The sequence below is a fragment of the Salvelinus sp. IW2-2015 genome, linkage group LG11 (assembly GCF_002910315.2).
Source record: "Salvelinus sp. IW2-2015 linkage group LG11, ASM291031v2, whole genome shotgun sequence".
In the NCBI taxonomy this organism is placed as follows: Eukaryota; Metazoa; Chordata; class Actinopteri; order Salmoniformes; family Salmonidae; genus Salvelinus; species Salvelinus sp. IW2-2015.
Window position 1 is genome coordinate 27,838,711 of NC_036851.1, and position 67,626 is coordinate 27,906,336.

The 67,626-nt window shown below is 43.6% G+C and overlaps 3 protein-coding genes across 3 annotated transcripts; all 3 read right to left on the reverse strand.

Moving 5' to 3' along the window:
* Nucleotides 1–5,636: 5,636 nt before the first annotated feature.
* LOC111970673 (MAP kinase-activated protein kinase 3) lies at nucleotides 5,637–15,973 on the reverse strand. The gene is made up of 9 exons (XM_070445805.1): nucleotides 14,889–15,973; nucleotides 11,523–11,662; nucleotides 11,192–11,195; nucleotides 9,658–9,741; nucleotides 9,385–9,487; nucleotides 9,129–9,204; nucleotides 8,524–8,648; nucleotides 8,224–8,301; nucleotides 5,637–8,026 (listed from the first exon to the last, which is right to left on the reverse strand). The coding sequence occupies exons 1-9, from the start codon at nucleotides 15,162–15,164 to the stop codon at nucleotides 7,845–7,847; spliced, it is 1,068 nt and encodes a 355-aa protein (XP_070301906.1). The 5' UTR covers nucleotides 15,165–15,973; the 3' UTR covers nucleotides 5,637–7,844.
* A 13,640-nt stretch (nucleotides 15,974–29,613) lies between these two features.
* Nucleotides 29,614–43,867, reverse strand: uroc1 (urocanate hydratase 1). Its single transcript, XM_023996636.2, is given in 23 exon segments — nucleotides 29,614–30,250; nucleotides 30,454–30,553; nucleotides 33,076–33,106; nucleotides 33,109–33,156; nucleotides 33,327–33,426; nucleotides 33,842–33,940; nucleotides 34,060–34,249; nucleotides 34,329–34,401; nucleotides 34,664–34,761; nucleotides 35,438–35,450; nucleotides 35,453–35,561; nucleotides 35,564–35,615; nucleotides 35,722–35,773; nucleotides 35,776–35,795; nucleotides 36,082–36,170; nucleotides 36,328–36,471; nucleotides 36,596–36,662; nucleotides 36,734–36,795; nucleotides 37,184–37,312; nucleotides 37,452–37,511; nucleotides 37,640–37,733; nucleotides 37,972–38,102; nucleotides 43,593–43,867. Coding segments are annotated over 23 exon segments (2,028 nt in total). The 5' UTR covers nucleotides 43,719–43,867; the 3' UTR covers nucleotides 29,614–30,109.
* Nucleotides 43,868–51,837: 7,970 nt separating this feature from the next.
* Nucleotides 51,838–56,959, reverse strand: LOC111970115 (protein transport protein Sec61 subunit alpha). Its single transcript, XM_023996637.2, has 12 exons — nucleotides 56,849–56,959; nucleotides 55,941–56,008; nucleotides 55,761–55,826; nucleotides 55,583–55,661; nucleotides 55,176–55,307; nucleotides 54,957–55,066; nucleotides 54,522–54,675; nucleotides 54,082–54,242; nucleotides 53,689–53,886; nucleotides 52,941–53,132; nucleotides 52,694–52,770; nucleotides 51,838–52,520 (listed from the first exon to the last, which is right to left on the reverse strand). Exons 1-12 carry the CDS (start codon nucleotides 56,853–56,855, stop codon nucleotides 52,334–52,336), a joined length of 1,431 nt encoding a protein of 476 aa, XP_023852405.1. The 5' UTR covers nucleotides 56,856–56,959; the 3' UTR covers nucleotides 51,838–52,333.
* Between the last annotated feature and the right edge of the window lie 10,667 nt (nucleotides 56,960–67,626).

A 67,626-nucleotide genomic window follows, 5' to 3' on the forward strand; every position in this document is an offset into this window, starting at 1 on the left:
GATGACTGCTTGTCTAGCTTGCTAGCTAAGATTTTTAAAGTATGATGTTGACATGTTCAGTCCAATCAAAGCTACGGTAGATACTGTATAACGTGATTTGACGTCATTTTATCTGTGGCCAATGACCTTGAGCCTTCTTGGATGGGCACTTCTACTGTAAATCTATGGCAGAACCCAAGGGGGCTTGAACTGCCTAGCTCTCCCTGTAGATTCTGCGGTGACGGAGTGTCCCCATAAGTGACAGAACACTGAGCCAATCACGGCGCAACTAGAGAAGATTACCAACACCTATGCTCTGTATTTTCCACTGGCTGCCCCTTTCTTACTCAAGAAAGCAAGAAAGAGACCATGTTTGTATGAGGCTTTATTCACTCAATACATTTACAGTATTTGCAAACTGATATGTGACACGAATAAATGCCAAAATACAATCAATCAATCAAGTTTATTTTATATAGCCGTTCGTACATCAGCTAATATCTCGAAGTGCTGTACAGAAACCCAGTCTAAAACCCCAAACAGCAAGTAATGCAGGTGTAGAAGCACGGTGGCTAGGAAAAACTCCCTAGAAAGGCCAAAACCTAGGAAGAAACCTAGAGAGGAACCAGGCTATGAGGGGTGGCCAGTCCTCTTCTGGCTGTGCCGGGTGGAGATTATAACAGAACTATGCCAAGATGTTCAAAATGTTCATAAGTGACAAGCATGGTCAAATAATAATCATGAATAATTTTCAGTTGCTTTCATGCTTTATAGCGATCATTAAGAGTTTAAAACAGCAGGTCTGGGACAAGTTCCATAACCGCAGGCAGAACAGTTGAAACTGGAATAGCAGCAAGGCCAGGTGGACTGGGGACAGCAAGGAGTCATCATGCCCGGTAGTCCTGACGTATGGTCCTAGGGCTCAGGTCCTCCGAGAGAGAGAAAGAAAGAGAGAAGGAGAGAATTAGAAAGAGCCAAGATTTTCAAAATGTTCATAAATGACAAGCATGGTCAAATAATAATCAGGAATAAAAGTCAGTTGGCTTTTCATAGCCGAAAATAACATGCAAACAGGTTCTGCCCACCTGCCCTGAATGATGGGTCGCCACTGAGCCTATAGTTCTATTTATTGAAGTTTAAGCTGATCACCCTGTAAGAAACTTTAATAGCCTAGTAGTGCTCATCCTCTCGATCTGATCTGTGCATGTTGTAGGAGCAAATTACAGTAGGGCAAAAAAGTATTTTTCAGCCACCAATTGTGCAAGTTCTCCCACTTAAAAAGATGAGAGAGGCCTGTAATTTTCATCATAGGTACACTTCAACTATGACAGACAAAATGAGGGGAAAAAATCCAGAAAATCACATTGTAGGATTTTTAATGAATTTATTTGCAAATTATTGTGAAAATAAGTATTTGGTCAATAACAAAAGTTTATCTCAATACTTTGTTATATACCCTTTGTTGGCAATGACAGAGGTCAAACGTTTTCTGTAAGTCTTCACAATGTTGCTGGTATTTTGGCCCATTCCTCCATGCAGATCTCCTCTAGAGCAGTGATGTTTTGGGCTGTTGCTGGGCAACACGGACTTTCAACTCCTCCAAAGATTTTCTATGGGGTTGAGATCTGGAGACTGGCTAGGCCCACCAGGACCTTGAAATGCTTCTTACGAAGCCACTCCTTCGTTGCCCGGGCGGTGTGTTTGGGATCATTGTCATGCTGAAAGACCCAGCCACGTTTCATCTTCAATGCCCTTGCTGATGGAAGGAGGTTTTCACTCAAAATCTCACGATACATGGCCCCATTCATTTCTCCTTTACACGGATCAGTCGTCCTGGTCCCTTTGCAGAAAAACAGCCCCAAAGCATGATGTTTCCACCAACATGCTTCACAGTAGGTATGGTGTTCTTTGGATGCAACTCAGCATTCTTTGTCCTCCAAACACGACGAGTTGAGTTTTTACCAAAAAGTTCTATTTGGTTTCATCTGACCATATGACATTCTCCCAATCTTCTTCTGGATCATCCAAATGCTCTCTAGCAAACTTCAGACGGGCCTGGACATGTACTGGCTTAAGCAGGGGACACGTCTGGCACTGCAGATTTGAGTCCCTGGCGGCGTAGTGTGTTACTTATGGTAGTCTGTTACTTTGGTCCCAGCTCTCTGCAGGTCATTCACTAGGTCCCCCCGTGTGGTTCTAGGATTTTTGCTCACCGTTCTTGTGGTCATTTTGACCCCACGGGGTGAATCTTGCGTGAGCCCCAGATCGAGGGAGATTATCAGTGGTCTTGTATGTCTTCCATTTCCTAATAATTGCTCCCACAGTTGATTTCTTCAAACCAAGCTGCTTACCTATTGCAATTCAGTCTTCCCAGCCTGGTGCAGGTCTACAATTTTGTTTCTGGTGTCCTTTGACAGACTCTTTGGTCTTTGCCATAGTGGAGTTTGGAGTGTGACTGTTTGAGGTTGTGGACAGGTGTCTTTTATAGTGATAACAAGTTCAAACAGGTCCATTAATACAGGTAACGAGTGGAGGACAGAGGAGCCTCTTAAAGAAGAAGTACAGGTCTGTTGAGAGCCAGAAATCTTGCTTGTTTGTATGTGACCAAATACTTATTTTCCACCATAATTTGCAAATAAATTCATAAAAAATCCTACAATGTGAGTTTCTGGATTTCTTTTCCTCATTTTGTCTGTCATAGTTGAAGTGTACCTATGATGAAAATTACAGGCCTCTCTCATCTTTTTAAGTGGGAGAACTTGCACAATTGGTGGCTGACTAAATACTTTTTTGCCCCACTGTATGTGTAGCACACTTTTATTTATCTTCTGCCTCTGACGTAAACATTTTTGGGGGGTTATCCACACAAAATGAGGTCTTTACTTATTTTAGGTTTAACTTCAGTAGGGTAGGGGGCAGCATTGGGAATTTTGGAATAAAAAGCGTGCCCAAATTAAACTGCCTGCTACTCAGCCATAAAAGCTAGAATAGGCATATAATTAGTAGATTAGTTTACTAGTAGATTAGTGTTTTCTATCCAAATTAGTATTTGGATAGAAAACACTCTGAAGTTTCTAAAACTGTTTGAATGATGTCTGTGAGTATAACAGAACTCATATGGCAGGCAAAAACCTGAGAAAAAATCCAACCAAGAAATGGGAAATCTGAGGTTTTTAGTTTTTCAACTCATGGCCTATCAAATACACAGTGTCTATGGGGTCATATTGCACTTCCTAAGGCTTCCACTAGATGTCAACAGTCTTTAGAACCTTGTTTGAGGCTTCTACTGTGAAGTGGGGGCGAATGAGAGGGGATTGAGTCAGAGGTCTGCCAGAGAGCCACGAGCTGGCCACGCGCGTTCACATGATAGTTAGCTTGCATTCCATTGCAATTCTACAGACAAAGGAATTCTCCGGTTGGAACATTATTGAAGAATTATGTTAAAAACATCCTAAAGAATGATTCTATACATCGTTTGACATATTTCTACGGACTGTAACGGAACTTTTCGACTTTTCGTCTGCACCTAGTGCTCGCGCCTCATGAATTTTGATTACTGGGCGAACAAAAGGAGGTATTTGGACATAAATGATGGACATTATTGAACTAAACAAACATTTATTGTGGAACTGGGATTCCTGGGAGTGCATTCTGATGAAGATCATCAAAGGTAAGTGAATATTTATAATGCTATTTCTGACTTCTGTTGACTACACAACATGGCGGATATCTGTTTGGGTTGTTTTGGTCTCTGAGCGCTGTACTCAGATTATTGCATGGTGTCCTTTTTCCGTAAAGTTTTTTTGAAATCTGACACAGCGGTTGCATTAAGGAGAAGTGGATCTAAAATTCCATGCATAACAGTTGTATCTTTTAGCAATGTTTATTTTGACTATTTCTGTAAATTGATGTGGCTCTCTGCAAAATCACCGGATGTTTTGGAACTACTGAACATAACGCGCCAATGTAAACTCAGATTTTTGGATATAAATATGAACTTTACCAAACAAAACATACATGTATTGTGTAACATGAAGTCCTATGAGTGTCATCTGATGAAGATCATCAAAGGTTAGTGATTAATTTTATCTCTATTTCTGCTTTTTGTGACTCCTCTCTTTGGCTGGAAAAATGGCTGTGTTTTTCTGTGACTTGGCTCTGACCTAACATAATCGTCTGGTGTGCTTTCGTCGTAAAGCCTTTTTGAAATCGGACACTGTGGCTGGATTTACGACAAGTGTATCTTTAAAATGGTGTAAAATACGTGTATGTTTGAGGAATTGTAATTATGGGATTTCTGTTGTTTTGAATTTGGCGCCCTGCAGTTTCACTGGCTGTTGACGAGGTGGGACGCTACCGTCCCACATACCCTAGTGAGGTTAAGGTAGTCTGGGTCTCATTCTTTATCGCAGTTATATTTAGATCTGTGAGCTCGAGACGAATAAAGCCCATGAGCAGGTATTTTCTAAGCACCGCTCATTTGAGAATTCTGTTCGGCGTTATTTAGCCAACAACACAGCTCACACAATAACTTCAAACTGAAGCTGGAAAGTCTGCAAACTAGCTGCACTTCTTTTCATTTGACCTTTTATCAATTGACATTTCTTTGTATATATCCGAAAAATGATGCCAGCTGATTCATTATTTCGACTGGCTGAGAAACGCTGCCTGCCTCTCTCTCTCGTTCCGACTCCCGACTCCTACAAGTTCATTACCATTGGACAGTTGGAGATCGAATTTGAATATTGAAACAATGTTGCAAATGTCGGAGAGACTGCAAGGTTTATACAAATCTCCGCTGTTGAAAATGAAATGTTAGTCTAAAGGAAATGTGACATAATGTCTAGATGCTTTTTATAGTGGAGATCAAGTTTATAACTTCCCTGCCTGGGATGATGAGACAGTGGAATGCGCAGTCAGGTGGAACATTGTAAATAGGCATTTTAACGTCATAGATTTAGCTGGTGGTAATTTGTGGAATAAACCCCGGCTGGAATGCGCTTTCAACCAATCAGCATTCAGGATTAGACACACCCGTCGTATAAAATGCAGTCGAGCACTTGAGGGGGATTCAACAGAAGTTTATTCAACAGAAGGGCTTTATCAACTCCTAAGAATATTGGGGTGTTTGTATTCTGACTTTAAAAAACTGTGAGGAATTAATAAAATAAGTAATATAAACACAAGATCAGTAGCCTAGAGTTTTTTTTTCTTCCTCCTAATCCCGCACCACCTCCCCCTCCTCACTCCTCTCCCTCAAACCCCCAGCAGCTGTTCTCTTGCGTCGCTTGTTGAGCAGTGGGTTATTGGACGTGTCCAGATCTTTGATCTTCACCTGGACATAGTCCACACGCATGGTGGACAGAGCACTGGTCATCTCCTCCTGGATCCAGACAGTACAGATACAGTGCCTTCAGAAAGTATTCATATCCTTTGACTTATTCCACATTTTGTTGTGTTACAGCCTGAATCTAAAAATGCTCACCCATCTACACACAGTACCCCATAATGACAGTGAAAAGAAAACATGTTTCTAGAAATTTGTGCAAATTTCGTGAAAAATAAATACAGAAATATCTAATTTACATACAGTAACAGTAAAAAGTTTAGACACACCTACTCAGTCAAGGGTTTTTCTTCATTTTTACTATTTTCTACATTGTAAAATAATAGTGAAAACATCAAACTATGAAATAACACATATGGAATCATGTAGTAACCAAAAAAGTGTTAAAAAAACAAAATATATGTTATAATTGAGATTCTTCGAAGTTTCCACCCTTTGCCTTGATGACAGCTTTGCACACTCTTGTCATTCTCTCAACCAGCTTCATGAGGTAGTGCATTTCAATTAACAGGTGTGCCTTGTTAAAAGTTCATTTGTGGAATTTCTTTCCTTCTTAATGCGTTTGAGCCAATCAGTTGTGCTGTGACAAGGTAGGGTTGGTAAACAGAAGATAGCCCTATTTGGTAAAAGACCAAGTCCATATTATGTCAAGAACAGCTCAAATAAGCTAAGAGAAATGACAGTCCATCATTACTTTAAGACCTAAAGGTCAGTCAATCTGGAAAATTTCAAGAGCTTTGAAAGTTTCTTTAAGTGTAGTCGCAAAAAACATCAAGCTATGATGAAACTGGCTCTCATGAGGACCGACACAGGAAGGACGACCCAGTTTCACCTCTGCTGGAGAGGATAAGTTCATTAGAGTTACCAGCCTCAGAAATTGCAGGCCAAATAAATGCTTCATAATTCAAGTAACAGACAAATCTCAACATCAACTGTTCAGAGGAGACTGCCTGAATCAGGCCTTCATGGTCGAATTGCTGAAAAGAAACCACTACTAAAGGACACCAATAAGAAGAARCGACTTACTTGGGCCAAGAAACACCAGCAACGGACAGTAGACCGGTAGAAATCTGTCCTTTGGTCTGATGAGTCCAAATTTGAGATTTTTCGTTCCAATTGCCGTGAACTTTTGTGTCCAAACGTTTGACTGAGTAAGTATTCACACCCCTGAGTCAATACTTTGTAGAAGCACCTTTGCCAGGGATTACAGCTTTAAAGGGACATTTCTAAATGAAAAAGGTAGAGGAAAATAAGTAGGCAATTAGTAGGCAATTTTCCTTTAAGTCGTCTTGGGTATGTCTATCAATTTAACACATCTGGATTTGGGGATTTTCTCCCATTCTTCCTTGCAGATTTTCTCACGCTCTGTTAAGTTAGATAGAGAGCGGCAAACAGCAATATTCAAGTCTTTCCACAGATTTTCAATGGGATTCAAGTCTGGGCTTTGGCTGGGCCATTCAAGGACTTTCACATTCTTGTTCTGAAGCCAATGTTGCTTTGGCTGTATGTTTGGGGTCATTGTCCTGTTGGAATGTAAATCTTCGCCCCAGTCTAAGATCATTTGCATTATGAAGCAGGTTCTCATCAAGGATTTGGCTGAACTTGGCTCCATTCATTGTTCCCTCTATCATTACCTTTCTCTCAGTCCCTGCCGCTGAAAAGCATCCCCACAGCATGATGCTGCCACCACCATAGCCTAGGTGTGCTGTCATGTTCCTTTTTCTCAGGAGTTGCTTCCGTCTGGCTACTCTCCCATAAATCACAGATTGGTGAAGTGCTCTAGAGACTGATGTCCTTCTGGCAGGTTCTCCCATCTCAGTCAAGGGCTTCTGTAGTTCTGTCAGAGTGGTCATTGGGTTCTTGATCACCTCCTTTACCAAGGTCCTTCTTGCCTGGTTACTCAGTTTGGTCAGACAGCTAGCTCTAGGCAGAGTCTGGGTAGTTCCATACTTTTTCAATTTGCCAATGATGGAGACCAGAAACATTCAACAAATGTTTTATACCCTTTCCCAGATATATGCCTCATCACAATCTCGGAGATCTATGGACAGTTCCACAGACTTCATAATACTGTTTCTACTCTGACATGCAGTGTCAACTGCGGGACCTTATATAGACAGGTGGGTTTCTTTCTAAATCATGTCCAAACAATTGAATAAGCCACAGGTGGACTCCAATCAAGTTGTAGTGACATCTCAAGGGTGATCAAAGGAAATTGGATGCATCAGAGCTCAATTTGGAGTGTCATAGAAAAGATGTGTGAATACTTATGTCAATTAGATATTTCTTTATTTCATTTTCAATATATTTGCCACATATTCCTAAAAACATGTTTTCACTTTGTCATTATGGGGTATTGTGTGTAGATGGGTGAGAAAAATATTTAATCCAGTTTGAATTCAGGCAGCAACACAACAACATTATTTACATTTGGAATAAGTCAAGGGGTATGATCATTTTCCACAGGCACTGTAGATAGTTGCAATATGGGTTTTACAAATTTACTGTTTAACACCATCTAGTGGCTTCTTAGTGTTAGAGTTAGATTAAACTGGGCCATTGATATGCAGTGTTTTTCATACCACGGAGTGGCAGTGTTTGACAGCTCTCTAGACTCACCTTGACATCGTCCCACAGTTCTCTGTCCTCTGTCAGAACACGGGATGTGTGCAGAGGAGTCGGAGGAACCACCATCGACTGCTTTAATCGTCACACACACACACACACACCACACACACACACACACACACACACACACACACACACACACACACACAACACACACACACACACACACCCAAACACATGACAACACACACACAGCACATCACACGGGTCTCATATTATCAACCGCACTCAGACAGTGTTCTCAGACATGCAGTAAGCAGCACCCTCACATTGATCCAGGGGTGGTTCATGAACTGCCCGATGGTCATCCTCTCGTTTGGGTCTGTCTTCAGCAGCTGGTTGATCAGCTGTTTGGCCACAGAGGGTATGGTCATAGGTCAACAAGCATATCAAATAAAACATGAACATCAGGTAAACTAGACAAGATCTTTGTCAAAGGACCTACAAATCACAACCGTAGACGAATCCGTCCAAAATATTTTGTAATTAGCAGAACATAGTTTGTATTGCAGTGAAGCCTCTAGTATAGACCATTCAACCCCACAGTATTCAATTGTCTCTAGTCTGACCTTCCTCCGACACTTCGGCCCACTCAGGGTTAGGGAAGTTGTACTGGCCCATCCTGATCCTCTGCTTCATCCCTGGAGAGATGGCCTGGCCCGTGTTCGAGTAGAACGGAGGGAATCCACACAGCCTGGGGATACAGCACACACTTTACTCATTCAACAGTCATTCAACAGTCATTCAACAGCAATATAACAGCAATTTAACAGTCCTTTAACAGTCCTTTAACAGTTATTTAACGGTCATTTAACAGTCCTTTAACAGTTATTTAACGGTCATTTAACGGTCCTTTAACGGACCTTTAACAGTCCTTTAACACTCATTCAACAGCAATTCAACAGTAATTTAACCGTCCTTTAACAATCATTTAACAGTCATTCATACTAAATACAAGGAGGGAGAGAAGGAGAGGTAGAAAGCAAGTAGTGGACCATGAGGAACCGAGTGTTGAAAGAGAGGGAGAGGAGAACCAGGAAGTGCAGAGAAGGGAGAGTAGAAATGAGGCCCAGGAGGGAACAGTAGGGAGAGTGAGAGTGAATAAGAAGCCTGTGACTTGATTCTCACACACTTACTCTCACACTTATAGCACAAAGACACACTAGGTACTCACAGGATGTACATGRTCACGCCCAGAGACCACATGTCACATGACTTGTCATACTTCTCTGGCCCGAGCACCTCGGGGGCTGATGGATAGACAGACAGACACAAATAGAGACCAAGAGACAACTAGTCAGGCAGACAGACAGGCAGAGACAGGGACAATATGTGGGGAAAAGTCAACCATAAAACGTTATAGCCTACACACCATYCACATCTGGATAGTATACTACACTACTACTGGTGTAACTGACCCAACCACTCACCAACATAGTAAGGGGTGTAACAGGGTGTCTGGAGGGAGTTGTGGAGGTCAGTCAGTTTCAGAACACCATTGCTCTCCTTGGTGGTGTAGAGCAGATTTTCAGGCTGTTGTGTGTTTATGTCCGTGTGGAGGGAGGTGTAAAAAAGACGAAAGCAATAAGTTCATCATCACTAAAACCACCAGTGGTAAAGACACCTGTCAGCGAGTGTCAGATGAAAGAGATACAGGGGTGTACATGTCTGTGAGTGATGTGTGTCTAGGAGTATAGTCCCACCTTGACATCTCTGTGAGCTATGTCCATGTGGTGGAGGTACTCGATGGCCGTACCTATGTCCCTCATGATCTCTGAAGCCTCTGACTAAAAGCCATGACATAAATCTGATTAACATAGAGCATACGGGTCACTGTAAATCACAGAGCACTGTAAATGACACGCTTGGATGAAAGGTGCCCATATCAAACGGCCTGCTCCTCAGTCATAGTTGCTAATATTTGCATATTATTAGTAGTATTGGATAGAAAACACTCTAAAGTTTCTAAAACTGTTTGAATTATGTCTGTGAGATTAACAGAACTCATATTGGCAGGCAAAATCCTGAGTTGAAATCAAAACAGGAAGTCAGAAATCTGAGCTTGTATGTATTCACCAGAGTCCCAAATGAAATCCCCTTGAGATATGATTGTGCACTGCCTAGGGGTTCCACTAGATGTCAACCATCAATAGAAATTATAATGAGACTTCTATGATGTTGTGGGAGAGAATGATAGCAGAATCAGTCAGGTGTCCATCAAGCAGCCATTTTCTGATCATGCTTTTTCCTCATGGAAGTCACTTAAGTTCCATTACTCACGAAGACAAGAAAGAATACTCCGGTTGGAACTTTATTGGACCTATATGTTAAAAACATCCTAATGATTGATTCTGTACTTAGTTTGAAATGTTTCTTCGACCGGTAATATCACTTTTTGAAGTTTTTGTCCGATATAACGCTGACCAGAATTAGCGTTTGGATATGTAAACCAGACGCGCTAACAAAAGAAGGTATTTGGACAAAAATAACGGATTTTTTCGAACAAAACAAACATTTATTGTGGACCTGGGATTCCTGGTGTGCTTTCTGATGTAGATCATCAAAGGTAAGGGAATATTTATCATATATTTTCTTGTTTATGTTGACGCCATCTTTGCGGCTGTGGTGTTTTACTTTTGAGCGCCGTCTCAGATTATAGCGTGGGTTTCTTTTTCCGTAAAGTTTTTTTGTAATCTGACACAGCGGTTGCATTAAGGAGAGGTATATCTATAATTMCATGTGTATAACTTGTATTATCATCTATATTTATGAGTATTTCTGTTGAAACGATGTGGCTATGCAAAGTCACTTGATGTTTTTGCCACTAGTGAATCTAGTCGCCTCAATGTAAACTCTGATTTTTTGATATAAATATGAATTTAATCAAACAAAACATGCATGTATTGTATAACATGAAGTCCTATGAGTGTCATCTGATGAAAATAATCGAAGGTTAGTGATTAATTTGATCTCTATTCTGGTTTTTGTGAAGCTATCTTTAGCTGGAAAAAATGGCTGTGATTATTGTGGTTTTGTGGTGACCTAACATAATCGTTTGTAGTGCTTTCGCTGAAAAGCCTATTTGAAATCAGACACTTTGGTGAGATTAACAACAAGATTACCTTTGAAATTATATAAGACACATGAATGTCTGAGGAATTTTAATTATGAGATTTCTGTTTTTTGAATTTGGCGCCCTGCACTTCGACTGGCTGTTGTCATATCGATCCCATTAACGGGACTGCAGCCATAAGAAGTTTTTAACAAGACAACAAAGCTATTCCACTAAACAAGGMAAGCATTGTCCCTTAGTAATTACTAGGCAATTACTGAGCCCAATCTACAGAGCCCAAACACAATGACCAAGGAACATCATTTGATGTTTGTGTAGACTTTCATTAGGGCCAGGAGTTTTTTTTCTGACCACGTGACCTGACCAGGAAAAACTCCTGGCCCTAGTCATTAGTAATGTTTTTAAAGTCTAGACTGACATGCTAGATAAGCTAAGAGAGAATACATACATCATAGACAGATGCATTCTGGTTTATGTAGTCTGTGTGTTCCTTACCACTCCATGATGATAACCAGGCATTTTTCCCCCTGGTGCATGTTGTCATACAGGCTGAGGATGCGAACAATGTATGGACCCCCCGACACTCTCCAATGAAGCTCCATCTCCCGCCGCACCTTAGGACTATCATGCAGAATCTGCAACCACAGAGGAGGTGGGGATAGAAACACAGAGAAAGAAGGGAGATAATATTGTGCAGGTTTCAGAAACATACAGTATTTACTATGACAAGGTATGATGATGGGTGCAGCTTGTATCTGTATTGGAACGTGAATGTGAATGTGCAACATGTATGTGCTGTGAGTGTGTTTTTGTGTGCATGCGTACATGTTGTCTATAGCCACTTGGAGGAATTGATCAAGAGCATAATAACAGCTTCAATCAGGTTAAAAGCCCTGTGACCAATCTTTGTCCCACAGCTCTCTCTCTCTCACCTCTCTTTCTCTCACTCATTCACTCTTGCTCTCTCTCACTCTAACACACACACACGTACACAGTCTCTCCATACTCTCATATCAGTCATTCCATCATCCAAAATACAAACCGGAACCATTCATTCATATTACTGTTTTTGTTCAGTCAATTTGGCACATTTTTCAGATGTAAGTGGTATATTTTCTAAACTCTAAGTACAAAACTCTTAACTGAAAACAATTGTACTTCATGTTCAGAACCTTTGATTTTGCATTCATTGGGGTTTCACACATCTTTCATCCCTGAGTCATTCATGCAAAATCTAAGTTTTCCATAAAATACATTTAGTTTAGTCACCAATACATCAGATATTGATACTCACCATTTAGTCATTTTAACTACCATTTAATCCAATAGCAAAAAAATGTATATATATATACATTTCAAAACTGTTCTTTTTGAAGTGCTGAATAGAAAGAATAGTAGATGGTAAATATCATTTTTCATACAGCATTTGATAATACTGTAACTTGACAAGCACATTATTTTTTATAATGTGTATCCAATTGCAGTTTGTGGGCATTTTGAGAAGTATGTCATTCTTACAGTTTCATTATCCTTATAGAGCACAAATGTAAGACAAATCATAAGAAATAGGGGTATTTTAAAGCAGTTGGCTATTGTAAWAAAAGGAGCACGGTGTTGTATGCCATTCCTGCCCCATGCAACATTGAAAAAGATCACCTTTTCTACGTGACTTGTTAACTGATACAGTATCGCCTCTCCCGTCTCTCTGCTTGAAATCTATCGGCTTACATTGTATAACAGAAATTCAGATAACGATTGGAATATATTGTTATATATTATTATTTCTTTTTTTATTTAACCTTTATTTAMCTACGCAAGTCAGTTAAGAACAAATTCCTTATTTACAATGACGGCCTACCATGGCCAAACCCGAACCCGGACAACGCTGGGCCTATTGTGCGCCGCCCGATGGGACTCCCAATCACGGCCGGTTGTGATACAGCCTGTAATCAAACCAGGGTTTGTAGTGATGCCTCTAGCACTGAGATGCATTGCCTTAGACCGCTGCACCACTCGGGAGCCTAGTACAATCCAGGCATTTCAGCAGTGCATTGTACACTACACTACAGTATAATTCCAAATGGTGGCACATACCGAGCCGGATGAAGAAATCATAGGTCCCATAGGTATTTGTTGTACTCAGTCAATTGAAAATGTGCTTGGAATTTTGAAACATGAGCTATTTGATGATCTGTTTAGATTTTTTATTTAGATTCTGTTTAGATKTTTGTGCTTAGAGTTTTTAATATGTACCACATACTTAAAATTGCACCAAAGTGATTGAAAAAAAATGTMATTTGCTTTGCAGGAGGATTCCCTGCAGAACTTTAAGAATGCATGCTGCATTTTATGAGTGCATTCAAAATGTACCAGTAATAACAACCTTGCAAAGGGATTGGATGTGAGGTTGGGAGGGATCCCATGTCCCCAGACACCACAGTCAGAGAAACTAGCCTCTCCTCTGTTTATGACAGGAACTAGTGCATTGTGGGACAGGAAGGAGAGGGCAGGTTGAGATTAAACTGTTTATAGAGGAGGAACCTAATACTCAGCCTAAACATTGTTCATAACACAAACACTGACAGAACAGAACATAAGCATGTATTCACAGTGGCTTCAGTGGTTGACCTTCAAAGAATGGAAGTAAACACTCAACAGTTAATCAGACCACAGAACCCCGTGTCCAGAAGGATAGATAGAGCGTAGAGTGCATGCCAAGGCAGAACTTAACGACAGGGATGGACAGTTTTGGTCACATTATATGCAGGCTATTGTTCCAGCCCAGTACAAACACACCAGGTTTAACTAATAGCAATGTAAACTGAAGGCCTTCATGAGTTGAATCAGGTATGTCAGAGCATGGCTGAAACAAAAGTCTGCACACTGTGGTCCCTGTTGCCCATCCCTAATTTAGGACCTCACCAGAGTAAATCCTCCTAGATGGAACATAGAATCAGTCCAGACAGAGCATGGCAATGTCCATACAAAATTACATTGACCACAGGCACTAACAAAAAACCCTCTGCATAAGACCTGGTCCCAGACAGCACATCCCTGTCTCTCCCCAGATTAATCCACTATCTGTATGTGCAGGAGTAATCTAGTTAGTTTAAAGGGCAGCACTGTTGCCGCCTGTGGCTCCTCTCCAAACCGGCTCACAGAGAGACAGTTTCATCTGCCCTGATCTATTGGTGTTATCAATGCTTAAGTGGACCTCTTTAAAAGAGAAAGGCAACTTYGTCTTGTTTGTTGGTACAGTAAATATATCAGAGGGAGGAAGAAGGGGAGACTCAGGTGACAGTAACTTCCCTGCACGAATGTCAACTTCTGCACATCAGACACTGTATACTGCATGCATGTGCACTGATGCCCACGTATGTACTGTAAATTATTGGGGATGTGACTGGCAATCATATGTTTTTAGCATTATATCCAAGGTGGGCGTATGTCCTTCATACAACTCCAACGCAAATCAGACAAAGGACGTGATTCCATTGGTACTAGCAAACCAATAAGAAAGATGCAAGAGACTGAGGAGACTGTCTGAGATGGAAGAATAGTGAATAATTAATTACTATTCTCCCCCTTATCATCACCACTGCAAATACATTATCATGTGTCCTGTCATTTACATCAGTGGGCAAGGAAAGAAAGCAAGCAAGACCTAAAATACATGGTTCCCTGGGTCTGATGACTGATTGGTCTCTCTCTCTCTCTCTCACACACACACACACACACACACACACACACACACACACACACACACACACACACACACACACACACACACACACACACACACACACACACACACACACACACACACACACACACGAGCACACCACACACACACACACACACCTTGAGCGCACATTTATCCCCTGTCTTCTTGCAGTAGCATTCCAGCACTTTCCCGTTGATACCCAGTCCTAGTACTTGAGTTGTTATTTTGTAGTCCTCTGTGACTGCGTTGCGTTTGAACTCCAGTTGGGAATGAGCGGGCAGTTGGAAGAGTGTGGGACCGCTTAGGGTGTCATTGCCTGGGATGTGTGGTCCGCTGCCACCAGTCGTCCCCTGGAGCTGAGGGTCGGATTGGTTCACCGACTGCTTCTCCTTCCCATTACCATTATGTTGCATGATGTGWCTCTTGCCGTTCAAGTCCCCCTCCGTGCTCTCCAGGGGAACAGAGAGAGAGCGCAAGAAGAGGCAGTGGTGTCCTGGGGATATGTCACTTTTCCCCTCCCTCTCCAATGTCCGGCCGCAGGGTCACTGAACCCCTCCCTCTCTCTGAGACTCAGTTATATATTTTTCAGAGACCGTCGTCGATTTTACTTTAGAATATGGCGCAAAAATAGGCTAACTAATCCCCAATTGTTTTATTTCTTTCGAGGAGTAGCTACTCTATAATAATATTGGCACATTGACAGAATAATACGTTTTCAGATTGTATATCTAGAATAGTTCAATTAAGCATTTTGAACGTCACTATGAAGGACATTCTAATTTGTGGTATAGTTTACAATTGATTATGTAAAATATGATGTTGTATCTCAATAAATGGAACACAGGTCATTGTACMCCAGCAAATAAATTTGTACCGCATGTCCAGTTTGGTTGATCAAAATGCCAAGAACATTTCCTGCAAAACCATAGGCCAAATAAAACCAGGATAACAGTCCTTATTCTCTCCGTTATTCTCCTCTCCTGTACCCTCGTCTGGGTCTACGCCAAAGTCCCCTACGTCAGCGCAGCACGGCTCAAATTCATTCTCACTGCGTTTATCTTTAAGGAGCCACCACGCGTAAAGAAGGCATAGCAGTTTATAGCAGAGAGGAAGAGGCGAAGCGAGAGTTTTCACTCTCGCCAAAATCTGTCCGAAATAAACCCAATACGTTACAATGAGCTTATTTTGGATGTAAACTTGTCGCCTGTCTTCCCGCCTTTGGGACAACTACTCCCATTGTTAGGGCGGATACATTAGTGTCTCGTCATTATATACAGATCTCTGTTCATAGGAACTCGTCATGCATTACAAACCAATCACTAACATCCAATTCTTATCCTTACACTTGAAACAAAAAGTTGAAAAGGACAAAAATGCTAGTCAGTCAGTGTTAGTCTTTATTACTTTCACATACAAAATAATAGCCCAGTAACCATATTCCATATTCCAACATCAAAAAAGTATTTGAACTACCCTATGCAAGTACAATATTATATCTGGTACTTTAAAGTGCTATTACTGGTGCTTTAAAGTGKGATTACTGGTGCTTTAAAGTGATATTACTGGTGCTTTAAAGTGTGATTACTGGTGCWTTAAAGTGATATTACTGGTGCTTTAAAGTGATATTACTGGTGCTTTAAAGTGTGATTACTGGTGCTTTAAAGTGATATTACTGTTGCTTTAAAGTGTGATTACTGGTGCTTTAAAGTGTGATTACGGTGCTTAAAGGTGTGATTACTGGTGCTTTAAAGTGTGATTAGCTGGCTGCTTTAGAGTGTGATTACTGGGCTTTAATGTGTGATTACTGTTTGCTTTAAAGGGTTATTACTAGTGCTTTAAAGTGTGTTACTGGTGCTTTAAAGTGTGAATTACTGTTGCTTTAAAGTGTGATTACTGGTGCTTTAAAGTGTGATTACTGGTGCTTTTAAAGTGCTATTACTAGTGCTTTAAAGTGTGATTACTGGTGCTTTAAAGTGTGATTACTGTTGCTTTAAAGTGTGATTACTGGTGCTTTAAAGTGTGATTACTGGTGCTTTAAAGTGTGATTACTGGTGCTTTAAGTGCGATTACTGGTGCTTTAAAGTGTGATTCTGGTGCGTTAATGTGTGATTACTGGTGCTTTAAAGTGTGATTACTGGTGCTTTAAGTGTGATTACTGTTACTTTAAAGTGTGATTACTGGTGCTTTAAAGTGTGATTACTGGTGCTTTAATGTGTGATTACTGTTGCTTTAAAGGGTTATTACTAGTGCTTTAAAGTGTGATTACTGGTGCTTTAAAGTGTGATTACTGTTTGCTTTAAAGTGTGATTACTGGTGCTTTAAAGTGTGATTACTGGTGCTTAAAGTGCTATTACTAGTGCTTTAAAGTGTGATTACTCGGTGGCTTTAAAGTGTGATTACTGTTGCTTTAAAGTGTGATTACTGGTGCTTTAAGTTGATTACTGTGCTTTAAAGTGTGATTACTGGTGCTTAAAGTGTGATTACTGGTGCTTTAAAGTGCGATTACTGGGCTTTAAAGTGTGATTACTGGTGCGTTAATGTGTGTTACTGGTGCTTTAAAGTGTGATTACTGTGCTTTAAAGTGTGATTACTGTTACTTTAAAGTGTGATTACTGGTGCTTTAAAGTGTGATTACTGGTGCTTTAAAGTGCTATTACTGGTGCTTTAAAGTGCTATTACTGGTGCTTTAATGTGTGATTACTGGTGCTTTAAAGTGATATTACTGGTGCTTTAAAGTGCTATTACTGGTGCTTTAAAGTGTGATTACTGGTGCTTTAAAGTGTGATTACTGGTGCTTTAAAGTGTATTACTGGTGCTTTAAAGTGCTATTACTGGTGCTTTAATGTGTGATTACTGGTGCTTTAAAGTGATATTACTGGTGCTTTAAAGTGATATTACTGGTGCTTTAAAGTGCTATTACTGGTGCTTTAAAGGTTATTACTGGTGCTTTAAATGTGATTACTGTTGCTTTAAAGTGTGATTACTGGTGCTTTAAAGGGTGATTACTAGTGCTTTAAAGTGTGATTAATATTGCTTTAAAGTGTGATTACTGGTGCTTTAAAGTGTGATTACTGGTGCTTTAAAGTGTGATTACTGGTGCTTTAAAGTGTGATTACTGTTGCTTTAATGTGTGATTACTGTGCTTTAAAGTGTGATTACTGTTGCTTTAATGTGTGATACTGGTGCTTTAAAGTGTGATTACTGTTGCTTTAAAGTGTGATTACTGTTGCTTTAAGGGCTTTTACTGTTGCTTTTAAGTGTGATTACTGTTGCGTTAATGTGTGATTACTGGTGTTTTAAAGTACTATTACCGGTGCTTTAAAGTATGATTACTGTTGCTTTAAAGTGTGATTACTGTTGCTTTAAAGTGCTTTTACTGGTGCTTTAAAGTGTGATTACTGGTGTTTTAAGTACGGTTACTGGGCCTTTAAAGTGCTCTAAAGTGCAATCAAGGTGCTTTAAAGTGCAATAAAGGTGCTTTAAAGTGCAATCATGGAGCTTTAAAGTGCTATTACTCAGTAATGAAGGGTACTTGTGTGACATGAGGTTATGTGATTAGAAAGAAAAGGTGTCAACATCATCTGGAATTGTTTGTGTGTATAGCCAAAGGAGTATATGTGTGTGCTTTACCTAATGCCTGCCTCAAGGTGTTTCTTGTGTGTTTGTGTACTGTGTTTGTGTACTGTGTTTGTGTACTGTGGGTGTGAGTTATTTTATGTATGTGTGGTGTTTTCCTATGGCTCTCACGTCTCTCCAGTGTGGCCTGGTTGACTGTCATCAAATCAAATGAAATCAAATTTATTTATATAGCCCTTCTTACATCAGCTGATATCTCAAAGTGCTGTACGAAACCAGCCTAAAACCCAAACAGCAAGCAATGCAGGTGTAGAAGCACGGTGGCTAGGAAAAATCCCTAGAAAGGCCAAAACCTAGGAAGAAACCTAGAGAGGAACCAGGCTATGAGGGGTGGCCAGTCCTCTTCTGGCTGTGCCGGGTGGAGATTATAACAGAACATGGCCAAGATGTTCAAATGTTCATAAATTACCAGCATGGTCAAATAAAATAATCACAGTAGTTGTCGAGGTTGCAGCAAGTCAGCACCTCAGGAGTAAATGTCAGTTGGCTTTTCATAGCCGATCATTAAGAGTATCTCTACCGCTCCTGCGGTCTCTAGAGAGTTGAAAACAGCAGGTCTGGACATGTAGCACGTCCGGTGAACAGGTCAGGGTTCCATAGCCGCAGGCAGAACAGTTGAATATGGAGCAGCAGCACGGCCAGGTGACTGGGACAGCAAGGAGTCATCATGCCAGGTAGTCCTGAGGCATGGTCCTAGGCTCAGGTCCTCCGGAGAGAGAAAGAAAGAGAGAAAGAGAGAATTAGAGAGAGCATACTTAAATTCACACAGGACACAGGATAAGACAGGATAAGTACTCCAGATATAACAAACTGACCCTAGCCCCCCGACACATAACTACTGCAGCATAAATACTGGAGGCTGAGACATATGGGGTCAGGAGACACTGTGGCCCCATCCGATGATACCCCTGGACAGGGCCAAACAGGAGATGGATAAACCCACCCACTTTGCCAAAGGACAGCCCCACACCACTAGAGGGATATCTTCAACCACCAACTTACCATCCTGAGACAAGGCCGAGTATAGCCCACAAAGATCTCCGCCACGGCACAACCCAAGGGGGGGCGCCAACCCAGACATGAAGATCACGTCAGTGACTCAACCCACTCAAGTGACCCACCCCTCCTAGGGACGGCATGAAAGAGCACAGTAAGCTAGTGACTCAGCCCCTGTAATAGGGTTAGAGGCAGAGAATCCCAGTGGAGAGAGGGAACCGGCCAGGCAGAGACAGAGGGTGGTTCGTTGCTCGAGTGCCTTTCCGTTCACCTTCACACTCCTGGGCCAGACTACACTCAATCATATGACCCACTGAAGAGATGAGTCTTCAGTAAAGACTTAAAAGTTGAGACCGAGTCTGCGTCTCTCACATGGGTAGGCAGACCATTCCATAAAAATGGAGATCTATAGGAGAAAGCCCTGCCTCCAGCTGTTTGCTTAGAAATTCTAGGGACAATTAGGAAGCCTGCGTCTGTGACCGTAGCGTACGTGTAGGTATGTACGGCAGGACCAAATCGGAAAGATAGGTAGGAGCAAGCCCATATAATGTTTGTAGGCTTAGCAGTAAAACCTTGAATCAGCCCTTGCCTTAACAGGAAGCCAGTGTAGGGAGGCTAGCACTGAGTAATATGATACAAAATGTTGGTTCTTGTCAGGATTCTAGCAGCCGTATTTTGCACTAACTGAAGTTTATTTAGTGCTTTATCGCGGTAGCCGGAAAGTAGAGAGCATTGCATTAGTTAAACCAAGAAGTAACAAAAGCATGGATACATTTTTCTGCATCATTTTTGGACAGAAAGTTTCTGATTTCGCAATGTTACGTAAGAAAAAAAGCTGTCCTTGAAACAGTCTTGATATGTTCGTCAAAAGAAGAATCAGGGTCCAGAGTAATGCCGAGGTCCTTCACAGTTTTATTTGAGACGACTTTACAACCATCAAGATTAATTGTCAGATTCAACAGAAGATCTCTTTGTTTCTTGAGACCTAGAACAAGCATCTCTGTTTTGTCCGAGTTTAAAAGTAGAAAGTTTGCAGCCATCCACTTCCTTATGTCTGAAAGACAGGCTTCTAGCGAGGGCAATTTTGGGGTTTCACCATGTTTCATTGAAATGTACAGCTGTGTGTCATCCGCATAGCAGTGAAAGTTAACATTATGTTTTCGAATGACATCCCCAAGAGGTAAAGTATATAGTGAAAACAATAGTGGTCCTAAAACGGAACCTTGAGGAACTGTGACCCGCTTTGTGTGACACTGGTCCGGTGAGTCCAGATACTCCCCCAGACACTGTTTCCTAAACCTGTCCACCACTCTGGCCATGTCTCCCCCCAGAGAGGACGGGTTGGAGTGCGCGTCCTGGGTGGGGTTCCCTATACACACTGTCCGCATGATGGCCAGCACCTCCTTATCCTGCATGCCCTAGTGCCGACAAGGTTAGAGGTCAGAGGTTAGGTCATGATAGGGCCATTGAAAGAGAGAGTGACCTTAAGAGCCTTGATGCTCTGTAGTGACAACTGTCTCAGGACAGGAGGCATCCTGCCTGTAGGATTTGATTGTAATGGTCCTGCCCTCACCTTGATTCTGTTGTGGCGCTGCTGCTGGATGACAGCCTGCTCCTGAGACAGGGGAGTCTCCAGACACATCTCAGGGCTTGGGAGGGATAGGAGCTTGGCACCTTGCCTCCCCAAGCCCTCCTTGAAACCACAGCTCCATATTGGCTTGGCACTGAGAGGAGTGGAGGGAGGGGAGAGGAGAGTGGAGGATAGGACAGTAGATGAGAGGAGGGGGAGTAGACAATGGGAGTTATTTCTAGCACTGCATTTGTAGCCATTCAATCACATCATASAACCTAACACAATGCTACACAATGCTGTTTGGGTGATGAGCTGAGAAGATCATGTCTCCATCTTTACTAACCTGGGGGGCTCAGGGCCCACTGCTCCCTTTCCCTCACTCTCTCTATGTCCGTTACCCCCCTTCTCCAGCTCCAGGGGTAGTCTTAGCTCCCCTCTCTCTGGCAGGCTCCTGTGACCCCAGCTGGCCCTCTCCTCCCACTCCCTCACCTGGCTCCAGGCCTTGATGCCCTCAGCCAAATCCTTCACTGTCACTTTGCCCCCCTCCATTCTGCTTGGACTGGACATCAGGTCATCCAGACGCTCTGACACTACAGGGATGCCCTGCTGATGGGGTTGCATCGATGTTAATAAACACACACATAGGCCTACACTTAGGCAGATAATGATTGCCATGTTATTTTTGATAAGATCACTACCTTCTCAAACACAGCTTGGGGGTCATTCTGACTGATGCATCCCTTGCCATGTTTGTCAAGCGTTTTGACCACTTCAGAGGGTCGGAGATCGTGAGTGCATGGGTACCTGTTAACCTTGCACTGTGTGGACCGGACTGCTCACACACAAGGCACATTAGTCCGTTGAGAAGGACCGGTCAGCCTGGCAAGTGTTCTGGCCTGGAGAAGAGACAAAGAAAAGTGAGTAAGACAATTAATTTAATGGGCTCTAAGAGCCATGGTAGCACTACTCATTGATGATTTACCTTATAAGCCTCAGAGGGTGTCAAAGTAAAACGCAGGACAAGTGAGGGAGTTCTCTGAATCTTTTTCTCTCTCTCCTCAACCAACATCTCCAGCTCAGTCACCGTCAGCTTGCTCACTCGGTCACCGTCAGCTTGCTCACTCGGTCACCGTCAGCTTGCTCACTCGGTCACCGTCAGCTTGCCCACTCGGTCACCGTCAGCTTGTCACTCGGGTCACGCTGTCGCTTGCTCACTCGGTCACCTCAGCTTGCTCACTCGGTCACCGGGTCAGCTTGCTCACTCGTCACCCGTCAGGCTTGCTCACTCGGTCCACCGTCAGCTTGCTCACTCGGTCACCGTCAGCTTGCCCACTTCGACAAATCTCATAGACTATCCAACTCTTGACAATGGACCTCCTTTGGTTAACCCAGTCCTGGTGTGTGGCGTCATTAAAATCCAAAGGCATCTCTGTCCTTGAAGTACCACTGTCTCTGTCCCGTGCTCCTGATGCTATGGCCGCACTGACCCATGTCGACCTTTTGTCGGCACTTGGCTTGCAGGCTTAAGCATGCACACGGGTCGTTTGGGCATCCGTGACACGATGAAAATCCTGTCCCTTGTTTTAGTGGGACCGAACACTCTGCTTGCTATTTTGAAGAAATATGTCTGCACTAAATCTCTCTTTTTAATCCGCGCCAGTTGTTCATCTATCTCCAAATCATACATTTTTATTTTTTATGCTCTTGAGATTATAGATCTTGTAAAATGAAATGGTTTTAGATGTATATTTGCTTTGTCGCCGATACCTAAAGCTTATTAAAGAGCAATGATACTATCAAGAGCAGTGTGCGGGTTTCTTCTTTTTTTCTTATCTTATTCAAATGGAGAAATACAGACAGCAGTTTTGGTTTCAGCATTTTGGTGACTTCTCAAGGCTGTCAACTGTTAGGGAGCGCAGCGGGTTCCACTCGTGCATGTTTATGCATGGTAACCATGCATAACCATGCATTTCTCAGTGGCCACTCCATAAGTGCAGGTTGTCACCAGTGAGCAGTGGTCAAGTAGTGTCCGTCTGGTCTCACAGACTAGACATAACATAGTAAATGTAAATCTGGGATAYTCAAATTATTGGTATGATATGTAAGTTTGCTATGGTTACATATGGTTACTTAAGAAAACCAAAAGCAAGATGGTTGGTCAGAGTGGTTGGGTGTGCGTATAGTGCGAACGTCTAGCAACCCACAGGTTGCAAGTTAGAATCTTATCACAGACAACTTTAGCATTTTAGCTAATTAGCAACTTTTCCAGTATTTAATACTTTTTAGCTACTTTGCAACTACTTAGGACGATAGCTAACCCTAACCTTAACCCTTTTAGCTAACCCATCCCCTAACTCTAACCTTAACCCTTTTAGCTAACCCTTCCCCGAACCTCAACCTTTTAACATAACTCCAAAACTTAATCATAACCTTAACCCTAACCCCTAGCCTAGCTTACGTTAGCAAGCTAGCTAARGTTAGCCACCTAGCCACCTATCAAGAATTTTTAACATATCATACGTTTTTCAAATTGTAACATATAGTATGTTTTAAAAATGTGTGACATATTGTACGTTTTGCTAATTCGTAACATATAATACGAATTGTGATTCGTATACACACAAAATGGGTGATGGAAATCCACATATTTATACATACCAATCGAAATGTAACATACCATAAGGTACACACCTGCTTATATAATGTCCCACAGTTGACAGTGCATGTCAGAGCAAAAAACAAGTCATGAGGTGGAAGGAATTGTCCGRAGAGCTCCAAGACAGGATTGTGTCTAGGCACAGATCTGGGGAAGGGTACAAACATGTCTGCATCATTAAAGGTCCCCAAGAACACATTGGCCTCCATCATTCTTAAATGGAAGAAGTTTGGAACCACCAAGACTCGTCCTAGAGCTGGCCGACTACCAAACTGAGCAATCAGAGGAGGAGGGCCTTGGTCAATGAAGTGACCAAGAACCCGATGGTCACTCTGGCAGAGCTCCAGAATTCCTCTGTGCAGATAGGAGAACCTTCCAGAAGGACAACAATCTCTGCAGCACTCCACCAATCAGGCCTTTACAGTAGAGTGGCCTGACGGAAGCCACTCCTCAGTAACAGGCACATGACARCCCGCTTGGAGTTTGACAAAAGGCACCTAAAGGAATMTCAGACCATGAGAAACAACATTCTCTGGTCTGATGAAACCAAGATTGAACTATTTGGCCTGAATGCCAAGCGTGACATCGGGAAGAAACCTGACACCATCCCTACTGTGAAGCATGGTGGTGACAGCATCATGCTGTGGGGATGTTTTTCAGCAGCAGGGACTGGGAGACTAGTCAGGATTGAGGGAAAGATGAACGGAGCAAAGTACAGAGAGATCCTTGATGAAAACTTGCTCCAAAGCGCTCAGGACCTCAGACTGGGGTGAAGGTTCACCTTCCAACAGGACAACGACCCTAAGTACACAGCCAAGACAACGCAGGTGTGGCTTCGGGACAAGTCTCTCAATATCCTTGAGTGGCCCAGCCAGAGCCCGGATTTGAACCCGATCTAACATCACTGGAGAGACCTGAAAATCGCTGTGCAGCAATGCTCCCCATCCAACCTGACAGAGCTTGAGAGGATATGCAGAGAAGAATGGGAGAAACTCCCCAAATACAGGTGTGCAAAGCTTGTAGCATCATACCTGTAACGGCGTTCCTCCTCCTCTTCATCCGAAGAGGAGGAGCAGGGATTAAACCAAAATGCAGCGTTGCGATTTGACATGATAATTTATTAAACAAAACAGACGAATACGAAAACGAACTATACTTGATATAACTAACAAAACAACAAACGGAGTAGACAAACCTGAACGTAAGAACTTACATGTGACTCGAAGAAAGCACAACAGGAAAAATGACTACATAAAACGAAACGACAAACAAACCGAAAACAGTCCCGTATGGTGCAACATAGACACAGACACAGGAGACAACCACCCACAAACAAACCGTGTGAAACACCTACCTTAATATGACTCTCAATCAGAGGAAATAAAAACACCTGCCTCTAATTGAGAGCCATATTAGGTCACCCTTTAAACCAACATAGAAACAGAAAACATAGACTGCCCACCCAAACTCACGTCCTGACACAACTAACACATACAAAACTAACAGAAAACAGGTCAGGAACGTGACATAACCCCCCCTTAAGGTGGAACTCCGGGCGCACCAGCACAAAGTTTAGGGGAGGGTCTGGGTGGGCATCGTGACCACGGTGGTGGCTCAGGCTCTGGGCGAGGTCCCCCCCACCATAGTCAATCCCAGCTTCCGTTTCCCCCTACAGACTGACCACCCTCCTATTCCCCACACTTATTTCCTGGGTAACATCGAGACAAGAGGCAGCACGGGATAAGGTAGTTCAGGACAGAGATATACCACAGGACAGAGAGGTAGGTCAGGATAGAGAGGTAGCTCAGGATAGAGGGCAACTCCGGACTGAAAGGCAGCTCCGGACAGAGAGACAGCTCTGGACTGAGGGGCAGTTCTGGATTAATGGCCGCTCTGGCTGAGCGGCAGCTCATGACTGCTGAGGCTCTGGACGTCATGGTGCTGACGCTCTGGACGCTCATGGCGCTGACGGCTCTGGACGCTCATGGCTGGCTGACGGCTCTGGACGCTCATGGCTGGTTGACGGCTCTGGACGCTCATGGCTGGCTGACGGCTCTGGACGCTCATGGCTGGCTGACGGCTCTGGACGCTCATGGCTCGCTGGCGGCTCTGGCAGATCCTGTCTGGTTGGCGGCTCTGGCAGATCCTGTCTGGTTTGCGGCTCTGGCAGATCCTGTCTGGTTGCGGCTCTGGCAGATCTGTCTGGTTGGCGGCTCTGGCAGATCCTGTCTGGTTGGCGGCTCTGGAGATCCTGTTCTGTTGGCGGCTCTGGCAGATCCTGTCTGGTTGGCGGCTCTGGCAGATCCTGTCTGGTTGGCGGGCTCTAGCGGCTCCTGACTGACTAACGGCTTCGACGGCTCGGGACAGACGGGCGGCTCTAATGGCTCGGGAAGACGGATGGCTCAGACGGCGCTGGGGAGACGGATGGCTCAGACGGCGCTGGGGAGACGGATGGCTCAGCGGCTGGGGGAGACGATGGCTCAGACGGCGCTGGGGAGACGATGGCTCAGATGGCCTGCGAGACGGATGGCTCAGATGGCTCTGCGGAGACGGATGCTCAGATGCGCTGCTGCGGAGACGGATGGCTCAGACTGATCCTGTCTAGCGGAAGGCTTTGGCTGCCTCTGTCTGGCGGAAAGCTCTGCGGCTCCGGTCTGCGGAAGGCTCTAGCGGCCTCCTGTCTGGCGAAGGCTCTGTAGGCTCATGGCAGACGGGCGGCTTTGCAGGCTCATGGCAGAGGGCGGCTTTGAAGGCTCAATACAGACGGGCAGTTCATGCGGCGCTTGGCAGACGGACAGTTCAGGCGCGCGTTGGGCAGACGGCAGACTCTGGCCGGCTGAGACGCACTGTAGGCCTGGTACGTGGTGCCGGAACTGGAGGCACCGGACTGGAGACACGCACTTCAAGCCTAGTGCGGGAGCAGGGACAGGGCACACTGGACTCGCAAAGCGTACTATTTGCCTGGTGCGTGGTACCGGCACTGGTGGCACCGGCTGAGCGGCACGCACCTCAGGACGAGTACGGGGAGAAGGAACAGTGTGTACAGGGCTCTGGAGACGCACAGGTGGCTTAGTGCGTGGTGCCGGAACTGGAGGCACTGGGCTGGAGACACGCACCATAGGGAGAGTGCGTGGAGGAGGAACAGGGCTCTGGAAAGCACTGGAAGCCTGGTGCGTGGTGTAGGCACTGGTGGTACTGGGCTGGGGCGGGGAGGTGGCGCCGGAAATACCGGACCGTGCAGGCGTACTGGCTCCCTTGAGCATTGAGCCTGCCCAACCTTACCTGGCTGAATACTCCCCGTCGCCCCAGCAGTGCGGGGAGGTGGAATAACCCGCACCGGGCTATGTAGGCGAACCGGGACACCATGCGTAAGGCTGGTGCCATGAATGCCGGCCCGAGAAGACGCACTGGAGACCAGACGCGCCTCATGACACCTGGCTCAATGCCCAATCTAGCCCTACCAGTGCTGGGAGGTGGAAAAACCCGCACCGGGCTATGCACACGTACAGGAGACACCGTGCGCTCTACTGCGTAAACGCGTGTCTGCCCGTACTCCCGCTCTCCACGGTTAGCCTGGAATGGGCGCAGGTCTCCTACCTGCCTTGGCCACTACCTCTTAGCCCCCCCCCAAGACATTTTTGGGGTTTCTTCTCGGGCTTCCAGCCACGTCTCCTTGCTGCCTCCTCATACCACCGCTGTTGGGCTCTCGCTGCCCTCATCTCTCACGAGCGCGGCGATATTCCCCAATGTGCGCCAGTGTCCTTTTCCCTCTAATACTTCCTCCCAAGTCCATGAGTCCTGATTCTCTTGGCCGCTGCTCGAACTTGCGCTGCTTGGTTCTGGATTGGTGGGTGGTTCTGTAACGGCGTTCCTCCTCCTCTCATCCGAAGAGGAGGAGCAGGGATTAACCAAAATGCAGCGTTGCGATTTGACATGATATTTATTAAACAAAACAGACGAAGACGAAAACGAACTATACTTGATATAACTAACAAAACAACAAACGGAGTAGACAAACCTGAACGTAAGAACTTACATGTGACTCGAAGAACCACGAACAGGAAAAATGACTACATAAACGAAACAAACAACAACAAACCGAAAACAGTCCCCTATGGTGCAACATAGACACAGACACAGGAGACAACCACCCACAAACAAACCGTGTGAAAAACACCTACCTTAATATGACTCTCAATCAGAGGAAATGAAAAAACACCTGCCTAATTGAGAGCCATATTAGGTCACCCTTTAAACCAACATAGAAACAGAAAACATAGACTGCCCACCCAAACTCACGTCCTGACCAACTAACACATACAAAACTAACAGAAAACAGGTCAGGAAGTGACAATACCCAAGAAGACTCAAGGCTTCAATCGCTGCCAAAGTTGCTTCAACAAGTACTGAGTAAAGGGTCTGAATAACTTACGTAAATGTGATATTTCAGATTTTTATTTTTAATACATTTGCAAGCATTTTTAAAAACGGTTTGCTTTGCCATTATGGTGTATTGTGTCGATTTGATGAGAAAAACAAAACAATTTAGTCAATTTTAGAATAAAGCTGTAATGTAACAAAATGTGGAAAAAGTCAAGGGGTCTGAATTACGTTCCATATGCACTGTACATCAAAGAACACCATGTTAACTCATTGTTTTCAATTGATGATTGGCAATAAGACTTATATATATATATGCAGTTGAAGTCGTAAGTTTACATACACCTTAGCCAAATACATTTAAACTCAGTTTTTCATCAGTCCTGACATTTAATCCATGTAAAAGTTTGAAGTTAGTCTAGAAGTCAGTTAGGATCACCACTTTATTTAAGAATGTGAAATGTCAAAATAATTGTAGAGAGAAGGATTTATTTCGGCTTTCATTTCTTTCATCACATTCCCAGTGGATCAGAAGTTTACATACACTCAATTAGTATTTGGTAGCATTGCCTTTAAATTGTTTAACTTGGGGTCAAACGTTTTGGGTAGCCTTCACAAGCTTCCCACAATAAGCTGGGTGAATTTTGGCCCATTCCTCCTGACAGAGCTGGCGTAACTGAGTCAGGTTTGTAGGCCTCCTTGCTCACACACGCTTTTTCAGTTCTGCCCACAAATCTTCTATAGGATTGAGGTCGGGGCTTTGTGATGGCCACTCCAATACCTTGACTTTGTTGTCCTTAAGCCATTTTGCACAAACTTTGGAAGTACGCTTGGGGACATTGTCCATTTGGAAGACCCATTTGCGACCAAGCTTTAACTCCCTGACTGATGTCTTGAGATGTTGCTACAATATTCCACATACTTTTCTTTCCTCATGATGTCCTCTATTTTGTGAAGTGCACCAGTCCCTCCTGAAACAAAGCACCCCCGCAACATGATGCTGCCACCCATCGTGCTTCACGGTTGGGATGGTGTTCTTCGGCTTGCAAGCGTCCCCCTTTTTCCACAAACATAACGACGGTCATTGTGGCCAAACAGTTCTATTTTTGTTTCATCAGACCAGAGGACATTTCTCCAAAAAGTACGATCTTTGTCCCCTTGTGCAGTTGCAAACCGTAGTCTGGCTTTTTTATGACGGTTTTGGAGCAGTGGCTTCTTCCTTGCTGAGCGGCCTTCAAGTTATGTCGATATAGGACTCGTTTTACTGTGGAATATAGATATTTTGTACCTGTTTCCTCCAGCATCTTCACAAGGTCCTTTGCTGTTGTTCTGGGATTGATTTGCACTTTTCGCACCAAAGTACGTTCATCTCTAGGAGACAGAGCGTGTCTCCTTCCTGAGCGGTATGACGGCTCAGTGGTCCCAGAGTGTTTATACATGCGTACTATTGTTTGTACAGGTGAACGTGGTACCTTCAGGCATTTGGAAAATGCTCCCAAGTATGAACTAACTTGTGGAGGTCTACAATTTTCTTTCTGAGGTCTTGGCTGATTTCTTTTGATTTTTCCCATGATGTCAAGCAAAGAGGCACTGAGTTTGAGGTAGGCCTTGAAATACATCCACAGGTACACTGCCAATTGACTCAAATTATGTCATTAGCCTATCAGAAGCTTCTAAAGCCATGACATAATTTTCAGGAATTGTCCAAGCTGTTTAAGACACAGTCAACTTAGTGTATGTATACTTCTGACAACTGGAATTGTGATACAGTGAATTATAAGTGAAATATTTCTGTCTGTAAACAATTGTTGAAAAGTTACTTGTGTCATGCACAAAGTAGATGTCGAACCGGCTTGCCAAAACTATAGTTTGTTAACAAGAAATTTGTGGAGTGGTTGAAAAACAAGTTTTAATGAATCCAACCTAAGTGTATGTAAACTTCCGACTTCAACTGTATGATATCCATGATCAAGTGATCATCTTGGTTCTGCTCTTAATTCAGGACAATCTAGTATTGTGAATGGTGGTGTGGATTGACACAATGAATATTCTGTTTTGCGTCCTTGATCATGCTACTCCCTGTGACTAGCTAGCTTTGTTGTGAGCAGTGTGCTGATCTAGCCCTTCAGGGCCCTGTCTAACACATCTTCGTCCTGCACAGGGTAGGGCATAGTGACTCGAAGCTGCTTCTGCTCCTCCATGGTACGCTGGATGGTCTCATAGGCGTTGGAGTTCCCCGACCAGCACCGACGAGCCACCTGCAGGGATTAGGTGCCAGGGAGTTTTATGTCACTCAAGTATAAAACATAAATCCTTTATTAATAGGATCTGTGACACAATGCGATTTATATTACATGCACCCTTTCAACCTATTCTGTCATAATAATTCTAAGAACAGTATATATGAATAGATATCCAAGATAGCTTCCCCCTCCAGTCCCCATTATCACCCCTCTCTCACCCCGTTAGAGACGTCCCAGTTGAGCATCAGACTGGCTCTCTTCGCTGCCTCCTCTGTCCCGTCCAGGAGCAGACCAAACCCTCCGTTCATCACCTCACCCCTGGAGAGAGACAAGAGACAGACAACACAGTCTGACTGAGCGGAGGAGGGAACATGACYGGGGCTCTAAACTGTGGTTCCATATTCAGATTAGGTAACTGTATTTGACCTTCGGGGAGAAACAAAGACATTGAAAGATTGTCCATCCATGAGAAAGACCTCAACATTTTGGTTGTCAGTGGCACAATGTTTCCTAGTTAGTAATTGTCTTATAGGTTTTGGTCAGGAAAGCAAAGGCTAGCTTTTTCAAACAGAAAATTCCATCCTGTAGCTCTAACTCCAAAAAGTTCTGGGATACTGTAAAGTCCATGGAGAACAAGAGCACCTCCTCCCAGCTGACCACTGCACTGAGGCTAGGCGACACGGTCACCACCGACAAATCCACGATAATCGAAAATTTCAATAATCATTTCTCTACAGCTGGCCATGCTTTCCTCCTGGCTACCCCAACCCCGGCCAACAGCTCCGCACCCCTCGCAGCTATTTGCCCGAGCCTCCCCAGCTTCTCCTTCACCCAAATCCAGATCGCATATGTTCTGAAAGAGCTGCAGAAACTGGACCCGTACAAATCAGCTGGGCTAGACAATCTGGACCCTCTCTTTCTAAAATTATCCGCCGCCATTGTTGCAACCCCTATTACCAGTCTGTTCAACCTCTCTTTCATTTCGTCCGAGATCCCTAAAGATTGGAAAGCTGCCGCGGTCATCGCTCTCTTCAAAGGGGGTGACACTCTAGACCGAAACTGTTACAGACCTATATCCATCCTGCACTGCCTTTCTAAAGTCTTTGAAAGCGAAGTTAATAAACAGATCACTGACCATTTCGAATCCCACCGTACCTTCTCCGCTGTGCAATCCGGTTTCCGAGCTGGTCACGGGTGCACCTCAGCCACGCTCAAGGTACTAAACGATATCATAACCGCCATTGACAAAAGACAGTACTGTGCAGACGTCTTCATTGACCTGGCCAAGGCTTTCGACTCTGTCAATCACCGTATTCTTATTGGCAGACTCAATAGCCTTGGTTTCTCAAATGACTGCATCGCCTGGTTCACCAACTACTTCGCAGATAGAGTTCAGTGTGTAAAATCGGAGGGCCTGTTGTCCGGACCTCTGGCCGTCTCTACAGGGTTTAATTCTCGGGCCGACTCTTTTCTCTGTATATATCAACAATGTCGCTCTTGCTGCGGGTGATTCCCCTGATCCACCTCTACGCAGACGACACCATTCTGTATACATCTGGCCCTTCTTTGGACACTGTGTTAACTAACCTCCAAACGAGCTTCAATACCATACAACACTCCTTCCATGGCTTTCAACTGCTCTTAAACGCTAGCAAAACCAAATGCATGCTTTTCAACCGTTCGCTGCCCGCACCCGCCCGTCCGACTAGCATCACTACTCTGGACGGTTCTGACCTAGAATACGTGGACAACTACAAATACCTAGGTGTCTGGCTAGACTGTAAACTCTCCTTCCAGACTCATATCAAACATCTCCAATCCAAAATCAAATCTAGAATCGGCTTTCTATTTGCAAACAAAGCCTCCTTCACTCACGCCGCCAAACTTACCCTAGTAAAACTGACTATCCTACCGATCCTCGACTTCGGCAATGTCATCTACAAAAGCTTCCAATACTTTACTCAGCAAATTGGATGCAGTCTATCACAGTGCATCCGTTTTGTTACCAAAGCACCTTATACCACCCACCACTGCGACCTGTATGCTCTAGTCGGCTGGCCCTCGCTACATATTCGTCGCCAGACCCACTGGCTCCAGGTCATCTACAAGTCTATCCTAGGTAAAGCTCCGCCTTATCTCAGCTCGATAACAACACCCACCTGTAGCACGCGCTCCAGCAGGTATATCTCACTGGTCATCCCAAAGCTAACACCTCATTTGCCGCCTTTCTTCCAGTTCTCTGCTGCCAGTGACTGGAACGAATTGCAAAAATCGCTGAAGATGGAGACTTACATTTCCCCACTAACTTTAACATCAGCTATCTGAGCAGCTAACGATCGCTGCAGCTGTACATAGTCCTCTGTAAATAGCCCACCCAATCTACCTACCTCATCCCCATATTGTTTTTATTTACTTTGCTGCTCTTTTGCACACCAATATCACTACTTACACACCATCATCTGCTCATCATCATCTGCTTATCTATCACTCCAGTGTTAATCTGCTAAATTGTAATTACTTTGCTACTATGGCCTATTTATTGCCATACCTCCTCATGCCATTTGCACACACTGTATATAGACTTTATTTTTTTTCTATTGTGTTATTGACTGTACTTTGTTTATTCCATGTAACTCTGTGTTGTTGTTTCTGTCGCACTGCCTTTGCTTTATCTTGACCAGGTCGCAGTTGTAAATGAGAACTTGTTTCTCAACTAGCTTACCTGGTTAAATAAAGGTGAAAAAAAATATATAGATTTTGGTCTCATAGATTTTTGTGTGCTATCCTATCATTCTTTCTTCCTTCCTATCCCCAGTTTGAAAGGTGAAATCAGATCTTACCAGCCGACCCCTCCACCGTTGTGCAGGGACACCAGGTGGCTCCTCTGAATGCATCGCCTACAAAGTTCTGGACCGCCATGTCTGTCAGGGGGCAAGACAGGCACACAGTGACAAAGTCACACTTTCACACTTACACATACCGAGTTCAGTCAAAGTGGATGATTTCTAGCCATCTAGACTAACACACTGACTAATATAATGATGATCATGACAAAATAATGTCTGTCTAAATGATGTGTGCTCTAGTGTACCTGCACAGAAGGCAGAGCCGTCGTACACATTGGAGGTCTCTCTGAAGGGACTGTCTGTTCCACTGACGTCATGGTGGTCTCTACTGATGACCACAGGAGCCTGGACAGAAAACACACACAGTGTCACTGTGTCTGTTTGCCTACTGCTAGCTTACTGCTGGTCTCCGGGACCTGGAGGAGAAGGTAGGCTAAGTGGTGAACACACACACTCTCCCACTGTCTCTCTCAGACCAACACACACACACACACACAACACACACACACACACACACACACACACACACACACACACACACACACACACACACACACACCAACACACACCACACACACACAACACACACACACACAACACACACACACACACACACAACACACAACACACACACACACACCACAACCATCTCTCTATCACCATAGATTTACCTACCCACTGACTGGACACCAACCAAAACATTTAACTTTATATGAACATATAAACAACCATAACATAGAGATGGGTAAGTAAGACTTGCCGAAACTCTCCTATCAGCAATAGCTTGATTGATGGCCAAGGCAATACACACACGGCCTTTCTGGTCTGAGTAGAGGATTCTGGCTTGGGAGCCCACCACCTACACACAGAGAACATTCAGAAATGGCATTGGCAGTTGTATAATACATTTCTTATTTATCTAGTATCAGGATATTAATGATTAACATTGTGTCTTATATGTGTCCTATTAATTAATACCATGCTGTGTTTTCCGGCCTCACGGATCCAGCGGATGTTGTCGTTGTACTGCTGTCGCACACGCTCAGTCACATTGGCGCTGATCTCCTCCAGGACAGTGGCGGCGATGTCATCAGTCAGTGTCAGGTCACGGGGGTCACCGGAGGTGCAGACCCAGCGGAATGGTCCGAAGCCCAGGGAGAAGATGTCACTGCAGAGTGGTCAAGGGTTAGGGCCAAGAGTTTGACCTGATCATGTGACCTGACCAGAAAACTCACCCTGCCACTCACCCCATGATGTGTTGGACGTAGGATGGATAGCGGAACTCTGTCGCTCCGCCTCCCTCCTTCTCTACCTCCGCTCCTGAAGAAAGAAAGAAATGAACACAAACCTAGATGTTATCAAACTGGAGAGGACTGTGGACATCACTAGACATGCTGTGTTCAGTCTATTCTTCAGCATGTGTATCGGGACCTTAAAGTTACCCCTTAGCATTAACCACAGATCTTGGATCACATTACCTTACTCCCAATGCTAATATTAACCATTAGGGGGGTGATATAATATCCGACCCTGTGTCAGTGAATCAGTATGGTGGTGGTGGTGGTTTAACTGTAGGACTCACCTGCTCTCTGGGCCTCCAGGAGGAAGGCGTTGCCATAGTCCCAGAAGAACATCCCTGCCTCAGACAGCTTGTTGATGGCAGCTACCTGTCTACAAAGGCTGGGGGAGAGGATGGGAAGACCACCACAAGTTAGAGAACAACCCCCTYAACCTTAACCACAAACAGATCAGGGGTCTCCAACTCAATCATGGTAATTCTTGATGAATAGTTGATTTTCTGAATCAGTTGTTTGATGTGTGACTGGGATGGAACCATAGATAGCACACCCAGTAGCTCTGCAGGACCAGAGTTGGAGCAGACGCCTGAATTAGACCAACTGTCACGAATACCACCGAAGGTGGCTCCCCTTCCTGTTCGGGTGGCGTTCGGCGGTCGTCGTCGCCGGTCTACTAGCTGCCACYGATCYCTTTTTCCTTTTCGTTTGTTTTGTCTAATTGTTTTCACCTGTTCCTTGTTGGGGTTTTGGGATGGGTGTTATTTAAGTTCGTTTAGCCCGCTGGTGTTTGTGCGGGCTTGTWGTTATTTTGACGTATGTGGTGTTTGTGTTCTTTTGGGTTTTCGCTGTCCGGTATTTTTGTAACTATGGTTTTGGGTTTGTTGCACCTGTGTTTTGGGCTTCACCCATGTTTGTGACTAGTTACTTTACGAAAGGACATTAAAGCGTTTTTCCCGTTCTACCTTCTGCTCTCTGCGTCTGACTCCACACCCATCACTCTCCAGACGTTACACAACAACTGCCTTCAAAAAAGGTAAGGTACAGCATCAAGGTCTAACCTCTCATGGACATGGTTTTGAAGCGTACTGGGTCTGTGGCATGAGCTGTTGGGCTGGTGGAGGCTGAGCTGAGCTGGGTAGTACCTCCACTGAAGGGGTTGTGGAGGGAGGTCTGGTCTGAGCCGCCAGGTCCACCAGCAGCTCTCCTGTCCTCTCATACTCCGTCAACAGACGCTCCCTGGCAGAGAAGGAAACAAGGGATCCCAAAGGTATTATACTAATGTGACTGAGGTGTAGATGCCCCATATAGACATGGTATTACTTAAGTCCAGCCCTTGGTTGACCATCCATACTTACCATAAGTCCCAACGTTGCCATGGTAACCCAAGCTGAGGGAGTCTTGGATCTCTTGGCTTCTCTGTAGAATACAAAATCAGAGGGACGATCTGATAAATCACATAACGTAAACACACAGGTGCTAAAGTCATGACGTGTGTGTGTGTGTGTGTGTGTGTGTGTGTGTGTGTGTGTGTGTGTGTGTGTGTGTGTGTGTGTGTGTGTGTGTGTGTGTGTGTGTGTGTGTGTGTGTGGGGGTGTGTGTGTGTGTGTGTGTTGTGTGTGTGTGGTGTGTGTGTGGTGTGTGTGTGTGTGTGTGTGTGTGTGTGTGTGTGTGTGTGTGTGTGTGTGTCTTTATCTGCTATTACCTAATGCGTTGGATGCAGTGTTCTATGTCACTGGTTACCTCCATTAACCAGCCTTGCTCATGTCTCTTCCTCAGGGGCACCTCATCTACCTAAACAGGATCCATGCAAAACACAATCACATATCACATTAACACACACCCCAACTCTCTCCATCACACAAAAACTAAACAGACATCGCTACCATCACATAGGTAGATTAACAGCAGGGAGGGTGTTATTGGCCAATAACAAAGTAAACACACTGACCTCGGCAATGACCCCCACACAGCCAGCGATGACAGCAGCCTTGGCTTGTGCCCCGCTCATTCCCCCCAGCCCCGACGTCACCAACACCCGCCCCCTCAGGTCATCAGACCCCAGATACCTCCGCCCTGCATTCAACACTGTCAGCTAAAGAGGGAGGGAGAGAGAGAGACGGGAAGGAGAGGAAAGAGAGACAGACACAATGTTAAGACAACTTCAATGTGAGTTTCAAAGGGGATAGTGCCCTCTACTGTTGACTGTGAGAACTTACCATGGTGCCATGGACAATTCCCTGAGGCCCAATGTAGCAGTAGCTACCAGCAGTCATCTGACCATACCTAGGAAAACAAACAAAAAACACATCTTTGGGGGGTTAAAAAAAACTAACTGGGTTATATTTGTTACTTACATTGATACACCCAAAGCAAACATCTTCTCATACTGCTCTCTGGAGGAGTAGTTTGGAATGACCTGAGAGGGAGCGAGAGAGAGGATGGGAGGATGATGGCAGAGAGAAGGAGGGAGATCAAACTGGGAAAACCTAAATGGTAATGCCAAATCAGTATCTAACTGAAATGCTGTAGAGCACAGTCTTAGAAAAAAAGGTGCTATCTAGAATCTAAAAGGGTTCTTCGGATGTCCCCATAGCAGAACCCTTTGAAGAACCCTTTTTGGTTCTAGATATAACCATTTTGGTTCAAGGTAGAACCATTTTTGGTTCTATGTAGAATCCTTTCCACAGAGGGTTTTACCTGGAACCAAAAAGGGTTCTACTATGGGGACAGCTGAAGAACCCTTTTGGAACCCTTTTTTYCCAAGAGTATAGTGAGGAGAGGCTGAGGGAGGGATGTGTGGTTACCATGCCGTTGGTAATGATAGCGCGGGGGGAGGAGGGCAGGCTGGGGAACAGCCCTGCTGGATGACCACTGTACATGACCAGAGTCTGCTCCTCTGTCATCTCACTCAGGTAGTACATCACCAGGCGGAACTACACACAAACACACATACGCAAAGATATAGAGTGATTCATTAAATTCGGTCTCCACGCCGTACAAATAAAATTACACACACATTACCATACAAAGATATCTACATAATGCCATCATAATTGCATGTTCTGTGCTTACCTGGGCCCAGTTACTGAACACCTGTCCATTTCCCCCATAGGTAACCAGCTCCTGGGGAAACTGGAGAGCAGAGCATGGGAAGATGATAAAGCAGCCATAGATAGCGTGACTTAGGTGGATTAATACATTGTTTTAGTTAAATTAAATAAAGTGAGCTGTTGTGTACGCTATGTGAGAGTGGTGGTTACCTGGGCAACTGCATGGTCCAGGTTGTTCATGATCATGAGCATGATGGAGGCAGCTTGGCGTGTACGACAGGGGTACTGATCTATAGGGTAGGCCCTGAGGACACACGCACGCCCGTGCAGTACATGCACACACACACACACACACACACACACACACACACACACACACACACACACACACACACACACACACACACACACACACACACACACACACACACACACAAGGACTGATCAGGGTGTGGTAGACCATATCACGGCATCAACAGATAAAGAGGAATACTACAGATGGGGAGATGAGAGGTGGTGTTAGGTGATTATACTGTACGTACCTCATATGTATGAGGGGGCAGAAGCGGTACATGTAGATGTGTCCATACTGCCTGAGCTCCTGGGCGAATTCAGCAGCCAGGATGTTGTGGTGGGAGGGGGGAAAGTAGCGCAGGACATTCCTCAGGGCCAGCTAGAGAGGGGGAGTAGATGAGGAGGTGAGATCAGAGTTCAGAATGGGGTGGCCCTCTTCCTCTTTTGCATCCTTTTTTCCCCTAACTTTCTGGTCATTTGTGTTTCACTCCCACTCTCTATCCATGAAAGCACTCACTCTTATCTCTCTTAATCATTGACAGTGCCCTTTGCTCCCAAACATTAGCGAAGCTGATAGAAGGTTCTGAGGGGATGAACCAACGCTGTCTCCTACCCTTAAGCCAAAACATTCCACTGTGCTGAGTATGTGAACCGTGCTTTATTGATCCCAATAGATTGAATAAAATAATTCACATGCACTGTGCGTTGTTGTGTTCTGTGTCCTCAAGTTTCTCCAACAGTATGTGGATACAACATTCCACAAGCTTGAATCTCAACCCCTTCAGCTTTAAAGATTCACTCTCAACGAGTAATAAAACATTGGGTATGATTTTACACATTAACTGCCAATTCCTATCTTTATTACATTCACAATCACTCTACCTCTGTCTGGATCAGGTAAGACAAGCAAATACCTTTTTATAGCGGCAAAAAGCAAACTACAACAAAAATGTACATTTATACAAAACATTAAGAACACCTGCTATTTCCATGACATAGACTGACCAGGTGAATCCAGGTAAAAGCTATGATCCCTTATTGATGTCACTTGTTAATAAATCAACTTCAATCAGTGTAGATGAAGGGAAGGAGAAAGGTTAAAGAAGATAAAGATTTTTAAGCCTTGAGACAATTGTGACATGGATTGTAAGATGGCGCTGATAGAGATGGCAGCTTCGCTTCAAGTCCTTAGGAAACTGTGCAGTATTTAGTTTTTTTATGTATTATTTCTTACATTGTTAGCCCAGAAAACATTAACTGTTATTGCATACAGCTGGGAAGAACTATTGTATATCAGAGAGACGTCAACTTACCAGCACAAACAGCACTACGACCAGGAATACGACTTTCCCAAAGCAGAACCTTTGTCTGCACCTCCTAGGGCATTTGAACTGATTCCAGAGGCCGACCCAAAACAATGCCATCGGAGGAGAGGGTGCTGGAGCGGTCTTCTAGTGAATCTTCGGATGCGCGCACACCACCCACCGCTTCCAAGTATATTACTCTCTAATATCCAGTCCTTAGTTCACTTCTCTAGGGTAGGGGGCAGCATTCGGAATTTTGGATGAAAAGCATGCCCAAATTAAACTACCTGCTTCTCGGGCCCAGAAGATATGATATGCATATAACTGGTAGATTTGGATAGAAAACACTCTAAAGTTTCCAAAACTGTTAAAATAGTGTCTGTGAGTATAACAGAACTGATTTGGCAGGCAAAAACCTGAGAAAAATCCATTCGGGAAGTAGTTTTTTGTTGTTGTTGTAGTTTTCTATTCAATGGCATTACAGTATCCATTGACTTAGGACTCAAATTGCAGTTCCTATGCCTTCCACTAGATGTCAACAGTCTTTAGAAATTGTTTCAGGCTTGCATTCTGAAAAATTAGGAAGTAAGAGCAGTCTGAATGAGTGGACCCTAAAGTGTCACAGAGCTTTTTCATGTGCGCGACCGAGAGAGTGCCTTTCTTGTTTACCTTTTATATTGACGACGTTATTGTCCGGTTGAAATATTATCGATTATTTAGGCTAAAAACAACCTGAGGATTGAATATAAACATCGTTTGACATGTTTCTATGAACTTTACGGATACAATTTGGATTTTTTGTCTGCCTGATTTGACTGCGTTTCAGCCTGTGGATTACTGAAGAAAACGTGCGAACAAAACTGAGGTTTTTGGATATAAAGAGACTTTATCGAACAAAAGGAACATTTATTGAGTAAATGAATGTCTTTAGTGTGCAACCATATGAAGATCATCAAAGGTAAGGGATTAATTGTATCTCTATTTCTGACTTGTGTAACTCTTCTACTTGGCTGGTTACTGTTTGTAATGATTTGTCTGCTGGGCTATGTTCTCAAATAATCGTAAGGTATGCTTTCGCCGTAAAGCATTTTTAAAATCTGACGTGGTTGGATTCACAAGAAGTTAATCTTTAAACGTATGTAAAATATGTTTTGTTTTCTGAATTTTTATAATGAGTATTTCTGTATTTGAATTTGGCGCCCAGCAGTTTCACTGGCTGTTGAAGAGGTGGGACGCTAACGTCTCACGTACCCAAGAGAGGTTAACAAAGTCGACGAAATTAGGGCAAGAGTTGCTTTCCAAAGAGATATCCGGGATTGTAACATACTCTGTTTCACGGAGACATGGCTAGCTGGGGACATGCTGTCGGAGTTCGTACAGCCAACGGGATTTTCAGTGCATTGCGCCGAAAGGAACAAACATCTATCTGGTAAGAAGAAGGGCGGGAGTGTTTCATGATATAATCGTAACAACATACAAGAACTCAAGTCTTTTTGTTCACCTGACCTAGAATTCCCCACAATCAAATGCCGACCGTATTATCTCCCAAGAGAACTCTCCTCGGTTATCGTCACAGCCGTGTATATCCCCCCGCAAGTGGATACCAAGACGGCCATCAAGGAACTTCACTGGACTAMAGGCAAACTGGAAACCATATATCCTGAGGCTGCATTTATTGTAGCTGGGGATTTTAACAAAGCTAATCTGAGAACAAGGCTACCTAAATTATATCAGCATATCGATTGCAGTACACGAGTGAGTAACACACTTGACCACTGCTACTCTAACTTCCGCGATGCATACAAGGCCCTCCCCCGCCCTCCTTTTGGCAAATCTGACCATGACTCCATCTTGTTGCTTCCCTCCTATAGACATAAACTAAAACAGGAAGCGCCCGTGCTTAGGTCTACCCAACACTGGTCTGACCAATCCGAATCCAGGCTTCAAGATTGCTTCGATCACGTGGCCTGAGATATGTTCCGGGTAGCCTAAGACAATAACATTGACGTATACGCTGACTCGGTGAGCGAGTTTACAAGGAAATGTATTGGAGATGTTATACCCACTGTGACTATTAAACACAACTGTAGGCCTCTCCAGAGGGTGGTGCGGTCTGCACAAAAGATCATCGGGGGTAAACTACCTGCCCTCCAGGACACCTACAACACCCGATGTCACAGGAAGGCAAAAAATATCATCAAGGACAATAACCACCCAAGCCACTGCCTGTTCACCCCGCTTCCATCCAGAAGGCGAGGTCAGTACAGGTGATCAAAGTTGGGACAGAGAGATTGAATAACAGATTCTATCTCAAGGCTATCAGATTGTTAAACAGCCACCACTAGCACAGAGAGGCGGCTGCCTACCTACAGACTTGATATCATTGGCCACTTTAATAAATGGAGCACTAGTCACTTTAATAATGACACTTTAAGGATGTTTACATATCTTGCATTACTCATTTCATATGTACATTTTATACTGTATACTGCATCCTTCGCTATCTATTATTTACTATCTATTGCATCTTANGTTAACAAAGTCGACGAAATTAGGGCAAGAGTTGCTTTCCAAAGAGATATCCGGGATTGTAACATACTCTGTTTCACGGAGACATGGCTAGCTGGGGACATGCTGTCGGAGTTCGTACAGCCAACGGGATTTTCAGTGCATTGCGCCGAAAGGAACAAACATCTATCTGGTAAGAAGAAGGGCGGGAGTGTTTCATGATATAATCGTAACAACATACAAGAACTCAAGTCTTTTTGTTCACCTGACCTAGAATTCCCCACAATCAAATGCCGACCGTATTATCTCCCAAGAGAACTCTCCTCGGTTATCGTCACAGCCGTGTATATCCCCCCGCAAGTGGATACCAAGACGGCCATCAAGGAACTTCACTGGACTAMAGGCAAACTGGAAACCATATATCCTGAGGCTGCATTTATTGTAGCTGGGGATTTTAACAAAGCTAATCTGAGAACAAGGCTACCTAAATTATATCAGCATATCGATTGCAGTACACGAGTGAGTAACACACTTGACCACTGCTACTCTAACTTCCGCGATGCATACAAGGCCCTCCCCCGCCCTCCTTTTGGCAAATCTGACCATGACTCCATCTTGTTGCTTCCCTCCTATAGACATAAACTAAAACAGGAAGCGCCCGTGCTTAGGTCTACCCAACACTGGTCTGACCAATCCGAATCCAGGCTTCAAGATTGCTTCGATCACGTGGCCTGAGATATGTTCCGGGTAGCCTAAGACAATAACATTGACGTATACGCTGACTCGGTGAGCGAGTTTACAAGGAAATGTATTGGAGATGTTATACCCACTGTGACTATTAAACACAACTGTAGGCCTCTCCAGAGGGTGGTGCGGTCTGCACAAAAGATCATCGGGGGTAAACTACCTGCCCTCCAGGACACCTACAACACCCGATGTCACAGGAAGGCAAAAAATATCATCAAGGACAATAACCACCCAAGCCACTGCCTGTTCACCCCGCTTCCATCCAGAAGGCGAGGTCAGTACAGGTGATCAAAGTTGGGACAGAGAGATTGAATAACAGATTCTATCTCAAGGCTATCAGATTGTTAAACAGCCACCACTAGCACAGAGAGGCGGCTGCCTACCTACAGACTTGATATCATTGGCCACTTTAATAAATGGAGCACTAGTCACTTTAATAATGACACTTTAAGGATGTTTACATATCTTGCATTACTCATTTCATATGTACATTTTATACTGTATACTGCATCCTTCGCTATCTATTATTTACTATCTATTGCATCTTAGCCGCTCTGTCACTGCTCATCCACATGTTTTATATTTATATATCCTCATCCCATTCCTTTATTAGATTGTGTGTATTATGTTTTGTTGTGGAATTGTTAGATATTACCTGTTAGATACTGCTGCACCGTCGGATCTAGAAGCATACGCATTTTGTTACACTCGCAATAACATCTGCTAACCATGTGTATGTGACCAATAACATTTGATTTGATTTGATTTAATTGTGATTGTGTGCCATTCAGAGTGTCAATGGGCAAGACAAAAGATGTAAGTGCCTTTGAACTGGGTATGGTAGTAGGTGCCAGGCGCACTGGTTTGTGTCAAGAACTGCAATGCTGCTAGGTTTTTCACTCTCAATAGTTTCCCGTGTGTATCAAGAATGGTCCACCACCCAAAGGACACAACTGTGCAAAGTATTGGAGTCAAAATAGGCCAGCATCCCTGTGGAATGCTTTCGACACCTTATAGAGTCCATGCCCCGACAAATTGAGGCTGTTCTGACGGCAAAAGGGGGTCGGGTTTGGTATACTCAGTGTAGATGTATAATCATCTTGTGAAGATATGCATCTTTGGTCTAGTTTACTACTAACATACCACATTAAAAGCATCATGGTTTCACTCATAGATATTCAGAGAGGCCTTAAAAGCAAAAATACTTCAGTATTGCAATACTAAATCTGCAGATAAATCCCTGAGTATGACGTCAATGCTCGTTGACACGTTCTGCATTCAGAGATGTGACAGTACGTCTGTGGACTCACCCTCTCCTCCTCTGGAGTGAGGTTGGGCATCCTGACGGGTGCATGTGGCACACTGGGGTCCCGGCCCCGATTGGATGGCATGGGGTCCAGAGGCAGGCCGCTACACAACTCCTTCAGGTTTGACATCCTGTCCACTGTGTCCTGTCACACTATGGGCGATTTAAGCAGGATCAGAGGAGAGACAAACCCAGAGAGACACACAATGTCTGGGAACGCAGGAAAATGGGCACGCAGCTCTGTAGCTCACTGCTGACCACTGTTTATCAGAGTAAAGGGTCTGTAGTCTGTGGGACAGCTACCTGTATAAGGTTGAGATAAGGGTCACCCTCCTATCGCCACTCCCATTGGCTATCTGGCCTCTTTCCCCTCCTCACCCCACCAATAGCAGGGCAGAGCCAGAGAAGGGTGTGTGGTAATAATTTATTTTCTAGTGAACATGATGTTGCACACGCTTCAGTCGACAAACACTGGGGATGTATCCCAAAAGGCACCCTATTCCCTAAGTAGTGCATGACTTATGACTAGAGCCAGCCTTATGGGCCTTAATAAAAAGTAGTACACTACTTAAGGAATAGGGTTCCATTTAGGATGCAAACGAGCACTGACCTCTGACCACTCAGCTAAAACATGTAACTCAGTTACACAAAAGAAAAACACACTCACATGCGCATCTCAGAACCTTTGGCAAGGCCCATGTTACCCCCACACAAACACACCTTAAGAGTCCACCCGTGATTCAATCTAAATAATAGAATAAAGAAATCCCCATCAAAATCTGTCAGTTAAGCTATAGATATCATGTTTTTTGCTTGGTCTGTGTCTCAATCCACTGCATCAGCATATGTCAGCCTTCCGCATCTGCAGTGGAAGGTGGCCGAGCTACAGCAGTGTTTGTCAGACCATGAGACATCCCGAGAATCTGTCTTCGCACGAAAACGTACAAATCAACTTGCAAGATTGCCAGCCTCCTAACGTTAGCCCTACTAGCTTGCTAATGTTAGCCCTACCAGACTGCTAATGTTACGTTAGCAACTGGCTGACTCATTCAGTGATATCAACACTTAGTTTGCAGCTACATTAAAATAAACCAACGTTTTGGAAAAACAGAACGCCATCTAACCAGTTATCGAAGAATGTTAGCTTTATGCAGTTATCACAGCCAGCAAGCTAGCCAGCAAGCTAACGTTGGCTATTTAGCCACCTAGCTATTAGCTTAACCAGCCTAGCCAACCACCATGGTTATTGTTGTCAAGCTAGAGCCCAACTACTGGAGACCAGCTAGAACCCAATTAATGATACACAACTAAAACATAAACAAAGAGAGAGCAGAGACTTACAGATTGATGGCTGGGGCCCATCTGATGTTAAAACTTTTAAAAGAGTGCAGGCTGAGTTAGCAACCAAAGCGAGGGGGAGGCGGTGCTTCAACGGGCCGATAGAGTCAGGGAAATCCTGGAAAATAAATCCTAAATAGATAGATTCCAGATGTCAGTCAGCTAGTSCTCTAGCACTAARCCAAGGTGGAAAAAGTTACAAAACTCCCGAAGCCTACTTCACAGAGTACATGGCGAAAAGTTTATAAAACTAAAAGGAGAACAGACGAGGTACTACACAATTAGAGAAGCAGGTATGAATTTCTCTTTCATTTTGAGCCCATGTCAAGAAGGCACCAGAGCCTACCGTGCTAAAGGGTTCCCACTAGATAACACAGCACAATGTCTGTGAAGAGCATGAGGTGTGGCTAACATTAGTCAGCTTGAGCTAGCTACTGAGATAGCACCGAGTAGATCCTACATATGATGTTGAGAAATAGTAAATTGTGGATAGTTTAGAAGATATCCGGAAATAAGTTAATAAATATGTAATAACCCCAAAACATAACGATGTTTGTACTTATAGGTAACCAGATTGTGACTACAACTAAGTTAATAAGTCTTTGACCACACTATGTTGTTACATTTGGTATTTGGTGTTTTATTAGGATCCCCATTAGCTATTGTGATCGCAGCAGCTACTCTTYCTGGGATCCACACAAAACATGAAATAATACAGAACATTAAGAGACAAGAATAGCTCAAGGACAGAACTACATACATTTAAAACATAGCATTATATAGATATTATATTCTCCCCTACACAGCCTAGATATCAGTACATACACACAAAATACCTAAGTCAAATAGGGGAGAGGCGTTGTGCGGTGAGGTGTTGCTTTATCTGTTTTGTTTTTTTTAAACCAGGTTTGCTGTTCACTTGAGCAATCTGAGATGGAGTTCCATGCAATCATGGCTCTATATAATAGTCTAAGTTTTCTTGAATTTGTTCTGGATTTGGGGACTGTGAAAAGACACCTGGTGGCATGTCTGGTGGGGTAAGTGTGGGTGTCAGTGCTGTGTGTAAATTGACTATGCAATCAATTTGGCATTTTCAACACATGAATGTTTCTTATAAAAACAAGAAGTGATGCAGTCAGTTGCTCCTCTACTTTTAGCCAAGAGAGACTGGCATGCATAGTATTGATATTAGCCCTTTGATAACAGTGAAGAGAAAGATGTACCACTCTGTTCTGGGCCAGCTGTAATTTTTCTAGGTCTTTCTTTGCAGCACCTGACCATATGACTGGTCAATAATCAAGATAAGATAAAACTAGACCCTGCATGACTTGATTTGTGGAGTGTGGTGTCAAAAAAGCAGAGCATAGGGCCTCCCGGGTGGCGCAGTGGTCTAGGGTACTGCATCGCAGCGCTAGCTGTGCCACCAGAGATTCTGGGTTTGCGAGGTCCGTGGGGCGAAGCACAATTGGCCTAGCGTYGTCCGGGTTAGGGAGGGTTTGGCCGGTAGGGATATCCTTGTCCCATCACGCACCAGCGACTCCCGTGGTGGGCCGGGCGCAGTGCGCGCTAACCAAGGTCGCCAGGTGCACGGTGTTTCCTCCGGCACATTGGTGCGGCTGGCTTCCGGGTTGGATGCGCGCYGTGTTAARTTAAGAAGCAGTATGGCTTGGTTGGGTTGTGTTTCGGAGGACGCATGGCTTTCGACCTTCGTCTCTCCCGAGCCCGTACGGGAGTTGTAGCCATGAGACAAGATTGTAATTACTAACAATTGGATACCACGAAATTGGGGAGAAAAAGGGGCTAAAATTATTTATTTTTTAAGAGAAAAAAAAAGCWGAGCAATTTTTTATGACGGACAGAGGTCTGTCCGTCATAAAAARWTGCTCWGCTTTTTTAAAAATCTTTTTAAAATCTTWAAAAAAAAAAACTTTTACACCCTTTTTCTCCCCAATTTCATGGTATCCAATTGTTAGTAATTACTATCTTGTCTCATCGCTACAACGCTACAACTCCCATCTTCACAACCATTGAATCAATATGCACAAATTRGGGTATTGTTGTATGGTGGTATTGAAACTTTTGTGTTGTGGATATGTGGTGGTGTAGGGATGTTATGTGATGAACTGTTTTATCTTTAGCTCATTCAGTACAAACATAGTTCAACTGATTTATCTTTTATTTTATATGTAAAGTGGGTGCTTTGGTGTGTTTGAACCCCAGGAAGAGTAGCTGCTGCCCTGTTTTGACCATGACAGTTTACAATCCAAGGCGACACCAAGTAATTTAGTCTCACTCAACAKCCACATTATTCATTACCAGATTCAGCTGAGGTCTAGAACTTAGGGAATGATTTGTACCAAATGTAATGTTCTTAGTTTTAGATATGTTTAGGACTAGTTTATTACTAGCCACCCATTCTAAAACTGACTACAACTCTGTTTAGGGTTGCAGTGATTTCACTAGCTGTGGTTGCTGACACGTATAGGGATGAATCATTAGCATACATAGATACACAGGCTTTGTTTAATGCCAGTGGCAGGTCATTGGTAAAAATAAAAATGAGTAGAGGGCCAATAGAGCTGCTATGCGGCATGTTTATCATTAGAGAAGCTTCCATTAAAGAAAACCTTCTGTGTTCTATTAGATAGATAGCTTTAAATCCACAATTTGACAGAGGTTGAAAAGCCATAACACAAGTTTTTTTTAAAACAGGTTATGATCAATAATATAAAGGCTGCACTGAAATCTAACAGTACAGCGCCCATATCCTTCTTCTTATTTATTTGAACCAATAATCAGTCATTTGTGTCGATGCAGTACATGTTGAGTTCCCCTCTCTATAAGCATGCTGAAAGTCTGTTGTTAATTTGTTTACAGAGAAATATTTATCTGGTCAAACACTATTTTTTACAAAGTTTGCTAAGAGTTGGCAGCAAGCTGATTGGTTGGTTGTTAAAAACCAGTAAAGAGTGTTTTACCATTCTTGGATAGTGGAATGACTTTGGCTTCCCTCCAGGTCTGAGGACAAACATTTTTCTCCAGACTCAAATAAAATAGATAAAAAATAGGAGTGGCAATATAGTCCGCTACCATCCTCAGTAGCGTTCCATCTAAGTTGTCAATACCAGGTGGTTTCTCATTATTGATGGACAACAATACTTTTTCTACATTACACACACTAACTATATATACTATTTCATGTAAGTAGATTAAGTAGACAATATAGGGTATGCTTTTACAGTGATTGTATATTTATAGATAGGCTGAGTGATTTTATGGAGGTGGATTTGGTGGATGCGTCCTTGGTCAAAAACAATATTCTAGCATGGTGGTGTAAATGGTGTTTCATAAAGAAAGTATGTATATTTTTGCCATTAAATAAAGTTGAGGAAATCGAAGCCTTTGCAGCCTGAATGGAGAATGTTTTAGGTTTCCAACCGGTCCACAGGGGATATGACTGTTTTGCCGGCTGCATACAAGTCATTTGGACGGTAAGATGAACTCAATATCGTCATCTGCTGCGCTTTGGGCTATACGTAAAGTAAACGTTAGGCTACCTTCCTCCTTGACCAGGACATTTCTTCGATGTGGTATCTATCTGTGCTGTTCAAGGTGTCAATGTGGTTCCGAGTTTCCTGGAGATAAGTTTCACAACTAAGTAGCTAACACACAAGGTTTGTGGGCAACTTAATTGGGGAGAACAGGCTCGTGGTAATGGCTGGAGCGGAATAAGTGGAATGGTATGAAATACATTAAACACATGGTGAATTGCCATTCCATTTGCTCCGTTCCAGCCATTATTATGAGCCGTCCTCCCCTCGGCAGCCTCCACTGGTTTCTAGCGCTTTCATATTGTTCTGACTAGAGGGAGTACAGCTACGACCTGGAGTTACTTTTTCATAGCAGGTTAGGATCATTTTTACAGCAGGTTAGGAGAGTTAGGTTAAGGTTAAGAAAAGGGTTACAGTACACCGTTTTTGTATTGGTGCATCTGATGACGTCAGCACAGAGTTTCTCAACCCAGAGGCGCAAGATCGCGAGACTTCCGGGAACCCAAGCAAACCAGGCCGGGTTTGAGAAGTCAATGAGAGAAGTGAAAAATTCTTCCTTAGTTGTTCATTTTCTCGAAATCTAAAGGCACAACCTAGATTCGAGCCAATGTCTTATGTAGTTGAACATGTTATTACTCCAACCTCGTGAAAGTGACAAACTGGCACGTTTTAATTTCTGTAAAAAACAACTTTACATCAAATGATTTGACGACATGCACAGTTCGGCGCAAGATGACCTTACTAACATCCTCTCGTGCCGGCGTGTTTCTGCGCATGAGCTCAGCTAGCCAATGTCACCATGACATCACCTACAAGGGTGATCGGGATTTCTATTGGAGAAGGAGTTGCTACCTATCTTGTACTGTCACAGAGAGAACAATAAGCCAAAATACGAAGCAYCTGGGTTGCGTTTCCACTCAATACCAAATATGGTGATGAGAGGAAGCCCAGTTGCCCAGTGGAAGAAAATGGAACAAGATGGATTTTGGCCGACATTCTTCTCCTTTTCTCATCGATTAAACTTTTGATATCAATACATTTCTGTTTCCAAAACTAGAATCTGTTACTAACAGAGTGGACTAAGTTTTGTAGACTTTACCCTTTGCCAGTTATTTAGGAGTGCAAGGGCGAATTGAATTAGTGCAGATGTGCACTTCATTGAGTAGGCGTTCCCTAACGGAAATATGCAAATATATGCTAGAATGCGCCAAAAGCATCTTGTTAGCTCATGCTTGGCTCTGCCTGCTCTTGTCTGCCCACCTCCTTGCTTGCTCCACTATGATTCATTTGCTTCCATTGGAAACGACAGGCTGTGGTCTATCTTGGCTTAGTTATAAAAATCTTTGACGGCAGGACATAAGAACGAAGGACCCCTTTTATCTGCCCCTCTTAGTTCCTGATGTAATTCGTAGTGAACTGTCACACTGATAGAGAAGGGGGTAGCTGCATCCCAATATGGAGAACAGAGCATCAAATCAAATTTTATTTGGTCACATATACATATTTAGCAGATGGTATTGCTGTATTGTAATTCACAAAAATACACACAAATCTAATAGTAAAAGAATGGAATTAAGAAATATATAAATATTGGGACGGGCAATGTCGGAGTGCCAGTGACTCAAATACAGTAGAATACAGTATATACATATGACATTTTAGGGCTCCCTAGTGGCGCAACAGTCTAAGGCACTGCATTTCAGTGCAAGAGGTGTCACTACAGTCCCTGGTTTGATTCCAAGCTGCATCACATCCAGCCATGATTGGGATTCCCATAGGGCGGTGCACAATTGGCCCAGCGTCGTCTGGGTTTGGCTGGGGTAGGCCGTCATTGTAAATAATAATTTGTTCCTAACTGACTTGCCTAGTTAAATAAAGGTAAAAATGAAATGAATAAAACAGTACGTAAACATTATTAAAGTGACTAGTGATTCCATGTCCATGTACATAGGGCAGCAGCCTCTAAGGTGCAGGGTTGAGTAACCGGTTGGAAGCCAGCTAGTGATGGCTATTGTCATGACTTGCCCTTTTAGGTGAGGATCATAGGCGCCAGATCCTCCCCCCTTCTCTCTCTCTCCCTCCACAGTTTTATGACGGTCGTAAATACCTGCAGGAAAACTCTCTCTCCCACTCTTTCAGAAATGGAAGTTAAAGCCCTTTGTTACCAGAGAGAGACGTTGCAGTACGTAACATCAAAAAGTTGAATAATTAAACAATATTTCTGTAATCCAAACAGTTGGAAGGGTCCATGGGTACTTAAACAATCATGTCAAATTCATTACTAATTTGTGATGTAACTAAGGACAGCAGAACAACATAACATCTGAGTGTGTATATTTCCCATTGATCAGATTCACATCTAGATGTTGTGGACTTATATGATTAGATTAAATATGAAATAATTTGTCAGAAGATGTAATGTGATGTTAGCCTTCTAAATGAGAAGTATTTTTCATATGAAGTCTTAACCAGTCAGTGACCACACCCACGTGAGCACAGACATTATGACAAAGGGAGGGAATGCCCCTTCCCCCCCCCCCAGTGCTTATTAAATAGGACGTGACAAAATGCACATTAGGCCAGCGAGGCCAACAACGTGAGCTGAAAGGTACAGATTGGCTAGAAACTATGAAACTTTCAACAGAGAAGAAGAAAATCTCTAGTCTTCACTCAAAGAAAAAAAGAAAACTTTCCCCAAAATGAGTTTTTATTGAGAATTATTTTTTTTCTTCCCAGAATACATTTGTTCAGAACAGCATTTTTACATATAAAACCCCCCCTGTTATTTTACACTGTAGATGAATTCAATGCTTGGTATATACAGAAAACCAAAATTCACGGTGTGAAAGTGTTTAATACAGTCATGCTCAAAGCAGACAAAAATAAAAATCACCCACCAAAATGGGCAAAAAGGTATGAATGTGGCATATAAGTACGATTACATCTCCCTAAACGTACACCACCTCCCTTCAGCCCAGTTTCAGGGGACCTATGAGTGGTTCACTTGATAACTCTTCCAATGCACACTTTCATAAAAAGTAAACACTTGACAAAGCTGCACCACATTCTAAGAGCCCTACGCTCCACTTTCTGACCTACAGTATTATTGGAGCGCGGCTTTAAACAGTCACATGTCTGGTGGACAAACATGGTTATATTCAGAGAGTCTTGACCAAACCTTCCCTTGCTACTCAATCAGTGAAATGAGTGGCCATCAGGTCAAAATCTGATGGCCATTCAAAAAAACATACCAAAGAGCCCAGTTGTGAAGGTACACTCTACATTCATGCCTATATCCTCCAGGTAATTGARGTGATGGAATTTAAGCAGAAATCCAAAGCGTTCCTATGTATACTGTGTTGGGTTGTATGAAGTCAATCCAGTAAGAGGGACTTCCCTCATCCCAGTGCAGTATACATGCTTGTATACTACAGAGCCGTTGTCGCAGTCTGAAAAGGGACAACACCCCCGCATAAACGCTTGTGGATCAGACCATTTTAATAGATATGAAACACTTCAGATGACCCTGAGGAGGCTAACCAGTCTCAGGTAAACTGTTACAGAGCGGTTGATCAGAGTGTTGTGAATGTCAGGATGTAGTCAGTCCCACCACTTCACTACACACACACCATTCTGTTTGGGCTGAACCTCCTGTAGGCCATGTCAGGGGAGATGCCAGAAAGCATCCGGAAAATGACACAGGAGAGAACAGATTCATTGTGCAGATAAAAAAAAATGTAAATGGACATAAAATAATGTGAATAATAAGCATTTGGTAGGACTTGGTCTGATCTGGGGCATGTCCATGTGCATTAAGAGGGTTGCTTCGTCACAGGTGTTGCAGCCAGGTGTCTGACTAGAAGAGCAGGGCTCCCATGCTGCCCATTTCACTCTGCTCCTTGACAAAGATCTCAAAGTACTGGTAAATGATGGTGACAGCCAGCAGGATACCCGTGCCAGAGCCAATAGCACCCAGGAAGTCCGCCATGACAGATAGACCGCCGATACAGAGACCACCAAAGGCCGCCGCTGTGGGGATGTACCTGGAAAGCACAGAGGCAAGATTTCAGCTTGATACAGAAGGCAAACTCAAGTAGTAGTGCACCAATCATTACCTGAAGAAAGCATGTTTGGAAAAGTGTAATATTAAACCCTGTTAAATTAAGACATGGATTGTTATGGCTAAAAGGTTCGAGTTTTGACTAAGATAGTTTACCTGTTGAGTTCATGAACCATGGAGGTCTCTCTGTGTCCCCTCATCACCATCTGCTGCTCCTTTAGCTGCTTAGCCACCTGGGAGAGCAAACACACTCATGGATTACATTACGTAACACATGTACAGGTCCTCTGAAACATGCTATCCTCAAATGCCGTAGACATTTTAGGAGAGTCCTACATCAAAATTATGAATTTATGATTACATAGTCTAACAAATGTACAGCACATGCGGTAGAAGGACTTACATCTTTGGCAGAAGAGCCAGACACCTCGATCCAGGTCTTGGAGAAAAAGGCACAGGAGCCCAGCATGAAGCAGATGTAGATGGTAGCGTGGATGGGGTCGTCTAGAACCGAGCCAAACGACTCCGGGGGAGAGAAGTAGTAACAGAGCCCACCCACTGGGTAGGCACGAGCTGGACCGCCTGACGATGTGTCCTACAAACACACAAGTCTGGTCAGCTTATACATTCTGTGTTGCTGGATATGTTCAAATCAGATTTGATTGGCCGTGTACACATTTTGCAGATGTTATCACAGGTGTATGTTCCTAGCTCCAACAGTGCAGTAATACCTAACAATACACGCAAATCCCCAAAATAAAAAGAAGGAATTAAGAAATATTAGAATGAGCAATGTCAGTGTCCAGAATATAAATATATACTGTATGTATATTATGGTGTGTATAGACATTATATAGATAGAAAGGTGTGTACAGGAGTAGTTATATACGATGAGTCTTGACTATAAAATACAGTGTATACACACATGAAGTGGGTAAAACAGTATTTAAACATTATTAAAGTGACCAGTGTTCAATGACTATGTACATAGGGCAGCAGTCTCTAAGGTACAGGGATGAATACAGGATTGTAGCGGGCTAGTAACAGTGGCTTAAGTTCAGGGTACTGTGCGGATGTTAATGTGACAAACCTTGAGTTTAGAGTTCGGACATGGTAGTTCAGAGAAATGGTTTAAAATGGTGTGTACTTACAGACCAGGTGCCCAGCAGGTTAACCAGGAAGTTGCCACTGAAGCGAGTGGAGAGCATCTGAGAGATGACGTACAGGTTGGACACGAGGGCAGACTGGAGGATGATGGGAATGTTGGAGGTRTAGAAGAGCTTGATGGGATAAGTGTTGTACTGGCCACGGTAACGGGCAGACTTGATGGGCAGGTCCACCCTGAAGCCCTGTAGAGAGACGGGAGGAAGAGAGACATGGTAAGAGAGAGTAGAACATACCCATATCATAAATATATAGTGTCTAAATGGTCATTAATAAAAAGGTAAAGAACTTTTTTTTTTAATGCATTGTGTTGTTTTCTGACAATAACAAATGTCTTCAACTCCTTTAACAGGTTTAAAGGAAGAAAGACAGTTACTGACCTGGAAGTATATGACTACACCAAAGACGAAAACGGTGGCGAGGAGGTTCAAAAGATTTGGCAGGTTCTGGCGGTAGAAGGCCTCTCTCAGGGCGCGCACTTTGTCTGTTCGCGTGGCCAGCAGGTGGAAGAGGGCAATGATGGCTCCCTCAAACTCTGTACCTAAACACAAGAGACTAAAACRTCAGCCTCACATCTAGAGACCACCTAAACTAACCTTGACCCCTGGGGTTCTTCTCAAGACCAAGTCGATCTATAGGAGCCATAGTTGGTCTTATGTGAAATTACCACTTGCATATAACCAGGTATTATCTCTGATAGTGGAAATTAGTAAGTCTGTCCTAAATGTACACCCAGACAGGGCACATCAGTTTCAATGCCTCAGTTTAGCCCATGAGACCTGCTGTCCTTCTCCCACAGCCGTCTGCTCTGGTGTCTTACCTCTGCCAGTGTTGACAGTGGTGGGGCTGAAGGCCTTCCAGACAATTGTCTCACAGATGTTGGTGGCAATGAACAGGGAGATACCAGAGCCCAGACCATAGCCCTTCTGCAGCAGCTCATCCAGCAGCAGCACGATTAGACCTGCCACAAACAGCTGGAGGGGTAGACAGGTGGGTTAGAGACCGAGACAAACCACTCACACTGGAGCCCTGTTTGACTTCCTTTAAATAGACATTTTCTTCATACATTCATTGAAGTAATCGGAGAAGGTTGGATTGGTTAAAAATTAGGATGTGAACCTCGCTTTAAATTATATAATCACTTACAGATTAATAGTGATAACCTCTGAAAATGTAGCAAGAAAGGAGTATTGGACCAAGTCCTGAATCTGAGGGGGGATAAGAATATGACAGAGGGGTGGAGAGGAGGGCTCACCTGGATGATGATGAGCAGACAGATCCCAGCGCCCATATCGGAGGGGTCTCCATACATTCCAGTCATCACATACACGATGGCCTGACCAATGGTGATGATCATACCAAACACTGTAGGAGATAGCAATGGGTTAGAAATTATATGGCCTCATTCACAGTAATGCTTAAACTTGACAGAATTAGGTCAAACTAGGAACAAGAAGTGGGGCTTGTGGTCTACATTTCTGTGCTCCGTTGAAGAGGGCCCTGTCTTTGGGGGTGTCTCCAACCTCAATGATCTTAGCCCCGGCCAGGAGCTGCATGATTAGGCCAGAGGTGACTATGGGAGAGATACCCAGCTCCATCAGGGTACCTGGATGGACAGGAGAGACCCAGAGAACGTTAACAGGAGAGCAGAGCCATAGAGTTGTTCAGCCATTCAATCAGAAATAATACCAATTACCCACTCAAGTCAGAGATAAAATTTCACTCCTATCGATCAATTCATCATTCACTCAACACTATCAATTCACACACTCAGTAACTAACTAATTGACTCATTCATTGCCATGTCCCTTGATTGTGGTATCAATTCACAGAGACATTAATTTATTCACTTGTATCTACATTGCAAAAGTGACAACCCACCTCTGTTGGAGGCCAGAATGACTCTCATCCAGTAGAAGGGGTCTGCAGAGTCTGAGGACATGATGCCAAAAAGGGGAATCTGGAGGATAGGTGACAGAGATTCAGGTGTGACTTTTTATTCTACTCAATTAAAATGCTAGAAAAGAGAGAGTGTGTGAACAATACAGCAGATATTTACCTGGCAGCACACAAGGAAAATGAAGAGCGTGATGGCTGTCCATAGTACCTTCTCTCTGAACTGGATCTGTTGAAAACAGCAATTACAGTGAGACATGGAAGCAACAATGACAGCAGGAACAACAGAGGTTTATACAGTTGAAAGTAAAACATACTTGTCTTCATAAAGTAAATACTGTACCTTTCTTTCAGGTTTCTGGATTTCAGGTAATACTGCGCAGAACGGCTTTATTACCTCCAGGAATTTGACTGAAAACAGACAAAAGGAGGGATGTTATTCAATAGACTCGCCATAATAAACATAAAGGCCAGTGAAGGACCTAACAATTTATAGGGGGACGTGGCATAGCGGTACATGCATAGCGGATTGGATCTTTGGCTATAAACTAAACGAATTCACAATGAAAACAGATCTTTCTATACACAATTGTTAATCCAATGTAAAACATTTAGCATACCAGCGAATGTGTTTCAGTAAACAAGTACTGCTTATGATACGAGATATTTAAACCTGTGTCAAACACCGGCTGTTAGCTAAGCGTCGTCATCACTAATCTGGATGTGTCCGTCTGCATCCAATATAGCTAACGTTAGCTATACTAGCTAACGTTACATGTTAACTAGCATGCAGTAGTTATCATGCTCCGAGATATCAATTACCATGTAACACTGATTGATGTGATATAGTTATCAATGTAACGTTAGCTGACTGTACATAATAAAAAGTAGTTAACATCTGTACAGCTAACATTAGCAAACTAGCTAGCTAACGTTAGTTAGCAAGTGACACTGATAGCTAACGCGTTAGCTGGCTAACTAGCTAGCTCTTTTAAACTTCCGTTTCTTGACAACTGACGAAACTAGCCATTTTCTTGCAGACAATGCTGTTGAAGACAGGAGTTAAAAATATTCGTGAAACAAAGACCACTTGTCATCCAGCTAGCTAACAGTTAGCTCTAGCTACAATGAAAATGGCCTTAGATCCAATCATTGAAAAATGACAGCCTGCATCGGATTCGTCAAAAGTTCCCCGATTATGTGAAATAGTCCTTCACTTTAGCTAGCTACTTTAGTCTGGGGGATACTCACTGCCCATGATGATTTCCCAAGCGTTACGATCTTTGAGTGTGTGGTCCTTATGTGTCAATAGGTCTCTCCAGTTTTCGTTCTGACTACCGGCGAATTGCTCTACAGCTGAGAAAGAAAGCGCTTTAGAGACACGTCAACACTACACAAGCAAAGATAGAACAATGAAACAGATATTTCACTGGATGTATAAATGTGAAGCATCCGGTTGGCGTTTCCACTCACTACCAAATATGGTAGCGAGAGGAAGCCTACTGGCGCGCAGTGGAAGAAGAGGTAACGAGGGGGATTTTGGCTGACATTCTGCACATTTTCTCATCGATTAAACATTTGATCTTAATGCGGTTTTCTATTCGCAAAATCGGTCATGAACAGGGTGGGCTAAATTTTCTAGACATTACCCCTTGCAAGAGTAGAAATCGCGCTGTTTAGGAGTGCAAAAGCTAATTGAGTTATTGCACACGCGCACTTCAGAGTAGGCGTTCCCTAACGGGAAATATGCCGCTATATGCTAGAACGCGCAAATGGATATCGGTAATGCRTGCTTGGCTCTGCCCCATCCTTGCTTGTTCTGCCCACTATGACTCATTTGTTCCTATTAGAAACGACAAGCAGTGGTCTATCTTGGTTTAGTTATAAAAAATATTTGACACAAGCGCTCCAACAAAGACGGAAGAGGAAGCGAGACACACAATCGCTTTTTTCCCCTGGTTCAATGAACTAAATAATACCAGACCCAGCTACTATTGCATTGGTGTCACACCCAGTTAAGTAGACCGGAACTAACCTTTTTTTCAATGGTTAACGGCATCCAATAAATGTTTCATTACCGCCACGTACTAGACTGGAGTATAACTCCCTTATACTTTGCTTAAAAAATAATAATACAAAATGACGAAATAAATCAACAAATACCCTAACATCTAACCTTACACTCATTAAACACCCACCGCCATACTCCACTATTTAAATCTATCAAGTCCTACCTCAGGCCTACAGCCTGAAACGATAGGACACCATCACTCAACACACTAACTCTTCTGACGTCAAGTCTCGTACACCTAAATACTTCTCTGCAGCTGCCACCACAACCTCAATTTTCTGCGACGTACATTCCATCCCTACAGTACAGTTGATAACCATGGCTATAAATGCAACAACAAAAAAATCAAATCTTACTGAAACATATCACTTGTTGGCCTGCCTATTCCTCTGTACTGGTACAGATCTACTACTCACACCACTCCTCTCAGGATCCCTCCACCTTGACCCATCTTCCTCTACTTTCTTCACAACCTCAGAACACGACAACCTCTGCACTACTCTAACCCTGGAAACCTCAACCTGCTTCTCTCGCACCGGACATTTCTGATCCCCAGCCACATGGGCTCCACTACAATTAACACATACAGCTTCTTTCCCCAATGCTACACATTCCTTTGTCTCATGCCCTTCTGCACACTTCTCACACCTAGGAACCTCCCTACTACACAGAGCTGCCACATACCCATAAGCTTGACACCTGTAACAGCGTAATGTATTCGGCAAAAACTCAATAACAGACAACGACTTTTCTGTTTCACCATTCACGCCACCCTGTCTGCATCGCACCAAACAACGAGCATCACAAATACCCTTCAGTTGTTCAACTTTCACATTCACCGCTACCCCAGTAATCACTCCTTTCAATGGTGCCCTTTTCTTGAGATCAAAACAATTTACATCACTTGTTCCCATTCGCTTGACGTGGAGCGCCTGCTCCCTCTGACCAGCAGAAACACAAACAATTATCACAAGACCATTTCTGGTTACCTTCACCGATTCCACAGCACCCAACTCTGTTTTCACCCACCCTGAAACCACACATGGATCAGCCAAAAGACAACTATCCACTTTTTCCAAAAATGTCACTCCATCACAAAATCATCTTTAACAGATTCATAATTTCTCCTGTATTCGAGCCAACATACAGCTCACTCTGCTTTCATTTTCCACCATTATTCTTAATCAAATCAAAGTTAATTTGTCACGTGCGCCRAATACAACAGGTGTAGACCTTACAGTGAAATGCTTACTTACAAGCACTAACCAACAGTGCAATGTAAGGAAAAKAATAGGTATTAAGGTATTAGGTAAACAATATGTAAGTAAAGAAACCCCCCCCCCAAAAAAACCCTGTAAAACAGTGAAAATAACAGTAGCGAGGCTATATACAGGTGGTACTGGTACAGAGTCATGTGCGGGGGGACCGGTTAGCCGAGCTAATTGAGGTAATATGTACATGTACAGTTGAAGTCGGCAGTTTACATACACTTAGGTTGGAGTCATTAAAACTCGTTTATCAACCACTCCACAAATGTCTTGTTAACAAACTATAGTTTTGACAAGTCGGTTAGGACATATACTTTGTGCATGACACAAGTCATTTTTCCAACAATTGTTTACAGACAGATTATTTCACTTATAAATCACAATTCCAGTGGGTCAGAAGTTTACATACACTAAGTTGACTGTGTCTTTGGAAAATTCCAGATAATGATGTCATGGCTTTAGAAGCTTCTGATAGGCTAATTGACATCATTTGAGACTTTTGGAGGTGTACCTGTGGATGTATTTCAAGGCCTACCTTCAAACTCAGTGCGTCTTTGCTTGACATCATGGGAAAATCAAAAGAAATCAGCCAAGACCTCAGTAAAAAAATTGTAGACCTTCACAAGTCTGGTTCATCCTTGGGAGCAATTTCCAAACGCCAGACGGTACCACGTTCATCTGTACAAACAATAGCACACAAGTATAAACACCATGGGACCATGCAGCCGTCATACCACTCAGGAAGGAGACGCGTTCTGTCTCCTAGAGATGAACGTACTTTGGTGCAAAAGTACAAATCAATCCCAGAACAGCAGCAAAGAACCATGTGAAGATGCTGGAGGAAACAKGTACAAAACTATCTATACCCAGAGTAAAACAAGTCCTATATCGACAACCTGAAAGGCAGCTCAGCAAGGAAGAAGCCACTGCTCCAAAACTTCCATAAAAAAGCCAGACTACGGTTTGCAACTGCACATGGGGACAAAGATCGTACTTTTTGGTGAAATATCCTCTGGTCTGATGAAACAAAAATAGAACTGTTTGGCCATAATGACCATTGTTATTTTTGGAGGGAAAAGGGGGAGTTTGCAAGCCGAAGATCACCATCCCAAACGTGAAGCACAAGGGTGGCATTATCATGTTGTGGGGTGCTTTGCTGCAGGAGGAACTGGTGCACTTCACAAAATAGATGGCATCACGAGGATAGAAAATTATGTGGATATATTGAAGCAACATCTCAAGACATCAGTCAGGAAGCTAAAGCTTGGTCGCAAATGGGTCTTCCAAATGGACAATGACCCCAAGCATACTTCCAAAGTTGTGGCAAAATGGCTTAAGGACAACAAAGTCAAGGTATTGGAGTGGCCATCACAAAGCCCTGACTTCAATCCTATAGAAAATTTGTTAGCAGAACTGAAAAGCATGTGCGAGCAAGGAGGCCTACAAACCTGTCTCAGTTACATCATCTCTGTCAGGAGGAATGGGCCAAAATTCACCCAACTTATTGTGGGAATGTCACGTTCGTCGTAAGAATCGTACCAAGGCGCAGCGTGGTATGCGTACATTCTAATTTATTAAAGAATGAACACATACCACGCTGCGCCTTGGTCCGATTCATACGACGAACGTGACAGAAGAACCCACCATAAAAGGACCAAGCAGCATGTTCAGAAGGAGCAGACATCATGGACTTGGGACGAGATTTTGGACGGTAAAGGATCCTGTACGTGGGAGGAAATATTGTCAGGAGAGGATCGCCTACCATGGAAGCAGGTGGAGATAGCGCAGGAGGAACGGCGAAGATATGAGGGGACACGGTTAGCACGGAAGCCCGAGAGACAGCCCCAGTTAAAAATAATTGGGGGAGGCTGGCACACGAGGAGATTGGCTGAGTCAGGTTGGAGACCTGAGCCAACTCCTCGTGCTTACCGTGGAGACCTGATCCAACTCCTCGTGCTTACAGTGGGGAGCGTAACTGGTGTTATGCAGAGATGTGCACGGTGTCTCCAGTTCGCATTCATTGCTCGGTGCGCTCTATTCCAGCTCCTCGCATTTGCCGGGCTAGAATGGGCATCCAGCCAGGACGGATGGTGCCGGTTCAGCATTCCTGGTCTCCAGTACACCTCCTTGGACCAGGATATCCTGCGTCGGCTCTGCGTACTGTGTCTCCGGTGCGTCTGCTCAAGTGAGCATCCAGCCAGGACGTATTGTGCCAGCTCTACGCTCCAGATCTCCAGTGCGCCTCCACAGTCTAGTACGTCCTGTGCCTCTTCCCCCCACTCGTCCTGAGGTGCGTGTCCTCAGCCCGGTACCACCAGTTCCGGCACCACGCATCAGGCTTCCAGTGCGCTTCCACAGTCCAGAGCTTCCGGCGACAGTTCCCAGTCCGGAGCCTCCGGCGACAGTTCCCAGTCCGGAGCTTCCGGCGACAGTACCCAGTCCGGAGCTTCCGGCGACGTTTCACAGTCCGGAGCTTCCGGCGACGTTTCACAGTCCGGAACCTCCAGCGAAGATCCCCAGTCCTGGGCCTCCAGCGACGGTCCCCAGTCCGGGGTCTCCGGGGTCTTTATATTTTGGTTAGGTCAGGGTGTGACTAGGGTGGATACGCTGGTTTTTGTATTGTCTAGGTCGTTTTGTATTGTCTAGGGGTTTTGTAATGTCTAGGGTTTTGTAGGTCTAGGTATTTGTATATTTATGGTGGCCTGATATGGTTCCCAATCAGAGGCAGCTGTTTATCGTTGTCTCTGATTGGGGATCATATTTAGGTTTCCCTTTGGTGTTTGTGGGTTCTTGTCTATGTGTAGTTGCCTGTCAGCACTCTTTTGTATAGCTTCACGTGTCGTTTTGTTATTTTGGTTAGTTTGTTCAGTGTTCATTCTTAATATATTAAAGAATGTACACATACCACGCTGCGCCTTGGTCCGATTCATCTGACGAACGTGACAGGGAAGCTTGTGGAAGACTACCCAAAATTTAAAGGAAATGCTACCAAATACTAATTGAGTGTATGTAAACTTCTGACCCACTGGGAATGTGATGAAAGAAATAAAAGCTGAAATAAATCATTCTCTCTACTATTATTCTGATATTTCACATTCTTAAAATAAAGTGGTGATCCTAACCGACCTAAAACAGGGAATTTTTACTCAGATTAAATGTCAGGAATTGTGAAAAACTGAGTTTAAATGTATTTGGCTAAATTGTATATAAACTTCCGACTTCAACTGTAGGTATAGTTAAAGTGACTACACATAGATCACAGAGAGTAGTAGCAACGTAAAATAGGGGGTTGGCGGGACACAATACAAATAGTTCAGGTAGTCATTTGATTACCTGTTCAGGAGTCTTATGGCTTGGGGGTAAAAGCTGTTGAGAAGCCTTTTGGTCCTAGACTTGGCGCTCCGGTACCGCTTGCCATGCGGTAGCAGAGAGAACAGTCTATGACTAGGGTGGCTGGGGTCTTTGACAATTTTAGGGCCTTCCTCTGACAACATCTGGTGTAGAGATCCTGGATGGCAGGAAGCTTAGCCCCAGTGATGTATTGGGCCATACGCACTACCCTCTGTAGTGCCTTGCAGGCGGAGGTTGAGCAATTGCCGTACCAGGCAGTGATGCAACCAGTCAGGATGCTCTCGATGTTGCAGCTGTGGAACCTTTTGAGGATCTGAGGACCCATGCCAAATATTTTCAGTCTCCTGGGGGGGAATAGGTTTTGTTGAGGTTTTTCACGACTGTCTTGGTGTGTTTTGACCATTCTAGTTTGTTGGTGATGTGGACACCAAGGAACTTGAAGCTCTCAATCTGCTCTACTACAGCCCCGTCTATGAGAATTTGGGTGTGCTTGGTACTCCTTTTCCTCTAGTCCACAATCATCTCCTTTGTTTGGTTGACATTGAGTGTGAGGTTATTTTCCTGACACCACACTCCGAGGGCCGTCTCGTCGTTGTTGGTAATCAAGCCTACCACTGTAGTGTCATCTGCAAACTTGATGATTGAGTTGGAGGCGTGCATGGCCATGCAGTCATGAGTGAACAGGGAGTACAGGAGAGGGCTGAGAACGCACCCTTGTGGGGCCCCAGTGTTGAGGATCAGCGGGGTGGAGATGTTGTTACCCTCACCACCTGGGTGCGGCCCGTCAGGAAGTCCAGGACCCAGTTGCACAGGGCGGGGTCGAGACCCAGGGTCTCAAGCTTAATGACGAGTTTGGAGGGTACTATGGTGTTAAATGCTGAGCTGTAGTCGATGAACAGCATTCTTACATAGGTATTCCTCTTGTCCAGATGGGTTAGGGCAGTGTGCAGTGTAATTGTGATTGCGTCGTCTGTGGACCTATTGGGGCGGTACGCAAATTGGAGTGGGTCTAGGGTGTCAGGTAGGGTGGAGGTGATATGGTCCTTGACTAGTCTCTCAAAGCACTTCATGATGACGGAAGTGAGTGCTACGGGACGATTGACATTTAGCTCAGTTACCTTCACTTTCTTGGGAACAGGAATAATGGTGGCCCTCTTGAAGCATGTGGGAACAGCAAACTGGGATAAGGATTGATTGAATATGTCCGTAAACACACCAGTCAGCTGGTCTGCGCATGCTCTGAGGACGCAGCTGGGGATGCCGTCTGGGCCGGCAGCCTTGCGAGGGTTAACCCTTTTAAATGTTTTACTCACGTTGGCTGCAGTGAAGGAGAGCCCGCAGGTTTTGGTAGCGGGCCGTGTCAGCACTGTGTTGTCCTCAAASCGAGCAAAGAAGTTGTTTAGTTTGTCTGGGAGCAAGACATTGTGGTCCGCGACGGGGCTGATTTTCCTTTTGTAGTCCGTGATTGACTGTAGACCCTGCCACATACCTCTCCTGTCTGAGCCGTTGAATTGCGGCTCTACTTTGTCTCTATACTGACGCTAAGATTGTTTGATTGCCTTGTGGAGGGGATAGCTACACTGTTTGTATTCGGTCATGTTTCCGGTCACCTTGCCCTGATTAAAAGCAGTGGTTTCAGTTTTGTGCGAATGCTGCCATCAATTCACGGTTTCTGGTTGGGGAATGTTTTAATAGACGCTGTGGGTACAACATCACCGATGCACTTGCTAATAAACTCGCTCACCGAATCAGCGTATTCATCAATGTTATTGTCTGACGCTATGCAGAACATATCCCAGTCCACATGATTGAAGCAATCTTGAAGCGTGGAATCCGATTGTTCGGACCAGCGTTGAACAGACCTGAGCACGGGCGCTTCCTGTTTTAGTTTCTGTCTATAGGCTGGGAGCAGCATAATGGAGTTGATTTTCCGAAAGGAGGGCGGGGGAGGGCTTTATATGCGTCGCGGAAGTTAGAATAACAATGATCCAGGGTTTTGCCAGCCCGGGTCGCGCATTCGATATGCTGATCAAATTTAGGGAGCCTTGTTTTCAGATTAGCCTTGTTAAAATCCCCAGCTACAATAAATGCAGCCTCAGGATATGTGGTTTCCAGTTTACATAGAGTAGCCTACAGTACATTGTAGGTCCGTTTTTTCATAATCTCAATGAAATTTTACTGTCTCAATTAAAAATTTGATGTCTTTGATGGATATTATTATTATTATATAGAGACATAAAAACATGGACACGTCATTGGCGTTAAATAATAAATGGATGACTTCCTGCAAAGAAATACAAGTGAATCACTATTTCAGTGAAGAGCCCATCATGGGACAAAAATTTTACTTTTCTGTTCATTCTATTGTACTTAGGCAAACTTGTTTTGTCTGGCAACATTCAGCTGTGGGTTTGCTTGTCTGAGAGCCTCACATAATGTCATCAAAGTCACCAACAGGACACAGCACATCCTAATAATTACAGCAGTACATCTAACATATTCTTACCAATCAGTATTTCAGTGCATAGACCTTCTGGCAGATTCAGGTTCAGTGTTTGAAATACTTAATGAATTATGTGTATATGATTTTGGGCTAACCGTTATATTACTGATATTGGCAATATTGCTCCTCTCTGCATAGCTGCGCGAAGTAAGGGTACTGCAGCACCCTCTGAAAAATCTGAATAAAAAKAATATAGAATTATTATAATTTATTATTATAAATATATGTTTTTATAATTATAGAATAGGTTGAAGAGTGTAATTGGCACCAAAGAGTGTAATTTGCTTAATATTAGGCATTATAAAGTTGACATCATTAGAAATTCTCCTCTAGGTATGTTATTAAAAATGTCTTTATTCTGTTGTTGCTAATCAAATGGCTACCCAGACTATTTTCATTGTCTCTCCCCCACACCTGCATTTTTACACAGCTGCTATTATCCATGCAGTCACTTTACCTCTTCCTAAATGTACATATTACCTCGACTAACCTGTGCCCCTGCATATTGACTCTGTACTGGTACCCCGTGTATATACAGTGGGGCAAAAAAGTATTTAGTCAGCCACCAATTGTGCAAGTTCTCCCACTTAAAAAGATGAGGCCTGTAATTTTCCTCATAGGTACACTTCAACTATGACAGACAAAATGAGAAAAAAAAATCCAGAAAATCACATTGTAAGATTTTTTATGAATTTATTTGCAAATTATGGTGGAAAATAAGTATTTGGTCAATAATAAAAGTTTCTCAATACTTTGTTATATACCCTTTGTTGGTAATAACAGAGGTCAAACGTTTTCTGTAAGTCTTCACAAGGTTTTCACACACTGTTGCTGGTATTTTGGCCCATTCCTCCATGCAGATCTCCTCTAGAGCAGTGATGTTTTGGGGCTGTTGCTGGGCAACATCGATTTCAATCTTCCTCCAAAGATTTTCTATGGGTTGAGATCTGGAGACTGGCTAGGCCCTCCAGGACTTGAAATACTTCTTACGAAGCCACTCATTCGTTGCCCGGCGGTGTGTTTGGGATCATTGTCATGCTGAAAGACCCAGCCACGTTCATCTTCAATGCCCTTGCTGATGGAAGGAGGTTTTCACTCAATCTCACGATACATGCCCATTCATTCTTCCTTTACACAGATCAGTCGTCCTGGTCCCTTGCAGAAAAACAGCCAAAGCATGATGTTTCCACCCCCATGCTTCACAGTAGGTGGTGTTCTTTGGATGCAACTCAGCATTCTTTGTCCTCCAAACATGACGAGTTGAGTTTTTACCAAAAAGTTATATTTTGGTTTCATCTGACCATATGACATTCTCCCAATCTTCTTCTGGATCATCCAATTGCTCTCTAGCAAACTTCAGACGGGCCTGGACATGTACTGGCTTAGCAGGGGGACACGTCTGGCATGCAGGATTTTGACCCTGGTGGCGTAGTGTGTTACTGATGGTAGGCTTTGTTACTTTGGTCCCAGCTCTCTGCAGGTCATTCACTAGGTCCCCTGTGTGGTTCTGGGATTTCTGCTCACCGTTCTTGTGATTATTTTGACCCACGGGGTGAGATCTTGCGTGGAGCCCCAGATCGAGGGAGATTATCAGTGGTCTTGTATGTCTTCCATTTCCTAATAATTGCTCCACAGTTGATTTCTTCAAACCAAGCTGCTTACCTATTGCAGATTCAGTCTTCCAGCCTGGTGCAGGTCTACAATTTTGTTTCTGGTGTCCTTTGACAGCTCTTTGGTCTTGGCCATAGTGGAGTTTGGAGTGTGACTGTTTGAGGTTGTGGACAGGTGTCTTTTATGCTGATAACAAGTTCAAACAGGTGCCATTAATACAGGTAACGAGTGGAGGACAGAGGAGCCTCTTAAAGAAGAAGTTACAGGTCTGTGAGAGCCAGAATCTTGCTTGTTGTAGGTGACCAAATACTTATTTTCCACCATAATTTGCAAATAAATTCATAAAAAATCTTACAATGTGATTTTCTGGATTTTTTTTCTCATTTTGTCTGTCATAGTTGAAGTGTACCTATGAGGAAATTACAGGCCTCATTTTTTAAGTGGGAGAACTTGCACAATTGGTGGCTGACTAAATACTTTTTTGCCCCCATGTATATACACGGGGTACAGTACAGAGTCAATATGCAGGGGCACAGGTTAGTCGAGGTAATATGTACATTTAGGAAGAGGTAAAGTGACTGCATGGATAATAGCAGCTGTGTAAAAATGCAGGTGTGGGGGAGAGACAAGAAAATAGTCTGGGTAGCCATTTGATTAGCAACAACAGAATAAAGACATTTTTAATAACATACCTAGAGGAGAATTTCTAATGATGTCAACTTTATAATGCCTATAATTAAGCAAATACACTCTTTGGTGCCAATTACACTCTTCAACCTATTCTATAATTATAAAAACATATATTTATAATAATAAATTATAATAAATTCTATATATTTTTATTCAGATTTTTCAGAGGGTGCTGCAGTACCCTTACTTCGCGCAGCTATGCAGAGAGGAGCAATATTGCCAATTCAGTAATATAACGGTTAGCCCAAAATCATATACACATAATTCATTAAGTATTTCAAACACTGAACCTGAATCTGCCAGAAGGTCTATGCACTGAAATCTGATTGGTAAGAATATGTTAGATGTACTGCTGTAATTATTAGGATGTGCTGTGTCCTGTTGGTGACTTTGATGACATTATGTGGGCTCTCAGACAAGCAAACCCACAGCTGAATGTTGCCAGACAAAACAAGTTTGCCTAAGTACAATAGAATGAACAGAAAAGTAAAATTTTTGTCCCATGATGGGCTCTTCACTGAATAGTGATTCACTT